General features: G+C 36.1%; 1 protein-coding gene across 1 annotated transcript; it reads right to left on the bottom strand.

Moving 5' to 3' along the window:
* Positions 1 to 7,112: 7,112 nt before the first annotated feature.
* Positions 7,113 to 46,891, bottom strand: LOC103776732 (steryl-sulfatase-like; the record flags this gene model as incomplete). The annotated part of the gene is made up of 4 exons (XM_008944256.1): positions 7,113 to 7,234; positions 9,824 to 9,983; positions 21,572 to 21,709; positions 46,755 to 46,891. Coding segments are annotated over 4 exons (557 nt in total), but the record flags the coding sequence as incomplete, so codon positions are not given.
* Between the last annotated feature and the right edge of the window lie 7,469 nt (positions 46,892 to 54,360).

The following is a 54,360-nucleotide window of genomic DNA, read 5'->3' as shown; positions in this document are numbered from 1 at the left end:
CCTGCTGAATACGCTGAAATGCAGCTGAAGAATTATTTTCAACACATTTTGGGGTAAAACTTTGAATAATTTTGAAAAATGTTGCAACTTGTTCTATACTATTTCAGGGACTTTGCATTTCTACTAAGAAGTCATTGAAAGAACTATGACCAAAACCTACTAGTGAAATCCATTCTCTTTCTGTTTCATAAAGCTTGTATATAAACCCACCTAAAACATTTTGCTGTTAAGAACAACAGAAAAAGAAACAAATTTTAGAAGCTGGATTTGTTTTTCTTCCCTTTAGTTTTAGGAAACTCTGGATGTTATAACAAAAGATATTTGAAAAATGTAATGTACCATGTGTCCTCTAATAGTTTGAGATCACATAAAAAGCTCTCAAATCAACAGAAATGTCACTGTCCTGGGATGTGAACTTTTCTAAGGCTGAGGACGTTTACACTGATTATTGAATATTTCAGGTTGTGCTGACTTGCCAAAGTACTAATATGGACTCAGAGGCAGCTACAAGATACAGAATGCACATCATCCACAGATGCACACCAGCCTCCAGCATAATATTGTCCAAGTGCTCCCACCCTCAAGTGTTTTCTCCTAGAATTATTTCTTTTGCCTTTCGCAGCACAATGTTTTATGGCATTCTGAGAAGTCATCTTGCTCTTGACAGTCAGGTCTTCAAGGAATTTCTCTAATAAACAAATACTTTATTTTCTAGGATTAATCGGATGTTAGAGGCTGTGGCACACATGATACTGCATGTGGGTTGAGCACACATTAACTACTTCCCTTGAAGAACATTGCCTAAGACAACATATGCCATCTGAATGCATTTTTAAAATTAGGATGAATCAGCGCTGTGTTCTGAATGTAACATGCAGAATGCTGCAGGCTCAAATCCAACACTGAACTGAAGATATTTTGGGAAGTGTAATGCTCCAGGAATTGTTAAAGACCCACTTTTTATGTTACTTGGTAAACTGAAGTAATGTTTGAAAGTTGCAGTGCATTTTTATCTACTTTTTAAATGTAGCTGTTATTTATATTTGACTACTGCTGACTTTATAAATAGATAAAAAAAAATCAGACAGTTGTTCTATTTCAGACTTTTTTTTTTTTCAGATATTTAAGTATTAGCTGGGGAGTATACAGAAAAAAAATCCCTAAGATTTTTCTTTTGTACTGTCACAAGTGCATGACACATTATCTGACAGCAAGCCATTCAAGCAGAAGTTTAAATAATACTGAATTAGCTACTTTAAATGCCTTTTCCTTTATATGATCACTGAAACCTGTCAACCTTTCCCTGCTCACTAAGAACATTACTAAGTCAGGTCAGGATATCTTGGTTCAACAGATCAGTATGTTACGGTTGCTAATTTCATATGAAGAAAAAGCACTATGATATAATCACTGGAAGTCTCTGTGTATAATGCCAATGTCAAAGGACATATACCATGGTCTTTTACTATGGGAATGCCACTCTGAGACAAAAGTGTTGCTACATAAAATTTACTATGATTAAAGAAGTCTATTCTTTCTAAGTATAAAGCAAAAACTTTTGTGACAATAGGAAAATCTTACTCCTGTTCAAATGTTTATCCTTCCTTTCTTATCCTTTCCCATCTGTTCTTTTCTGAGAAAAGATATGAGGTTGGTTTTATAAGATCTGATTAAAAAAAGATATTTTTTGTAAGAAAACAAAAAGTTTCCTTGACAGCACTTATAGCCACATGGTAGCATTATCTTTCCCTTTCAAGATACTGTGCAAAAGAAGAAAGTCCTGGATCAAACTTGTATTAAATTTTCCTTCTTTTGTATTGTTAAGCAATGAAACAAGTAACTATAATTGCTGGCATTCCCAGGGTCAATGTGAATCCTTACTTATGTGTAACAACATCCTCCAAGTCCTTTGTTCACCACAGACAAGGCAAGTAAACCATAAATGGAAAAAGCTCCTCAGAGAAGCAAGCAAAAGCATAAGAAAAAGCTAGGAAAGGGTATGGGTTCTGCCCATGGGTCTACTGGATGTGACATGCACATCTCATGCTTTACATATGAAGCTACTATAACATTCATTCACCATCTGGCACAGAACACAACAAAAAACAATTCTCCTGTTATGAAGAAAGTAATGAGAAAGAAGATGGAAACCCACATATGAGGCTTCAGAGAATGCATTAATTGAAATTTCTTATTTATATGAAGAAAGTAGAAGGAATATTAAGAGATAACTTTAAAATACCAGATATAGAGAGATATCTATAGTACTTGCTACTTCAGAGAAAACAGAACTGATAATTTATTTTGTGGATATCTGAATGATTGCTTCTTAAATGCTCTAAGAGGACTAAGCAAGCAAACTGGCATTTTCAAATAGAAGTATGTCATCACCACTTGCACTCCCAAATATCTCTGTCAAATTAATGCATTTCCATTTGCTAGAGAAAACCACTAGTCTCACCTACGCTCAAAAATGGACTGTAGAAGAAAAGTTTTAAGCTGGTTGTATAGAGCTTCATAGAGGCTTCCCAGTTTTTGCTGCCTGCCTAGATGCTGCCTCCTGCACTCCCTTTCATGGGACAATATTGTGTTAGCATTCCTTAAGCAAATTAATTCAGTTTACAGTTTTTAACTACTAAGACTCAATATAATATTACCAAAAACGAAGCTAAGAATGGCATAGTAAATAATGTAAGACCTCTTAATTAATACCCCTTAAGGCATGCATATTGCAGTTCTTTTGAGGGGTAAATAAAAATGCAAGGTATTCCTCTTACTTTCATTTTTTCAAAACTAGATCTTATGCCAGTTCCATTTCACAAGAAAGGCTGTACCTGTCCAAATCAGAAGTTTTTACAAAATGTCCTTCTGAAGAGATTTTTCCTGCTTTGTCATCTCTTTATTATGACTTCAACTGCTTTAGTAAGACTAAATCTGTAGGAATCCCATTAAAAAAAAAAAAAAAAAAGAAAAAAAAAAGGAAACAAAACCAAAACAAACAGAAACCCCCAGTATTCTGTAAATTTATCCTATGTTTCCAGTCTGAAAACTGCAAAACAGAAAATATCTATTTCTCATTCTCTTTTTGTTTGTTTTTAACCTGTACACCTGAAACTGCAGAAAAGGCTAAATGCATGACTGAGAAGATCCCATCATCCCCAGCCTAAGAACAAAATATGTCCCATAAAATGCTGCAGACAGTTGTATGCTTGAGGACATTGCAACAGCCAGGAACCAGACTGAACTATTTTCAGTAATTGCAGTAGATCACAACATAGAAGTAACTCAGAATACACACTAATAGAAATATATTCTATTTGTTAAGTGAGGTAAAGTGGAAAATTTCTGTGTAAAACTGTCTTTAAAAGTCATTATATTTATATGATGAGCTAATTTGGTTCTATTGTCTAGTGTGCTTCAATTTAACTTGTCACTGCAAGTCTCTTTTTCTTTTGTTTACTGAATGACATTTTCCACTGAATAATGAAATCCATTTTGAAACAGAAAAAGGTGAAGTGCTGCTAGTAAAGTCACTCTAGCATTTATCAGAAACATTAGTATATTTTTATTAGTAGTACCAAAATACTGTGAAGGTTATTATTTCTTTAGAGTACAGATTGTAGTGCATCACATTTCTCAGTGTTTATTACACAGGATTACAATATATTTCTTCCTTATCAAATGAAAATTTTGCACACAATCGGAGTCTGAAAGATGCAGTAATTCCATTCAACCATAGATTTACTCTTTATCTGATGAATTCTCCCCTTATAATTAAGTTGTCATAGCAATGTATTTTTAATAATATTGATTCATGTGTCAGTAATGTTCTGGAGACAGAGCTCTTGATCCTTTTTTAGTACTCAGTGATGCTAAATTGTAACTTTAACAAACACACAAGTGCTGGTATACTTAGGCTGGCAGAAGAACATCTGATCAGACTTAGAACAGCCCAAAGCCAACCTGACATAGCTAACCAACAGAAAACGACATAAAATATTGGCTCACCTCAAGAAAGTAAAGGCAGATCCTACACTTGTTTTGTTTTAAATGTTAATATTTAATGATTAAAAAACACTAAATGATTACATGTTACTAGGCAGAAAGAAAAATTTTGGATTTTCTTCCAAAGGTGTTGCTCTTGTTTACTGGAGAATAAGCACTGATAATCGAAAATCACAGTACTTTGATGATGCTGTTTTAGCATATCTTCCTCTCTGTATTTTTAATAAATCAATTAAATTACACATATTTATAAGGTTTCAAAATAACAAGAAATCATCCTCCAAGGACTAGGACTGTATGTCCTAGCTATTTCTAAGGCACTGATGGCAAGTGTCTGCATGCACCAGTCTGTGAGAGTGAGACATGAATAATGAGCAAAGAAAATTGCCTGATATTTCATTCCTTTTTTAATTCAGAATGTGAAGAATAATATGCATTACACGTTAGTATCAGGTAAAATGTAAGTGAATCAGAGAGAGCTGATGAAGAAATGGTGTTAGGTTATTTTCTGAAGCTAGAAAGAAGAAGAAAATAGAAGAAAGAGAGATTCTTGTCCTCATGTCTCTCTAGAAAGGATAAGGCTTAAATTTTGAAGTGTTGTTTGAGAAGAGCATTGCATAGCACATACCCTCTAAATGCTCCTTCAAAGGGTTGATGAAGGGGAAAGCATATTGTGAATGCAATAACTGACCTAACTAATGTCTTAATGAAAATGTGTATTGATTTGGCTATGAGGAACACTTAGCCTCTAAATATATAAATGTAAAATGGTAATTGTTCACGCTGCAGTTTCTGACCTTCCCTGGATGATGTGAGAAACACACCTGCTTAAGCCAGACTCTAGAAGCTTGCAAGCAAGGCAAAGGTGAGCAAGAACTATAAATTTAACATACAGTAAATGTGCCTGTTTCATATATACAGCCCAAGGGTCTAAAATTAAACCAAAACCACCGGTTTTTCTGACTGAAGTACGGTGGAAAACTAACAATGGCAAAGATATTTCCTAAGGGAACTGTGGAGTGATAGAGGTAAAAAGTGACTAAATGACTCAGCAGAACTTCTTCCCTCTCATTTCCTGGTACATGCATTTTTTCCTTAGAATCAAAGTTAATCTTACACTTTGAGTGTCTAGGAGAAAAAGTGGAATATGCAAGCTGAAGCCAGCATACAAACTAGGACTTCCTAGAAAATAAATATAGTAAAAAATACTTGCATATATGCATTAATAAGTGCATATATGTAATATATGAACGTTTACTCTTTATTTAGAATGCAATGTAATTAGATAGATAGATAGATAGATAGATATTTTCCTTAACAGTTCTAAGCTTCCTCTTCTATGAATTTCTGGCTATTGCTGCTTTGTTCTCCAAAAAGTACATCTTTAAAATTAATCGAAATTACACACTTAATGAAGGGATCAGTAGTTTATAATGTAGTCTCAGACTAGTTGGACAATTAGGTCCTTCTAATAAGGGCCTATTACCAGATGAGTGCAGAAGATGCTGAACATGGCTGGGGTTATTAATTTCACATGACCAGGGTTTCTTCTGCAAAGCCTCAGGTCTAGTGGCAGACCTGGTCTGCATCTGGCCTGTACGTACAGGCATAATCTGCAGGTAGTACGTTTTTACACAACACCAAAGTAGCAGCAGTCAACCAGGTTAACTATCTGGTGAACACATATCAAGAACAGCACAACTCTTTCCTGGTCTAAAAGGTCATTTACAGTACACAGGCACAACCACTTCTTGTTGGCTTTTTTCCAAGAATTTCCTGATTTATTTTTATTCTTTTTTTAGATAAGGAATATGACTTCTTCAAGAATATCCTCCAGAATATTAAATATCTTCTGGTAATCCTCTGTGAATTAAGTGCTATTGGCTGGACTACAGTCATTGGCAAAGTAGAACTAAAAGATGAGAGATTCTATAATAATTTCTGGTTACTGGAAAATGTGTGCACTCATGGGGGAATGTGGTACTTATTTAGGCCATGAAGCATGTTTGACATTAAATATATGTAGAGTTAGGAATGGTGGTCAGTCCACACTCAAATCCTGAAGACTTACAGCCTTGTAACTGATAACAGAAGCATGCTGAGGTTAAGTGAAAGTTGTACGATTTTCCAGGTTTCTAGTCTGTGTTTAATGAACACGGCCTAATTTACTTTTTTTTTTTTTATATATATATTCCTAAGTATAGGGGATTAACTGTTGCTATAGGATACTTCTAATTTAGTTCCTCGCTGCTAGGCAAAATCTCTGCAACATTTTGAATTAAAAAAAAAAAAAAAAAAAAAAGAAAAATGCACTATATTTCTGTTTTACTTGTGTTCATTTTCACATAGTAAAATGTCTCTTAATAGTAGCAGAAATAGTGACTCTGGATCAGCTGTAAAGAGTGAGCTGTGGTGGGAGGCTAGAGAGCAATAACACTCTAACTAGTTACATAATGCACTTTGAACTTATCAGTTGCTTCCTATAGAGCTGCTGAGGTATCAGAAGAAAAAGCATACTCACTTTTCCACATGAGCACCCACAGCAATACAGACAGCATCAGGTGCATACAGCTGTAATGCAAGTATATTTATCTCTACACAACAATAACACATGGAGAGAGAGAGACAGGGGCAAACCTTTAGCTGACTGCAACAAATATCTTTACAAATATGATTGCATTGTCTATATGGAAAAGGCTTTTTTGGAGATCTGAGATTGGACAAGTACGAAAGAAGGTGTTGAGCACTCTCAGGGAACCTGATTGCCTATATGTTTTTAGGAAGATGTAACAGTTAAATTTGACTGCTTCATTCTGTAACACAGATGCTCTCTCAGGCAAGTTTAAAAAAAAAAATATATATAGTTTCAGATACCATAGATCTCAGTATTGTATTGATATGTTACATTAGTGCATAGGAATAAACTAATGTCAAACAGTAAAATAGTGAACAGAGGTGTTCTAGTAAAAAGAAAAGTGAGAAGGAAAAAGACTAGATATTTTAAACAATTTGTTTGTTATTATAGCCCAAGGCTTTTTGTGATTCTTTTCTGGCTGCAATAAAAATTATATGAAATATTTAAAGTGTGAAGAGGCAATTTTACTTACTGTTTCCTGGATGCCAGCGCACTGCGTTTAAATATGCATTACAGTAATGGAAGAGAAACTCGTGCTTGGATCGGGTAACTTTTCCTTGAAGTAAGGGCATCAGATCACGACCATCAATAATTCTGAGAAAGAAAGGATTTCAAAATCAGAAGAATAACACAAATCTCACTTTGCTGGGAAGATATTATCATTCTGCACGTCTACTACTTAAAAAAATAAATCTGAATGGCCACCTTCATTTGGTCAATCCAGAGAAAAGTCTTCAGATGCTTTTCACTTGCATTTTTACATTATTTAAGGAAACCTTAATTTTATATTTTGCCATGAGGAATCGTCATTTCCTCAATTAATCATAAACTTTTTTTTTTTCTATTTTTGAGAAAGTGACCAGACAGATGTGAATAAATTGCTACAACGCAGGCCTCCAGGTGTAACTGTTCAAGCTGTTTGGGAGTAGTCTAGTCAAGCTAACCCTAAAACAAGAGAGGTGTTGTTCTCTGTTAGCATTCCCAGAAGTAATGGGAAGAACTCTGTCTAGGAAATTGTAGATGTCAGAATTTAAGACAGAAGTAGTAATTTCAAAGTTCAAAAAGAATGATATTTAAATATATGTTTATCAACTACACACACACACAGAGACATACATATATATAAATTCTCTAAGTGGTGCTACACAGTTTTCATCACACTTTGAAGGAGAGGCAGACAATTTACATCAAAAGGGAGTTATAAAATAAGCAAGGTATTTAAATGTTTCTATAAATTAAGCCTTTGAATCGCTGGAATCAGCTGGCAGGGGAGAAATAACAATCTGCATATTTAACCTGGTGTGAATTACAAATTTTACAAGACGTTTTACAGGAAATTACTTTCTGCTGATATACAGATCAGCAGGCAATTCTGTTTTAAGCACCATGAGCAACGTCTCATAAAAACATCTTAAACTTTCAAAAAAGGTCAAAAATGTCTATGTGATTTTTCTTACCATATAATATTGTTTTCATATTAGGGCAACTACAAGACAGTTACTAACTTTACTTTTTTAAGTCATGAGCTACGTATGACTACGAGAATTTTTGCAGCAATTGTATGCAACAGCACCATTCTGAGTAGGACCTTTCTGAAAGGATGGGCAGGAAAACATACTAAAACTTCTAAAACTATGTTGTCAATTAACTCTGCTTTCTAGGTGCATCTTTATTTGTGAGGGTCTGTGGAATTAACTCTGCTTTCTAGGTGCATCTTTATTTGTGAGGGTCTGTGGAATTAAAGTCTTTCCCACTTCCTATCTTGTTTTCTTGCCCAAGTAATGCACTCTTCTCTTGCCGTTGCAGGCTTGCCGACTTTCAAGTTGAGAGCAGGACAGATGCATGTCTATTGTATGCACTCTGTTCTACAGCCTGTTGATGGAGAAAAGGTCATTTCCAGCAATATGTCTCCAGTACTCCAGCATTCCCACAACTGCTGGTTTCAAGGGACTTTATGAGACTTGCCTTTGTGATGACCTATTTTTCTTCTTCCACTAGCAGCATCTCCTCCTCTCCTTTTTAACCTTCCTCCCAGACTGAATCCTAATTGCAGTAATTTCTCTTATTTCTCAGCAATAATTCAGTGGAGTGATAAGAATTCATCTGCTGGATGGAATATGTTTCAAGCTAGTCCATGATCTACCATGAAGCAGTAGTTATTGCACTGAGTCTATACAAACGAATCAGAGTGGAGCAACCTGCCAGCAGAAGTTACACAAGTATATTGGGATTTCTATCAGAGATCAAAATAAAACATCAGTGTTTAGTCTTCACTCAAGCAATACGAAAACAAAGTGCCTAAGATGTGCCCACATTAAGAGCAATATGAACTGCTTAGGTTCAACAGAGGTACTGCTTGTAGGGGATCTCTCGGGACCAGCCTGCCTAATTTTTCATGTCTTACACATGTCCTGCTTTGCCATTTCCTTCAAGCACTCAATGAATCATCATTAGCACAGTGTCTCTGCTCCCCACTGTTTTTTCCCCACATGGATTCTGGATACTTTGTACTCAAAAGCCGTTTGTGTATGCTAGATGTGTGCAAAGCACACACATATATCAGCAGCTTTCTCCACTTATTTGATCTGGACGGCAACAGAGTTTAGGTGGAGGAACCCTGCTGCTGAGACTGGGTACCTCCTGACAAAACAAAGCACAGAGATGTAGGAGCACCAATAAAACATCTTATGAATTTTAGAAGTCCAATGGGTTTTCTTATCAGGCTGCAAAACTCTGTAAGGGATTATTTTCACAGTCAACAAAAACACCTGTGAGAAAAGCCTAGCTAGCATTTTGATGTGTTTTGTTGCACTAAGCAGACCAAGGCTGAGCTCAGAAAGTTTAAAATAAAACACTTGCAGTTCCTTTTTCTACCATGCTCACTCATACAGAACAAAGCCTTTTTTGGTATATTCATTATTCCTTTTAGTAAATAATTCTAGGCCTGATTTGACAATATGTTGCTCTTGGTGGTATTCTCTTGTTGCTGGTGCTTGTTTGGCAGTTAAGCTGTATTTACATACAACATTTCTGTAAAATAGATCAGTATATCAATATGAAAAGTGACAACAGATTAATGTAAGCAATAACACAAAAAATTCACCTCTATCTTAATAAATATTACGAGAATGTACAAAATACTCATGAGGCTTTCACTGAAACAGAGATTACTACAGAACATACCTGTCAGAGGGCAACTGTGCCTTGGCAAGTTTGACTACGGTAGGAAATATATCCATGTTACTGGTTGGCTCATCAACATAAGCACCAGCCTGTATCACTCCAGACCAACGGAGAAGCCCTGGCACACGAATGCCTCCTTCCCAGTTCATTGATTTTCCACCTGAAAAATCAAAGATTTGTTTGCTAAAAAATCAATTTCCTCTTAGAAAAATAACACCCTGCAAGAGTCAATTTCCAAATATGAAACATTCTGCCTAACTGCAATCTTTTTGTTAAATGTATTTATCTTATTTTTAATTTGCTAGGTTAGATTTTCCACCTACATCACTACCTTTTTTCACAATAAATCTATTACAATGCATTAGACAGAGCTTACAAAATTTATTTAGTTTACAAACAAAATTAAATAAGAGCTTGAAGTGCTGGGGTTAAACCCCCAGCCGTGAGTGAGAATTGGCATATGGATGATGCTCACAACCAGGGCACTTCTGATTGTTTTTCTCACAGGGTCTGCCCAGCCTTGGGTAGGAACTGATTAGGAGATCACCATCAGGTGCTCCTGCCTTCCACATTAACTTGGAGGTGGGGCAAGAAACCACCTCTATAAGAACTGACTCTGCTTAGTGTAGTTGTGTGGTTTGCCTGTACAGTGGATGTGTTGTGCCTGCCTGGTTTTCCCTACTAAGGGCTCCCTAACTCTTCATAGCAAGTGGAACTCCCAGGATGGTGGGGCAAGATGATTGCACTGATCAGTTGGGTCCTTCCATCTCCCATGGTGTGGTTCTGGAGTCAGCTTGCTCTCTTCTGCACACGCTATGCTGTGAGTGAAAGCATTGACTTATTCCTCCCTCCAGAGGTCTGGCATGTTGGATTGTTGGTGTATGATTTAAGAGTGGAGAAAGGACTTTGGCTGCTGGTTTGCCCATTGATGGCAATATCCTATGTTGGGCAAGTGGTCAGAAGAAGATGGCTGCGGTAGATAAAAGACACCTTGCAGGAATCTTTGTATAGAATTTGGTCTGCAAAATGTACCACATAGCTATGTAGAGTTATAACCAAAAAAAAAAAACAAAAACAAAAACAAACCCACAGGAATTGAAAATAAATTAAGATATGCCAACATGTCTGAGGTATGAACCCAGAGAAGATACATGCTATTGCATGAGAAAAGGTGCTTAGTGACTTCAGATAGAAGAGATTGCTCATTTAAGTGTGTTACTGAATTATCCAGTGCATTAGGAAGAAATTTGTTACAAGTTATAGTAGATCAAGACCTTTTTCACTTCTAAAACAACATATTTGTATCAAATGCACTTGGCATTCAGCACTACACTGCGGCCATTTCCTTTGCTTCTACAATATCTATCATTGCTCAATTCTCCCAATATCTTTGCAGAAGAGCAATGTGTTTATTCTATGACATTTCCACCATTACTTAATATATGATTGACACAACTCTGTAATATTAATGTCTTACACAGTCATGTGATTAAGTTCAGGATGATCTCTGAAATTAGTATATCATTTGGAATAAAATATTTCTGCCAAACAGGGTTTGGATGTGGTTAAGCATGATCTGGGTCAGGCAGTTGCAACTAAATTGAGATTGGTTTATATAATAGAAATGTCTGAAAGTAGAGTTGAACCCCTGCCATTAACTGAATCAAACTGCAATTCATAGTTCAGACAAAACTACTATGAACCCATTTTTCCTGTATCTCCCTTTTTAAAAATAAAAAAAAAAATCCCACAGAAGAACAAAATACTACAATGATGTGCTTCAACAAGTCTGTCTCCTCAGCCTCTCAGACCTTCAAAACACCATTTAGATGTTAATATCTCAGTGTCAAGCCCAGGCCTTGCCATACATTCTGTCTAACTTACTAACTCCTCAATGATCTCTTCTGTTTCAGCACTGGGGGATTAAAAAACCAGCTGCCCTTCTACAGATTTTTTACCTGCTTAATAAGGATTTCTACAGGTTTTTCACTGTTCACAACGGTAAGTGGCAACTTCAAGAGACAATACCCTCTTTTGCATAGATCTTTACCTATTATATATAGTCTTATGGCTGAAAAAACCTTAGCTTATGATTATTTACTTTTTTATTTGCTTACATTTTCATGGGCTTTCTCAGAATACCTAATAATGGATAGTCAGGGAAAAAAATCTCTAATCTGACATCAAAAAACTTAGACTTTCTGATATCCAACATTATATCAAGCAACAATCTTTGCTTAAGTTGTTTTTGGAAAGCAAGTTCACATCTCAAAAGGACTATCTGCCTTTAAAAATCTACTCGTCACTGTAAGAAATGCAACTCCATTCACATGATAAAGCATGTGGCTACCTATTCTAAAACTCAGGAATTAGATGCATAGATTATTTTTGTTTACATTCTTGTAGAAGACATGATTTTCAAAACAAAAATCTAAGGAAAGTTTAGATGTCGGTTCATAACGGTATTACTCAGTGAGATTTAAAACACCTGTCACCTAGCAGAAGGAAGTGTTCACACAACAGCGTGCTCTTTGGTTGTTAATACAATTGGGTTGAGACAAATATAAATCTCAATTGAATGACTGACTATCCATGTACAACAGTCGCTAGGATTTTAAAAGTTTAGTGGGGATTGTGTGTTACATAGCAGGAAAGTGTCAAGATTAATATTCTGACTGAGTTCTGGGTCACAGAAAATCCTGTTGAGTGGGAATAGCTAAATCTCAAGAAAAATACAAAAAAGTAGGTGGACATAAAATTACAGATGAACTCAAAAGTGTTTTCAGTGAAGATTTATGCCAGGGGGGATGATCTAGCTCATGAGCCATATCCTAGTTCTGTGTACACAGCAGCTCGCTGGCTGGACAGTATGGACACAGAGAAAACTACAAGCTGACCTATACCATAGCTGATCTAGGCAGCTGTAAGTGTGAGGTTCCTTTGACTTCTACATACCTGTCTGAACCTAGTGACAGTACTAGCTAGATCAGACTGTTTAAATAAATTCTCATTTTACTGTTGCCTCCTGTGCAATCTGAAGACAGAGCAAATTCAAGGTAAGTGCTGCACCCCATTCCCACTCATTTAAATTCTTAAAACATAGATACTGGATCTCTTTCACAGCTCCTAGGCTCACAGTGCATTTTCCCTGAATCACTACAGAACAGGACAGAAGACTTGCACATTACCCAGGCACAAAGAGAGAACTCACAGACTCTGCCTCCCTGCTGTGAGGTAGGAAAAGAAAAGTGCACTCCACAGCAGGGCCATCTCCTCGACTGTGGCTATGAAGAAGTAATTGCTGTTTTCCTTTCAAAAACCTAATTGGAGCATAATTTTTTTATATCTCTGGAGGTTAGGAATAGCAGGGAACCAGGGCAGGAATTACAGGCCGTTGGAAGACTGTCTTCTATTATCTATGCCTATGTGGTGTTCATCTCTATTAGAACTGTGTTTAGTGACATCATTAGAGTTAATGGCTTAATGCCATTATATGATTACAAATCCCTTGATATACATTGTTTTTAAAGCTCTAGCTGTTAAACACTGTTTAAGCTAGCTGCATTCTTTTTTCATTAAAAAACAAGGTTTCACCACTAATGCTTGAACCATGAAGCAAATATTCACAACTAAAATATAACAAGGAAAACTAAAAATCCACAAAAGGTCATTATTTAAAATTAAATTCTCTTGATATTTTAGGATCTGATTCATTAGTTTTGTATTTTGCTTGGACTTGACAACACTGAAACAGAGGAAAAGGAGCAACCTAGCAGTCTGTATGCCTGGTAAATTCTAGGCAGTTTAGCTACATGTTATTTTTGTTCTAAATTCTTCTAAAAAGGTTTTTGAAACAGCATAAACCACCCCAGGCTGTATTTTCATCCTCAGCTATCTATGCTTTCTGAGTAGTTGCACCCTTCAGAGTTATATTGAACAACAGCCTATATTCACCCTTCCTGAAAAATCTACAGGAGCTGGCAAAGTACAGACATAACTCTGCAGTCATCCTCAACATGTTTTCAAATTTCCATTTTAACTTCATTTCAAATCTCAGCTAAAAGATTCCCTCTTCTTTTTTTCCCTCTGGTTTAAACTGACTACTATTAACTAACTTTGGGAATAGTACTTTTACAAAGGCTGATAAATAAAGGGGAACTCTGTGGTATATTATTAACCCTATTTATTTTCTTGAATGATAGAAAAATACAATGAAATTAATTATTCTACCCACCTGTAGTGGACTTCATGCTACAAATACAAACAATCAAAACTTCTTACTATTGCTTACTTTATAAAATGATCAAGTAATTTATTTTCTATGGCAAGTTCACTTTTTATTTTATTTTTTTTTTATACACCTCATGTACTGCTTCTGTTAATTTTCAACCTGAGCTGTTCTTGTATAGGTGACTAATAGATATAGCTCATCTGGACACCTTCCCATCTGGCCTTTCTTCAAATCAAACGAAATAGTCTCTCAGGATATTTTCAGATTCAGTCAAAATTACAAGATGGGTTGACTATTTAAAAACCTGAATCACTTCATAGACAATCTAAAAATACTGTACATTTGAAAAAAAGGTCAACTCTGGCTCTCATTAAAGTTGAAAGTGAAACTACACCTAATATCACTAAATATGCAACAGCATAATTCCTGAGGCCAAAATAACAGTCAGCTTGATTGTTTTGTCTATAGCTTACAGATAGGAAAATGTTTACTAATAGCTTCAAGAAACACTGCTGAATGAACTTATCACTGCTGTATATAAAATTGTATAAAAATTTTAAAAAACATAAAATATTGGACAACACAGCCCTTATTTCACTCTCACAGGCCTGTAGTAGGCTTAAAGAATTAGGGTCTAGGTCCTTAAGAAATATTTATTATTATTTTTCATGGACATTAACAAAGTAACCATGAATATACCATTTTCTAAGGCACAAAGCACTTTAAAATGATTATTGTTCAAATGGTTTGTCATTATCAGTGCTTGACTCCTTTTCCATTAGTAGCAGAACTCGTGACCCACTCTAGCAGCATGACAGTAGCCAAGTGCACTGTGTGAAACGCTTCATAAATACAAAGAAAGACAATGTTTTCTAATGCACAGGTCCAAGGTACAGGCAAAATATACTTGGCTAGGTACCCAACAGAAGCTGAAAGTAAGAGTACTAAGAGATGCAACAAGGCTCCTTAGAAAATCCCATATGTAACAGAGTGGGATAAATGTTGACAAGTGATAACGGAAGAGGACTTCTGCTGTATGCATATGTACCAGTGAAGTAGTATCATGAGAGAAACTGTGGAGAAAAGTTTTTAATGCCTTCACTGTTTACGGCTACAAAGTGTGTAACAGGAGAGCAATAATTTATAACACACTGAAGTTGATTTAAAAAAATTAGTCACTAAGCAGCTAAAGAGAAATTACCACAAAATAATCAGTTTCAATATCTCAGGGTGCTAAAGAAGAATATAATGGCATCCTCGGGGATAGTCATCTTAAGTCATTGTTTATCCAATGGTGAGAATATGCTATCCATTTGTTTATTATATTAATCTTATTCTAAAGTATTAAAAACAAAACAAAACAAAACACCACCACCTTATTTCTGTTCCTAAGGGAAAACTAAAGTGATTACCTGAAATGGACAGGCTTAAACTGCAGTGCCATACTAATGATAAAGCCCGTGAATATTGCCCAGGATGTCAGTGCAGATATCCTGGATATCACATATAAAAACAGGACCTCAAATTTCCATACCTTTAAGCAGAGAAATATTACAGAACTGGGAAAAAAAAAAATGCTGGAAAAATTACATAAAAAATTTTATAAAAGACTTCAGCTAAACACAATAGGGTCCATATTTCAATCTGAAAAGTTTATTATTAACAGGATAAAAAGGACCATAATTTATACGTTATGTCATAATAATTCATATAGTATAAACAATTTAGAGGTTATAAATTATGCATCAGATATGCATATATGCCAATTTATGAAAAAATCATTCAGTGATCTCATATGAACAATAAAGAGCTAAACAGGAAAAAACACAGAAACTTTTTTTTTTTTTTTTTTTTTTTAAATATATCATGAACTGGAAATTTCCCAAGGCATTTACAGGCCAAAATGACTCAAAGCACCTACTGGACCAATAGGTCCACAGGAATTACTAGGTTTCTGAAAGAAACTGATAAATTCTCTGACCAGTTTCTGATCAAAACACTAAGTAGTCAGCAAAAATGTATTATCATGTATGCACCCAGGAGTCCTTCAGGAGTGCAGGAGAGAAGATCTTGAGTTGGTGGGATGAAATTCTTACTAAAATAGCCACTATTTCTTGTTTTAGATAATAAATCTAGACTTAATAAGATCTTTAAAAGATCTTTGACAAGTACCTTCAGGAAAAGTCTCTGGAACATTAATCATGGGTTTTAAGACAAAATGTTGTCATGAATCAAAACCCAAGTAACAGGCAGGAAACAAAGATAAAACAAACATCCTATGACAGTTTGTAAAAAAAGGCAATAGTAAGGTATCTTCATACTTCTATTTTTTAACTCCCTTGCTATTTTAGCATATTTACTTCAAATTTGGAAGGGAATTGAAAAATCCACATATGACAAAAAGTATCACAGGTTGATCAAATTCAGAAGAAAAGATAATGGACTTCACATCAAGTTTGATGTGAAGGAAACAAGATGGAAGTTCAAATTCTGTAAAAAATATTTGCAGTACAACGAACTCTAGAGAATAAAATAACTGAACTACAGTCTCAGTTTTTCATACCGTAACTTTCTCTGCGTACTTAAGAAAAAGGCCCTATGGCTCATGCTTAATGCACATCTGTGATCAGTCAGACACAAAGACAACAAGCAGTCTATAGGATGAAATGGATAATATTAAAGAGTAACTATCTAAACAGATGATGATGCTTTATGATAAAATGGAAAAGGCTATACTTGTAAAGTCATTTTAGAAGAATACGTTGCAGAATTAGAAATAGTTAACAGAAGAAAATAGCAAGAAATTAGGGACAAGGAAAAAGGCTGGTGGAAGAAACTAAGCAGACAATTCTTTTCTGAATGAAGTATTGAAGAGAAAGAGGCATGATAAAAGTATACCAAAAAAAAAAAAAGTGAGCTAGGGAAGGAATTATGTTTTATATCCTTTATTCTGTATTAGTGAGGAAACAGTATTAAACTCCAAGATGTTCCATGAAATTTGCAACTGTCCTATTTCAAGCCAGTAAATGTGAGCACCATGTTTGTCATTGACAAGTGATTTAGGCTGTACCAAGAATTTAGAAAGATTCAAAGTGCAATTTCATCTTCATGTGATGAGAGTTCACATAACTAATGCCAAAACTTTGTAGAAGCTAAATTGTCAGGATTCACGTTTTAAAGCAAGGTCATACTACCTAAGATCTTCTTTATCTACTACACAGTCCCAGCATCTTCCTCCAAGGATTCTGATCCTGGTAGCTGTCAGGAAAGATGCCACTGCAAAGAGAGGCCATGATTTTGATCTCTCACTTCAGTATTACTATATAATATCTTCTAAAAAAGAATAGTGAAGAGATAAACTGAACTGTGTATGACAGCAAGTAGTTAAACACTGTCAGCACTGGCTTCTAATGTCAAGGGCTATCCAAATTTACAGACACTCTTCCATAGTCAGAATCCATAGTAATAAAGCTTTCAAATAGCCATTTTCCCTTTTTGCATTCAGTCTTGCAGCTCTAACCTAACTCTTCAAACTCCTCTTATTTTATTATCGGTGCTCATTTGGTTGGATATCAAGACAAATTACTGAGTTTGAATTGTGGAGATTGGTTGAGAGCTTTTGATTTTAGGGCAGAACCAGTTATTGCTGGGCATACTGCTCCAGCCCTGACAAGAGGGTTAAATGGCTTGTTTCACAAATGGCTTGATTCATGCAGCACTCATACCAGAAGATAAGTAGTGGAGACTGTCTAGCAGAGACAGTGAGGCAGGATGTGTAAATATCTCCTCGTTTTGTAAACTACTCATCAGATGAAGCAAATTCCTAGTACATGCACGCATGAGCAGAAGCAGCATAAAAGATCTTCATTTTGGTTTTTTAAGGCACATTGCTATATCAGTGCCTGAGACCTAGGCCTGCACAGGTCTGGTTTTCATTAAATCTGTCAGAGAGGCACAGATCTCTAACATTTTTCCTTGTACATGACTGTTAATCTAAATAAATTCCTGTATATTAAAATTGCTAATTATACAATTAATTGATCACTTCCACTTCAGCCCTTTCAAAAATGATGCATAATATACCTGTTAAATTGAGAATCATAGAATGTCTGGGCTGGAAGGGACTTCCAAAGGTCATCTAGTCCAACCCCCCTGCAATAAGCAGGACAAGAGGATAATAATAAGCAACAATAAGCAGGATAAGAGGACTGATATGAAGATGGAGAGGGTGGGAGATAAAGCAGAATCCATTGTATTTCAGAATGGTTACTGTATATTCAACTGATTGCATGGATCTTTTAATTTCTTTTTATTTCATTAAGAATACATCTTATACAATAATCATTTTGTTTCTTCTAAAATGATTATTTTCTATCCCACAGTATATTAAAGATTTGCCAGCATATGTGGTAACTGTAAACCACACGATTGATTTTGAAAACAGGAAGCCTCATCACTCTCCAAGTAACCTTATCAATCAGATTTTTAATTAAAATTCAGGTAAGATCTATTTCCAATTGTTCTCCATTCTGTAAGTAATGAATGCAGAACTTTGCAAAGCTTGATAAAAAAACCTCCATTAAATCAAAGTTCCTCGGGAAGGCATATTCCCCAGTGTATTTGTCCTCTTTTTCCTCCTCATCATTTATCCTGTATCTTATGTTTGGCATTCTAGAAGGCAAATATTTTTTAGAGCTTCTAAAATACCTCAGGCTATGCCTACAGCACAGATATGTAACCATATGGTTCCTTAATTACTTAAATTACTATGTAAGGCCTATGTGCTAATGTTCAAAATACGTTTCACTCTGGTGTTAGCCCAAGGGAACCCATCTGATAGTTTGCAACCTCATGACTTTGGCAGTGCTTGTTTTGCTTGTACAGCATTTCCTTCACAGTTCTCTTAAACTATAAGGGTCAGACTTATAAGGGTTTCTCAGAGAGATACCTACTGACTAAAATCTGTGGAGTCTTCTCAGTTGAAAACTTCACTATATTGTTATTGCTTAGTGTACATGCCTGCCTTTCTTCCCTTCTGCAGTTTTGCAGATGATACAAAACTGGGAGGAGTGGCTGACCCAGGTTGTGTTACATTACAACGGGACATTGATGGGATGGAGAAATGGGCAAAAAGGAACCTCATAAAGTTTAGCAACGAGAAATATCAAGTACTGCATCTGCAGAGATATAACCCCTAACATGACCAAAGACTGGGGGATTATTGGCTGGAAAGCAGCTCTGCAGAGAAGGACCTGGAGGTCCTGGTGGACAACTAGCTGACTGTGAGTCAGCAGTGTGCCCTTGTGGCAAGGAGTGCCAACGTCCTCCTGGGCTGCTTTAGGAAGAACGTTTCCAGCAAGTCAAAGGAGGGGATCCCTATCCTCTGCTCAGTGCTGGTGAGTCACACCTGGAGTACTGGGTACAAGTGCAGAGCTCCCCAGCACAGGAGAAACGTGGATATACTGGAGTGAGTTCAAAGGAGGGCCACACAAATGTTTAAGTGGTTGGAGCATTTGAGATATGAGGAGAAGCGGATAGAACTGGGACTGTTCAGCCTGCAGAAGAAAGTGCTCAGTGGGATCTTATCCATACATGGACTTATCTGAATAAAGAGGACATAGGCCCTTTTCATTGGTGCACACTGACAGGAAAAGAGGCAAAGGGCACAAATGGAAACAGAAAATTCCATTTAAGAATAAAAAAAAAAAACACACCCTTTTTCTTTATAGTGAGTGTGATCAAACACTGAAGCAAGTTGCCCAGAGAGGCTGTGAAGTTTCCATCTTTTGAGATTTTCATAATTTGACTGGACATAGCCCTGAGCAACCTGTTCTAGCTAACCCTGCTCTGCAGGGGCTAAGACTACAGACCTTGAGAGGTGCCTCCCAGGACCAACTACTACGTGATTTTGTAGTTCTGCAATATCACCTTTTTAAAAAGGCAATTTACTTATTTCTCTCTGCAGCCAAAAGCTTCAAGTTTTATAAACCAATTCCCAAAAAAAACTGCTGCATTTCTTTGATCTTTTTTCTTAAAATATGAGAGGAAAACAAATTATAAAACCACTTTCTAGTGAAAGAATCAAAAGAACTTTTTGTGGTAAAAGGACAAGAATATTCACTGCATTTCATTAAAAATAATGAATATGAGCATTCCTACCCTATTTCAATAAGTTTGAAGATATTAAAAACATTTTATAGAATCATTTAGGTTGGAAGGGACCTCCAAGATCATCAAGTCCAACCACTGAGCCATTAGGGCTCTAAAGTCCTCTGCTAAAACAGATCAGAATTTTGACATTCATTTTCCTGATGCTGTATGTCCACCACTTGCACACTGGAAAAAAACTGCTATCTGTAGTTTGTCAGAGGGAATCCTTTATTCCATATTTGACAATGAGCAGCCTGTTACTGAATAACTTTATGACCAATCTGTGATGGAATGTTATAGCCATGCTATCAAGCAGAATTCCTACATCTCTATCCTTGATTCTCATCCTATTATCTTTTCCTGTCTGGCTTTCCTCAAAACTACATAGCTGAGAAAAAAAATATGTTCATCCCCATGTTGGAACCATGTTCTCAGAGGTATCCAGTGATGTATTACATTCCTTCTGACTGAAGGGATCACCATGCCAGGCATATGGGAATGGACAAAATGAGGAAGGCTGTTTGCTAAGATGGAATTTTTCTTTCTACAAGATTACCGTATTGCAACAAAAGCAGTATATTTCACTATTGTTTGATATCTCTGGGAGAAAGTGTATTACAATAAGGTAGACTTCAAACACATTTTAAGTCTCCACAGAATAACTGGATTTTTGCGTCCTCAAGACCTGCAGTGAAAGAATACAATTAAACTTTGTCCTTTTAACTAAAGTCTTCCCATTTCCAAATCAGGCTTCCATTTAGTAAGTGTGTTATGCATTATTTTCAAAACTCCCTTCTCCAAGTCATTCTTTTCTTGAAAACTCTTCTGGTGGTTGTTGAACTTGCTCATCCCAAACTCAGTCTAACTCTTCATTTTTTCTTTCTTAACCTAACTTTCCTTTTCTACTGTTTCTGTAATGAATACACTGAACTCTGTTGCTGGTTCTCCCATCTTCTCCATATCCTAAAATGCTATCTTTGTGTGATCCACTCACTCCATGGTATTTAGCTCCTATTTATAATCCCTGAGAGTTCACAAACCACCTTTTTTTTTTTATTTTCTATCCAACCATTATAGTAAAGCACTACCAACTGAGATCCTTCAAAAGCTGTATCTCTGCCCAGTTCAAGAATATATTTGCTAGTGCTAAAACTCCACAGAGCTCTGGTTGAGCTGCTGTATTTGACAAGTAATTCCCTTATGTTTACTGCCTACATCTGAATTTGGAATGACAGTCATGAAAAATTTCCTATTAAGGAATCAAGTTTTGATCTTGGCCACAAAGTACATTACAGTTTTGGAGGGGAAAAAAAAAAAAGCAATGATAGGTGGCAGGAGGTTTTTATGAATCATTAGACAATGTTCACCTTTATATATGCCATTGTGTCCTCCATGAACTTCTCCAGAGCTGGAGATTTCTTCGACATGAGCCCCTTGGTCAGATGTAAAGTATACAAGAGTCTTATCACTCAGATTATACTTCTCCAGCACATCCAGAACCTGCCCTAAAAAGACAGAGAGAAAAAAAAAAAAAAGAAAAGAAAAAAGATCTTTAGTATCTTCCAGTGTGTTTTGTTTTGTTTGGTTTTTTTTTCACTAGCCTTGGCACACACAAAAATTTTTGTCCTTAAGACTTTTTAAGATCACTTTCCATATAAACATTGTTATACATACTGATTGGCACCATGCAGCATACAACAGGGGACAATTGTACAAGGCTTGTTGCAGTCGTGACCATGGTTCGATTTCTGCAGGGTTCCTTTAAGTATAAAACAAGAAGATTTGTGCACATCAGAGAAAAGGGCTGATCCACAGAAAGTCAGTGACCTTTGGAAGCAGTTGCTCTCAATCAAGGAAACCCCTCAGCAAGAAGATTCAAACAGTAGAGGATATCTGAAAGAGTCTCAGCATGCAGAATAGAACTAAGAGTCTGGGGGTAAAGCTTTGCTGCCTAGCAACCTACAGAGGTGGCATGACAAAAATCTAAGTGTGACTGCTAGAATAAGACATTCTAAGAAAAAAAAAAAAAGCGAGTTAATGTATTGAGTGCCTCTGGAAACCACATGGTTTCATTATCAAGCCTATTAATCAGTACCTAATTTCTCAACATATAGGAATAGACACCAAGTAAACTCAAAAGGTGTAAGGGAATAAGCATGCACAGACACATATTTGGAAGAGGAATGCACATGGATATGCTCTGTCATTATAGGGCACCATGTGCTCACGTTTCACTTTCACAAAGGGCTTCTCACACTACCTTGGCACTGTGGAGAGCCTTTCAGTGCACAGAAATTACATTCAAGCCTATTTAGACTGAGTTTCTTAAAAGAGAGTTTCTGTATGAATAAGAGTGAACTTGCTCTTTGTAACTTGCTCCAGTGAATTTTATACTGATGAGGAGTCTAAATTTAGTGGTCCTGGATACTTACCAAAGTATAAGAATATATTTCCCCACATCAGCCTGCAAATGAGCTTTAACCTTGTCCTTTAGGGATCTCAGATCATATAAAGATAATTCTGTCTTCACAACCATTTTATCTTTATTCTTTTTACTTAAACATCCAAGAATGGTCCAATTTGAATGTTAATTTTGATTTGCTCACTTGTCCTCTAAGAATCAATTCATCAGCTGATGCCCAATTATTATGTCAAAGAGGATGAGACAAGAACTTTGAAATACAGAGTCTTCTTTAATGATTTTCAGATCAACATTCCTGTTGCTATGCTCTTTTTCTGGATAAGGAGTAGCTACCTTATTGCTTCTATTTCTACTTGTCTTTTAATCTTATACCATTCTAAAACTGCCCTATAAAAAAGGTTGACCGTCTTCATTTGTCATCAGCTCAAATGACTGGATCATGTATGAAGGAATAATAAGTGATACCTGTTGGTCTTCTTTGTAAACTAGGAGAAAAGAAGAAATGTAAGAGTAGGAGAATTTGTTTATGTAAATTTTGAAACCTTGTGGGAGTTGAAATTTCCCAACAGAGCTGAGGAAAATCTGTTACAAAGGCTGACATTTTAAAGTTGGTGGGATGAGGGAAAATCATGCAGATCCATCTGACAAGACATTCGCTTACTGCAGCAGGTGGACTTGGTGCCAGAAAGAGGCAGTTTCCCATTGGCTTCTGAGATTGTTTGGAGAATGTACCTGCTAAGTAATTACAATAACCCCTGGAAAGATGGCAGCAATGATAAAAATGTGGCATATATAAACTAGGGCACTATCTGTGGGTATTCAGCCACATGGCCTCCAGGATTCCTGTCCAACCTGTATCAATCGGTGATTGTATGGTAGTAATAATAAATGGGATTGCTCAAGGAAAAATATGTGCAATGACACGCATAAATGCATTTTTTTACCTACACAGTTTCCCTTGATGAAATTGGATTTTCAAATTCATCCTGTATATAAACCAAAATGAAAATAAAACAAGAATTTCACTCAGTACACCACGTTAAATGATGTCTGCTGATCAGAGACATCTGCTGTCATTCAGTAATGGCTACTTGGATTTCCTAATTAATTTGGGAAAAAAAATGAGAAGCAATGAAAAATGTCTTACTATCACAAATAATTCAATAAAGTAGTCATCATTATGAAGACTTTTTTTTTTTTTTTAATCAAGGTTGAGTAGCTTGACTTGGCCTGAAAAAATAAAATAAATTCTGACATTCCAATGTTACCTATTTCAGAAAAAAACCACCACAATTTAATGCATTGAAAGTCTCATCCAAAGCTTGTTGAACTCAGTAGTAAAACTTAAAATTCCTTCATCTGGATTTTTAAACACAAAGAAGATTGACTACACTAGAGTTAATTATCAAATAGTAAAATGACAATTTATTTTAACAACAGTTTTCAGTACAGATGCACTAATAGTGGCAATTCAAATAACACTGTTCTCAGAGAATAGCAATAACAAGGTACCCACAGAAATGAAGCAAAACTTCCATTTCTATTTTCTTCTGAAACACTGACACCTTCTAAAATAAAAACTATAAAAAAGTAATAGATTGTGTGCTACCAGGAGATAAGCAACATTAAAGTGTATACAAATGATGTGGCTACTCTTAACACAAACAATATATTCAATAATTACCATTTCTAAATGGTAATCAATACAGATAAAAATGCAAAGAATGGATTGTCTCTACGAACAGGTATCTTTCACATGCAATATTATATGAATTTTTGAAGCAAAACATAGAATCATACAATGTTTGGGTTGGAAGGGACCTCCAAAGGTCATCTAGTCCAACCCCCCTGCTACGAGCACTGACATCTCCAATCAGATCAGGCCACACAGAGCCCCATCAAGCCTGATCTTGAATGTCCCCAGGGATGGAGCCTCCACCAACTGTATGGGCAACCTATTCCAGTGCTCTATCATCCTCACATTGAAGACCTTTTTCCTAAATTCTAACCTAAATCTACCCTCTTCTAGCTTAAAGCCATTACCCCTCGTCCTGTCACTACAAACCCTTGTGAACAGACCCTCCCCTGCTCTCCTGTAGGCCCTTTTCAGGTACTGGAAGGTTGCTATAAGGTCTCCCCTGAGAAAGCAAAGCAGGCAAAGCTGCACCTTGGCCTTCCCCACCTCGTCCCTGCACAACCGGGCAGCGTCCCTGTATCCTTCCTGGGATATCTGTCCCTGCTTCCACTGCTTGTGCAGTCTCATCTTGTCCTTTAGTCTGGCCAGAAGGTCTTGAGTAAGCCGTGCTGCTCTCCTTCCTTCCCTACCCAATTTCCTGCAGCTGAGAATTGAAAGTTCTTGTGCTCTATGATAACTATCTTTAAAGACCTGCCAGGTCAGTTCCACTCCCTTGTCCCTAAGGACTATTTCCCAGGGAGTCTTACTGGCTAACTCCTTGAAGAGCCAGAGGTTTGCTTTCTTAGAATTTAGGGTTCTGACTTTGCTTTTCATCTCCCTCATACCCCTTGGGACAGTGAACTGCACTAATGCATGGTCACTGCATTACTACAAAGTGCTATAAAGAAAATACTACAAAGTAGGTAAAGTTCAGCCTTCACTGTTCTGACAATTTCTTTTTCACCCTAACTACTCTTATTAATTCTATAGATTTCACAGAGACTTTGGAATTAATTAAAATTGATGTATTAACATTCCCAGGTAATGCCAGTTAATGAAAAGGAGGAAATTCATCTAAGCTATTTTAGTTGTCTTGGGAAGAGGTGATTCATAACTGAAAAAAGGCATTTTTTTACCTGTTGAGTAAAGAAGAGAAGATAGGCAACCAGCTCCAAACTAAATGCCTTCATATTAGACATCAAGGACAGTAAGATGAATCCTACCCAAAGTGCAAGACATGAAACTACATGAGTAACACACTTTAATGAGTGTGGTGAACAAATAAATGACGTCTGAGTAAGAGAAGATGGGAAATTTGTATTGTTTCACCCATAAAATATGATCGGAAGGTTTTCATATGTCGTGTGTTCTTGAATTACGAGAATGGGTCTTCAGTTGTCTTAGGATCACCTTTGAGTCCCGTTGCTGGTTGAAGATAGGAATACAAATTTTAAAAGACTTTTTGGGTGCCAAGCATTCATACAGAATATGAAACCATAGGATAAATAAACCAAAACACTGGGAAAACCATAGCTCTGTTTGAGCAAAAATAGCTTGCTATCCCCAGTGCAGGAAATTATCAATAAAAATGGAATACTTTTTGATGGAAAAAACTCAGTTGAAAGCCATGGTCTAAAAAATCAACAGCTGCACTGATACCTGTGGATGGTACCATGTGGAGTTTTTTTCCTTATTCGAACAGAACAGATTTGGAAAGACATTTCTAACAACAAAATCAATCTAACACTGAAGGAGCTGCAGAATTTCTGAACCTATTTAGCAGCTAGAATCTCAGATCAAGTTCCTCCTACTATTACCATTCTAGGAATGTTCAGCTAAAGGTAGGTGGCTAACATTGTAGCAAAGGCATTGGATCACTGGACAACTTTTAAAAACATTTATTTCACTTGTATTTTTTAAGATACAAAACAGATTAAGGACAGCATTAGGACGTTACTTGTTTTATTTAGTAACAAAATCAATGTTCCAAAATTTAAGTAAAGCTTCCTCGAAAATATACCGAGGACTGTTCTCTAAATTCTGCTCTCCACTTTTGCATCGAGGTCTGTTAAAGTTATTTCTTTTGTAAAGTGAAAATGCCAGTTTCAAAGGAGTGATAGCCGTGTGAAACTAATAAGAGCAATTGACTCTGTTCTTTAGAAGGAAACTGAGAGTGCCAAGCCACTATTCAGCTTCAGTAACACAGAATGAATAGTAGCTGAACCAGCTTATCTAATGCTGAGCATAATTTCTGAAGTTTTGAACCATATAAAAATACTGTATTCATCTATATTAAGTGTAAGAAATATATATTAAGTGTAAGAGCAAAAAACGACTATTCATTTGAAAATGAGGTACAAACACTGCAAAACAATAAGGGGTTACAAACGTGTTATTGATTTGGAAAACTGCTCAAATGTTTAGTCAAGCAAGCATATGAACAAATGCATAAATGAGCTTACTGTCATTTGAAGTCAATAGGACAGAAATGTTACTTGTATTATTTTGAAATAATTTAGGGTCTTGCTGAAATTATGAATAAAAAGCTCTAGAATACAGAACATCCCTGTGTAATCTAGGCATTAGGACAAAATAATCTCTCTATTTGTGAGGAAAGCTTTAAAGTGGTTTCCCAGATTTGAAGAAACAACAGAATTGAGAAGGAGGGTTAAGGATGTGTCTCAGGACAAGACAGCTGACAATAAAGGGAATTCCTGTAAATATAACATTCTTTTCCCACTCCAGCAGATTTTCACATACCTCTGCTGTATCCATAAGGCTACAGTAAGCTTGAGACAATTACTGGACAATGAGTGTCTGGGAAGATCAGCCATCATACCTCTGCCTAGAAGAGGCAGTTTGGACTTAATGTTCCAACTTCTGCACACAATCTAACAATCACTTTAACCTCTGTGTTGATATTGTGTGATGAAAAAAGATACTTTGCTCTTAAAGCACTCACATCAGTGCTCTGATTACAAAATCTACTGACTTTGTATAAAAACAAGCTTAGTAACTAAGACGAAGACATCCCTATCTTCATTTTAGCTTTTGTACATTTCAGGTTATAAATATGCAAATGTTTCTATGGTATGCTCAGAGCCATCCAGTTTCCCCTTGATAAATATGTAAATCAGTTTGTCGCTGCAGTGGGGAAGTAATTATCACTTTCAGACCTAGTCATTGAGTACAACACTTGTGGTAGAAATGGAAAATAATAAAACCATTGACAGCAGCACAAGAAGTGGCTGCACATATGGTGAACAGTACATAAACTCTGAATGCAACTTGCTTAACATTCAGAGTCAGAACACAACCACTGGAAAGTGGAAATTCTAGGACAAAGCAATAGATTGATGTTACAGCACATTATCTAGCCAATCAATAGAACGGATCCACCTAAGAAGACGAGTGCTTCTGCTTAGTGGGAGCATTAGCATATGGACCTCAAAGGTGAGAGTGAATACTAGATAGTATAACTGTTTGAACAGAACAGAAAATAAATGCATTACCAATTATAAGATGGACAATAATTCTTGCAGGAAGAAAGTGGAGTATAGATTCAGTGCAAATTCTTCAACCAATTCTGCTGTGCTACCATTATTTTTAGGGTTATGCTATGGAAACAGCCCATACTATGAAGTCTTCTCCAAAGTACAAAGCTGGAGTCTCAGATGTGCCAAGTTCCTACTACAATAGGTTAGTGGGATTTTCAATGTCTGCAGGACATTCTGCCAAACAAGCATCTGGTTCTGAAAAAGCACACTATATTAGTGATTTAATTCAGATCAGGAGTGCATAAAACCAAAACAAAACAACCAAGCAACTTTGGTGTGGGGTCAGATAAGCTACCAATGTGAAATTGTTTTCTGTTGGAATTTGGATTGCCAAGCAATTGTAAGCTTGCAATTAGCTTGTGACTGTTTACAATCTTATAAGTGTAAGGTCTCTTTAAGACCCTCAAGATAAATTTTAAGCATAGTGCACAGATGATTAAATATGCACTGCTTAGCAGCTATGAATAAATCAACCAAATTTTGGCTTATAATTATGCATAAGATAAATTTTTCCTAGAGATGAGTACCCCATCACCCATTATTCATATAGGGTTGAAATTATTTTTTAAACATGAAAGTTGGAATGCTACTTTAGATATATATAAATATATGTGGTTAATAAAGCAGAGTTAAGATCTGGTTATGAAAGCTGTGAAGACCTGTAAGTATAGCTGCAATATAGAGAGTGCAAGATGGAAAGGTTTTCATATTTACATCAGTACAACACTAATGATGGATCATTACAGGTCAAAAGTATAACTATTCTGTGGCTATCTCCCTATTAGTATTTAAATTACCTAATAAACGTATTGCTGAAATTCACTTTCAGACCTTAGATCTATTGAACATAAGGCTATGTATTTCTAATGTAAACCTTAATTTTCACCCTGCTTAAAATGCTAAAATATGAGAGATGGTCATGCAATTTTAGGAGGGTCCATTGCATTTGCATTTTTCATGACAGCTGTGGTAACTTTTTGGGTAAATTTGCATCTTCATTCTGCACACATTTGAGACTAAGATGCCATTTCACACATACAATTAAAATACAGAATGCAAAAGACGTTGTTGCTTCGGGCTACCTTTGAGGTCTCCCATGTTTTCTTTCAAATTTTGGAAGGGATCTTTTTAGGTAGGACCTGGGCAAATTGTAATGACAAACAAATGATGCTATTCATTTTTTAATTAGGCTGTCAGGTAGAGTTAAGGCTTCAGCTATTTGATTATTCCAGTATATGCTGATGGTGATTGATTCAATAATTCTGGAGTGATAAAAGAAACTCTTCTCCATATCTTCAAAGGTTTAAACTTTTATTAACATCAGACTCAGTTTTAAACTGAATATGTATATGCTCTTAGATCCAAATACATAATGCCAACATTTTGCCAGATTAAAGTATGGAGAATTATGAAGAATTTAAAACAGGGCAAGTAATTTAACCCCACATTTTAATCCTCTGCACTTTTTTAAAAGTTTCAAAGTACTTCTCAGTGTGTTTGTTTAATTTTTATAAGTTTTATTCAGTAAAATTGGAACTGTGATAAAATTGGTTGACATTAGAGTCTAAGCATTTCTTTCAGCAGCCACACTTTTTAATCCCTGCTGAATTTGGGAGCATGTTTTAAGTGTCTGATATAAATCATATACTATAAAGTTAAGAGGAATTTTACCAAGATCAAATTAATATTACTCCTGAAATCTTAATTCTCTTCATTTACTGGTTTTCTGATTTTAATTGTGCAAATCTAATCTTATGTGAAAATAGCTGTGCATTAACTCACCTCTATAACACAAAATGCCTTTTTTTTCCCCTTGACATGACCATCACCACACACACTTGCTAATTCACCTACTTTTCTACCTGCTTTTGGGCAATCCAGTGGCTTTTGTGCCTAAGCCTACTGTGCAATCACCATATCCAAACCATGCTAGCTATGAATGAATCTGTGTACAGACACCGTTAATACCAATAAGAAAGCAAGCCTGACTGTGAGAATGGTCCTCAAGGGAATTTTCCACTAATGAATGTAAACTCCAATCTGTGTTCACTAGATGACATTTTGAACTTAGTAAAAAAAAAAAAAAAACAAAACAACGAACAACCAAAAAAAAAAAAATAAATGGAAGGCCACTAATCTTTATGATTCAGCTTTTTTTCCTCAATTGTTCTCCATTCCCTTTTTTTGTTTTTTTTCTTTTCCTAGTAGGTACATGTGTCCGATATGACAGTATCTGTACTGATTTAAACTCCACAGGATCCTTTCAGAAGGAAAAGGGCAAATAATTTTTCAGGTCATCCTGAAAAACCATTGATCACAGATGACTAGACCAGAGGATTGCTCACTAGCTTATGAAATGGGACTTTCATTCCATAATTCATCTCAACACTCTTGAAAAAATATTCCCAGGCTATTCAGAAAAAGCTTTTGTTGAAGTTTCAGAGTAGTATTCAGTAGCACAGCAGAAGTCTCAAAGAAAAAAAGAATAAAATCTGATTTTCTCTGGTCCAAGGCCTCGAAAGAGAAATATGTCACTCTCATTTTAAATTTGTTTCAAAACACTTGAGGTCTCTGCTTAGTCCAAGATGTAGCTGATGCCCTCAAGACATGGTGGGAGTATGAGCTGATCATGGAGGGCCCATTTCTTTGCCTTTTCTCTGTCTAATCATTACTCATTACTAAAGCAAATACGTGACGTGAACTTATTAACATAGTTATTAATCTGATTTTACAAAGGTTCAACAGTATGAATGCTGCGTCATTTATTTTGTAATGGAAAGTTACAAAAATGGACCTATGAGACGTGTGAAGGCAAGACAGGTCTCTGGAAGGGCTGTGCTTTGCATAGAAGGATCACAGTGACGTGGTTTTTTAGGATAACTCTGAAGGCTAAATTTGAGACAAGGAAGGATCACTCACATAGCAAACATCACATATCCGCTGAAATATTAACAGAGTTACAAAGAACAAATTAATCTATCTGTAAACGGATAGCATTTGAGGAAGACAGGAGCTATTGCCAAGGTAAACTCTGCAAGGCACAGTTGGCAAATAACCACTGGAAGGCCCCCCAGAGAATATTTTAAACTTATGGAATAGCACTAGTCCTATGGATAAAGTGGGTAAAGGGTTAGTCCCTCCCTACTAATGAATTTTTTTAAAGGATTAGACCTTTCTGAACATGTAACATCAGATCTATGGAAGTTGCATATAGACATATATAGACAGCCTTGAACAGGATATGTTTGAAGTATCCACATTTCACATGAATATTCCCACAACAGAGTAGTGTTCCAGCATCACATACAGAGAGAAGTAATTACACAACAGCAAACAGGTTTCTGTTGTTGAAAGTGCTGGAAAAGCATGGCCAGCTATACTCAGCAACTGACTGTATAGTTATCAAGATTCCACAATTAAATATTACAACAGTAGGATAGAGCATTTGCATATGTTTCCTGGTACTGTTTTTTATAATACTAGGCCTTCCTATTTAAAACAATCATTTTCTGCTCTCTGTGCATTCCTAAAGTTACTATAGAACAAGGGAAGTAATTACATATATCAGAAAATTAGCTCACATTCTGAAAGAGAAATATAATATTATTCTCTAGTGCTTTTTGTCAAGAAAGTCTTCAGAGTTCTCTTTAACTCAGCCATCAACTTTTTTATGAGCAGCACCTTGGAGTTATTGCAACAATTAGTTGACAAACTACAGCAGAATCACACAAAAGTTGAAATGTGAATGGACTGAGAAATTTGGTACACGAGGCTTGACTGGTACAACCCTAAGGTGGCAAGAATACTGAGGTTATGTCCCATATAAATGTTTTAGGGATTTTTCTTACAAACGCCAATTTTGTGCCTTATTAAAATAATTCTGGTAAAAAAGTCATCATAGTAGCGCTTTGCCAGTAACACCATGCTAAGATGTCCGAACGTTGTCCTGTGGGATGTGTTGTGATGGATACAGAGGAACTTGCATTATGTTTCACTCTGTCCTGAATCATATCTTTTTACATTCTTGGAAAACTTTGGCCCCACTCAGGACTTCATGAGACAGATGAGACACTTCAGTCCACTTTCTGCTCCACAGACTTCATCGTTAGCTTTGGCTTTAGTTTTCCTTGTACTTCCCTGCTAATGGGCAATGTGACACCTGTATGGTCTTGCTCCCTGTCTGCAAGCTTTTGGAAGCCACCTCTGCTTTCCTCTTCTACTTTGCCAGCTACTGCTAGACACATATTTAGCACTGTCTTGCACATATTAGACAGGTGGACCATTTGTTTACTCTCTTTCTGGCAATACAGTTGAACTTTGAAACTAAGTATACACTTGTTCTATTACATAGTTTCACTCCCCCATGGTGGCCCCCCATTTTATTAAAAATAAGTCAATATAAAATATAGAATATTTGGAAGGTTTCGATATATTTTTTTTTTAAAAGAACTACAACCTTTTCATACAGCATCCAGCACTGTTGACTTCAAGACAGCCCAGTTCCACTGACTTCATTGCAGTTATATTATCCTATGCAAACAGAAGACTTATCCCAGCAGTTAAAAAACTGAGTGACCAATTTTTTCTTTTCCAGACATGTACATAAAAGTCACCTCTTTTTAAAACAACAAAAGTAGTTTGAGGGACCTGAGTGATTCCCAACTAGAAGCACTTCTATATTGCTACATAAAGATTTTGATCTTCTTATTTTAATCTCATTCTCTTTGGATTTAGGAACATATCTTCTTCATCCTTTAGGGAAGAATAACTTATACACGAGCTTCATGGAACTGAGAAATATTTATATATAAAAGGAAAGATTAAACTAAATAAAAAATTTCTGTTAACTCATCTAAAAGTAACACCTTCCACAAGGAGTTGTAATATTAAAGCACGTCAAATTGACATCACCCTTTTTATCTCAATTGTATGACACTTTTTGTCCTCTGTCTTAAAGCTGAATCTTACCAGAACTGCTTAAATAATGATGTTCCAATAAGCTATTATCAATAAGGACTGATCATTGTAGGAAGTGCCAAATAATGAAAAGCAGCCAAGTGGAGGGAAAAAATACAGTGTGATCTCCTGTGACAATCCATTGGGAAGTGGCAAAGAATAACAATTAAGAAAAAAATAGAATAAATTATCTACTTGTGGCATATAAGGAACTGAAAGATACAAGTGCAACTCTCACATCAGGAAGGAAAAAACTTATTTAAAGGAAAATAAAACTAGTATTGCAGATACGGAAATACATTAAATTACCCTGACTACTTAGTTTGATGGGACTGTTCACATCCATATGGGAAAGAGGAATCTGGTGCTCAGGCTCTGGTTCTGGACCACTGTATCATAACCATATTACAATACATATACTACCAAAGACATTTCGTTAAAATCCGTTTCCTGGCTGCCATCAAAGTAGCAGTATTATGTATGGAACAGTTTCATAAACACAATAGGCCTATTTTCAAACATTAGTTATCAAAGTTTCTGATATTCTTGAAGTATAGTATTTTTTTTTATCCCTTCTTTCTGTTTTATAGAAAATGCTATTTACTGTATAACACCCATAGTAATTTTAAATACATTCATTAATGTTTTAATACAATTCATTAAAGGTTTCTTATCCACCCAGATTGTCAGCAAGAAACTGAATCACAGAATTCTTTATCCGACAAAATAAATTCTAACTTCAGATTTATGAATATCAAAGCTAAGGAGTCCCAGAATTTTACAATATGATTACATGAAGAAAATGTAATGACAATGGCTCTTTCATACTTTTTGTCATTATACTTTAATAAATGTTTCTGAAAGTTTCAGTATGATGTGATGATTTTACAAAGATCATAGAATCATAGAATCACAGAATCACAAAATGGATTGATTGGGAAGGGACCTTCAAAGATCATCTAGTCCAACCACCCTGCCTTGGGAAGGGACATCTGTCACTAGGTCAGGTTGCTCAAAGCCCTGGCCAGCCTGGCCTTGAACACTGCCAATGATGGGGCATCCACAGCTTCTCTGAGCAGCCTGGTCCAGGCTCTCACCAACCTCATCATAAACAATTTCTTCCTAATATCTAAACTCAGCCTATCCTCTTGCTGTTTAAAACCACTGCCCCTAGTCCTGTCCATACAGGCCCTGGTAACAAGTCTCCCTTTGTCTTTCTTGTAAGTCCCCTTATCTATTGAAAGGCCACAATAAGGTCTCCCAAGAACCTTCTTTTCTATAGGCTGAACAACCCTAGCTTTCTCACCCTTTCTTACAGAAAAGGTGTTCCCATCCTCTGACCATTTTTGTGGTCCTCTTCTGGACTCACTCCAACAGGTCCATGTCTTTCCTGAACTGGGGGATCTAGATGTACTCCAGGTGGGGTCTCAGAAGAGTGGAGTAGAGGGGGACAATCACCTCCCTTGACCTGCTGGCCACACTTCCTTTTGATGTATACAACTGGCTTTCTGGGCTGCAAGTGCACATTGACATCTCATGTCCCATTTTCATGCACAAAATTCAACAGAAAAATTATATCTGTTCAAACTGGAATTAAAGTAAAAATATATTCATCTATTACTTGCTGTAAAGAGAACACAGCTGATGACAAACTCTAAGTCACGTACACCATGAAGCTACATGCCTGGAAGCATGAAACTCAACATCATATGAAGTGGCAAGCACTAGGTGAATGTGGCAACCATCACTAGATCGATATCTGGTGTTATCTGGATGCCTGGAGGAATGTGAAACAGGGCGGAGGCCTCATGGTCCCAGTCTTCCCTTGTCTTAGCCCTAATATACTGTACAAAAGGCTATGATTTTCACACTGCACAAACCAGTAACTTCCATGACTTTGCTAGAAATACTGAGATATCCCAAGCTATTCATTTATTTCAAAACTCTGTTATTAAAATATCTTTGGGTTTGCAAGAAGACAAACTTCATATTGCTTTTCTGGGTCAGGCCATTCTCTTCTTTAAGATTAAGAGTTATTTACATTTGTATTATTTTTTGTCTGCTCTGTTTTTAATTCTAGGATGATTCAGAAATGGAAATAAAATTAATTTCTAACCAACAAATATATCATCTTCTGAACTAGAAGAGCCTAAAGAGCCTAAATCCTTTAGCCTCGTTACACAGAAATGGCAGGAGTACTTTTAAACCATGTAAACTGCAGTACCTAAGGGCCAAGTTGCTCACACATAATTTTAGGCAAACTAATTGTGACATAGCTGAGTTAATCCAGTAGTGTGCTCAAAGAGCACTTGCTGAAAAAGGAAGATGCTTCTCCTTCTCCTCTTTTCTGCTTTCCCTGGAAGCTGGTTAGGAGAAATGAGGGAAGGGAGAGAAGGGTGTTCTGCCTCCCCTTTCATGGTAACAGCAAGCTGCAAGATCCACTGAAGCTGTGGAATATGACTTCATGCTGGTCTAAGGTAGGGATCTGGTTATCTTGAAATCTTCTTTTCATTATCTCAGACAAGCAACTCGGCCCTTAGGGGTCAAGTGTTCCTTTGGATATTGAGCTTACTACTATAACATAAAATCTGTTGGGTGTTCTCAGGGCCACTACAATGTGTTCTGCATGAGGAAACGTTATAAAAAAGCTTCCATAGGTGGGTAGGGAGAGGTGGTTATTTAAAAAGAGAAATGTGTATAGAATATACAAGAACTAAGCCAAAAGAAAGAGAAAACAAAAAGAAAGGATCTAAAATAACCTGAGTATGCTAAATGAAATATGAAAAAAACAAAACAAAACAAAAGAAAAAAAAACCAAACAACTAAACCAGTAACATTGAATAATAACAGGTAGGAAAGTAAAATAAAGATTCAGTATCTGTTTTTCTTAAACAGCACCCTATATTGAAACATATATGACTTATCTTATAACCAAGGAGTGAGGGAAAAATCTAGAAATGAGCCAAGTTATCACTTTATCAGCCTGCCTTTCACTAATCACATCATTCCTCTTGTGCTTTTTCTAACCTTAAAATTTTCATTATTTATCTCATTATTGTACTCCTTAATAGTACAGAAAATTACAAAAAGCTTTCTATAATGTAAAATACACAACTGTTTTCTAGAAGAATGATCTTTTGTAGTATTACCAGCCTGCCTGTTATACAGTGTGGTTGTTTCAGCAGTCAAATGTATCACTGATGAAAAACAAATCAGCCCTAGTCAATAAAAAGGCAGTTCTACCAACCTCATCAATAAGAGCTTATTACCACCTGGAATTTGAACCTTATGATTCAGCAGTGTGAAATTTCTGCACAGCAATTCACTAATGGGAACCTGCCAATGAACAATACTTCACAACACAGAACTGATACTGCCACAAGCTTTATTGTTTGATTACTGTCTTCACTGAGAATTAGTTCCTCTCTTTTTTTTAACAGTATGGTCTCAAAAAAATTAATATATTTCAGAAGAAGAATGAAAAAAAAAATGTCTCTCTGTAGGAAACAGCAGGGATGATTTTAAAGGAAGCTCTATGATTCTCGGTATCATCACTGAAACTGAAATGCACATGGTCAGTTTTAGGTTTTTTTTTCTAGCACTAAATGAGATGCAGCCACCTATGAAAAAATGGCAAAAGGCTGAAAAACATTTCCTGAATCCTCACAGAAACTATTAATATCATTATAGTTAATATGTTAGTGAAAATACTTGATAATCCTTAAAAAATACACTTAATACCCAAGACCAGGAGAAAATATGTGTTCTTGAGTCCAGGTTCACATTCTAAGCATTTCCCACCTCTGACATGGATCAAGACCTGGAAAGATAAATGGCTTGCTTTTCCCCCTCCCCCGTTCAAATGCCAGCTGAATTAAAGACCTAATGCTTTATTATAGATCCAGAGCTAGATTAGTGGGTGACTGACAGCAAATCCATACCTCAGTAGGCAAATCTGAACATCATCTCTGTGCCTCAGTTTTTCTTCCAGGAAACAGATTAATAAGATTCCCCTATCTTACACAGACTTTGTGAAAATGCTTATTTGTGAATCTTTTATATACTCTAGCCAAGTAATGCCACAGAAACAATGAGAGAAGTCAAAGAAATCTGTCTTTGAAACAGAACTTCAAAAGTGTGTTAAATAAAACATGAGAATTCATATTTAACAATAAGGAATACACCTACTGTTGAGTAGTTGCTCATTAAGAAGGCACTCTGTGATGAGAAGACAGCGTTCCAATGGGAAAAGAAATGTCATGTAAACATATGCTTTAAAATTGCACCATAAGACACAAGCACAGGAAGATTGATTTTTCTTATCTTTGAGTACTTGACTTCATAGCCTTACAATGTTCAGTTATGCCTTCTGTGTGTTCATATGAATTCACAGAGTGTATCAGTTATATTAAAGTACTGGGTAACCCACTGCAAAACTATCTGAAGGTACAAACAAGAATGAAGAATGGGTAAGGTTTAAATTCCCAGATAAAAAAATCCTTAACATCTTTAGTTTCTATGCTCCTTTCTTTCATGTTTAGGCTTCTTTCATAGAGATGTAACTTCTACCAGAAACATCTTTCACCTACTGAAATGCTGGGGTCTGAACCCTGAGCCCCAAATTGAGGTTGACATATGGGTGATTCCCACAGCCCTTCATACAGAGGTGGTGAGTTTGCCTTATAGCTTCCCCCCAGGGTGCGGCCGGCCCTGCAGGGAGAGCCAGAAGGGAAATGAGCCCCAGGGGTCCCGCACTGAGTTGACAAAGGTCAGGTGTCTGCTTGGGGATAAAAGCTGGGACCACTTGCAAGGAGTCAGGAGTGTCTGTCTGTGGAGTGCACTCCACAGAGCTTCCTGGTTCAGGGCAGACCTCCTGACTCTCCCTGGAGCTGGGCCCCGGTCTGCTCAAGACCTTTGCGAACGCAGGTTGATTGGGTGAGAGTTGCCATGTGGGCACCCTTTTCTTATATGTTTAACTTGGTCATCTGGCTGTTTCCCATGCCAACTATGGGCAACCTCGGCTCACTGTTTGTACCACCTGTTGTGGGCTGAGTCACATCTTTTGTGGGATCGCTGGGGGTGGCATAAATTATGTACCAGCTGATTGATCTGTTTGTACCCCCAGCAATCATTCATGGAATGTCCTTTTTGTCTACAATACAGTCTGTGTATTGGTTCATCTTCCTGCTGGCTGTATCATTTTTGTTGGGCCTGGTCATTGGCAGAACACCTACTTTTTCAATTGCATCCTTTATTATAACCAGATTACAAGCTCTAGAAATACCTAGACAGATACTGCTCTCAGTGTCCAAGTATTGAAGAAAAAAGATGGCAAAATGTTGTTCAGAAGTCAGTGCTGAAGATTTCAGGTTCACAACAGGGACACTTTCACCAGAGAGCAAACTTTGCAATCCTGATCCCTTGTTCTGGGCAACTGACTAAATTTCTACTAAATTGCTACTAAATTTCTGTAGAGCTTCTCTGGGACACGGCAAATGTAATTCCTTTTAACAGCTTCACAGTATCTGTGCTAAAAAGGTTGCTACGCAGAGGCACTCCACCAGAAAAATCTTTAGTATCTTCCTTTAAACTTCCTTCCTAGTCTGTATTTTGGAGATTATCTACAATTTGGATAAAATTAGACTATTCATCTTCCTCATTGCAAACTTCATCCAAGTATATGTAGAAATGACTGTATTCCTGCAGGTCAGTTTTGGTTTAAATCATTCTTAATCCTACTGATGATGACTTTCCCCACTCACACTAATCAAGGACCAAAATCTAACCATACTGTTTATATGTGAAACTAAACTTCAGGGGCAAAGGTTAGACAAAAGGTTGATAGTGCATTTCATTACAGAACTTCCTGTCCTCAGTTCTTGGAGAGCTGTTGGAATTCTTCTATCCCTAGCTTATATAAAACAAGCTTTGAGCTTTCTCCTGCTAATGGAAATTAGCTTGTCTCAAGAGCAATATTAATTTTTTTCACTGATTAGAGTATTTTGATTAGAATGTTATATGTCCCTTCACTGTTTTTGTATTAGATTCAATTTACAGAGGTTCATAACTAATAGAAAGCCTTTAAAATTTTGAAAGTTATATGATTACATTTTTGTAGAGTAAAATGCACAATGCACCGACACATTTTGTGCTGACAATTTAACTCCTGCAATATCAGCTGCAAATGAAATTTGTTTAGCATCTGGTAGGAAATTTTGAACAACACAGCACTACTACCACAAGCTGCATTACACTGAAGTTTTCCATCACAGAGTGAGCATTACTAAGACATTATTTAAACCTGACTGATTAAAAAAAAGTGCTATAGGAATGGCTGCTTAAGATGTGCTTTGTAATCTTGTAAATAATATTTTAAGAAGTAGCTTTGCTGTGTACCAAGTCGTAATACAGAAAAAGGAAGCTGTACTTAAGGAGGATTAGGTAGCTCAGGAAGCATATCATAGTGGAAAAGGGAGTCTTTCATCACTTATTCACCTCTTAAATTCAGTCCTGTTCAGTAGTGACTGAAAGTCATTGCTGCTTAGTGACATATGAAATGAGTTTGGGTTTTAGCCCAGATTGTAACTGGAAAGCATCCACATCATAAAGGCAGAGCTAGAAACGTCTTTAATCTTCACCCTTATTGACAGTTTTCCCAGATCTGACCTAAAGAGTGAATGTGCTTCAAGAGCTTAACTACTGTCTTAGCTGAAGAAAGTCTTTTAATCTCAGGGTAAGAGCAGGATGGCAGAACAGGGTGGGGAAATGCTGTTCTAGTCACAGAGTATCTGCATTGGCTGTATACCTTCTTCCTCAGAGATGCTGGCTGAACATCTTTCAGGAGAACAAAACCAGCTTAAAAATAAAACTTATAGACTTGAGACATATACCAGAATAAATTCAGGAAAACAAGGTCAAGGAATGCACCACTAGCATCAGGCATCACTCTTCAGATTTTTAGTTCCATATAAAGTTTTCAGGCTTAGCTAAGTTTATGTCACATTCATAATAGCTGGATAAAACAATCTGAGCCTGCTTATCCACCACTTCTGATAATATGGTATCATTCTACTTTGCTTATCTTTTAAACTGACTTTGCACTGTTACAAATGACTACATCAGGTGAAAAGCCATGAAAAATTAGGCTTGTTTCTGCATAAAGGATTTTTTTTCTCAAAACAAAAAATTAAGGATGGAGCATTTTTTTTTTCTGTTAAAGCAAAAGGATTTTTTTTCTTTCATATTATTAATGATCATTTTTATTTTTAGCATAATTCAGAATTCTCAGAAGATTTGTGGTATGTTTTTAGGTTGATCATTAGTATAGGATTCTAAATAGAGGTTGAAAGCATACAAACACTGTGAAGTGAAGTAAAGATATAAGAATTCACAAAACCAGCCATGAATAATTATATATGAAAGAAGAGACAGATTTCAGATTAAACTCAGCAAAACTGTGCTGTTTCCCAGGACTAGAATACTTACCGATCAATATAGGAAGGAATATTAAGAAAGCTAAAACATCTAGAAATACAATTTCAGGGTGGAATAACTTGAAATAAATACCAAAATTTTATTTTAATTACTTTGTAATTAAAAGTAATAAGTCAAGTTTAGGAGCTCATAGGCTTGTAAGCTTAAAATATTCACTTTAAAATGAGAAAGAAAGTGTTTTTAATAAGAAATTGAAGATAGATCACATGCTATTATGGAGGCATATTAAAAAAAATAAATTGGGGGACTGTAACGTGTCAGAACCTCAAGGATTCTTTGGTTGTAACATTTAGATATTTAGACTCTGCTTTTTTGGTTTTTTGAGTATTTTACACTATGACACATTCATCAGAGCAAGAATTTTACTAGAAGTCTTGTGGGCATAGTTCAGTTTTCTGTCTCCTAAATATTTCAGAATTTTCCAAAAGTAGCTTTTGTTTTGTTTGTGAAAACTTTCTTTCCATTTATTAATAAAGGAGAGGGAAAAAAAAAAAAAGCCACACAGGTCAATAAAAATGGTTTGTATTACATTGGAATGGTTTCCACTCAGCACCTTGATTCACATCACTCCAGAGCTGAATAGAAATTAAAAGTAGAGAAGGTGTTCCATCCAAATACATTACATATTATCTGTTCAAACATGCATAGTTTCATCAGACAAAAAGCATACAAGCATTCAGTTTTTATCACCTCACATGTATGCATTGTAGGAATTAAGAACTACAGCATAATCCTGCACACATGTATTGATATAATTGCTTTCACAATACTGGGAAATTCTAATTATGGAACAAATAAATTAGATGTTTCCACAAAAGTCTGGAATTGGGGCAACTTTTGTCATTCTCTTCCCCTTTGAAATCACTGTGTGAAGATACAGGTTTATGGACAATTCTTAACACCTGAATCAAAGAAAAACAGTGGTAAAAGTGGTCTGATTTTCAGTTAGTCCTACACGATTGTACCTTAGCTAGCCATTCTCAATGAAGTATACATTACTTCTGCCTTGCTGTATTTCATTATAGGCCATGTATAACCCCAGAGAGCTGTGTAGCAGAGTATCACAAATCCTTTGACAAGACACAAATGTTCCTCAGGTAAGGTTCAATTCATTCAGATATTCAAGGTTTTAATTATGTAAGTACATTCAAAGATCATCTAGTCCAGCCAGCCTGCCATGAGAAGTGACATCTGTCACTAGGTCAGGTTGCTCAAAGCCCTGGCCAATGTCTGCATTTGTTTCAAAATATTAATTGACTTTAGTGAATACTCTTCTGTTCTCTTCAGCATCTTACAGGATCACAGAATGCTTGAGGTTAGGAGGGACCTCTGGAGGTCACCTAATTCAAGCCCGCCAGGCTCAGGCAGGGCCACTTGGAGCCCAGATGGCTTCTGAGTATCTCCAAGAAGGGAAACTCCACCACCTTTCTGGACAACCTATGCCAGTGCTTGGTCACCCCCAGAGTAAATAAGCTTTTTCTCATGTTCATATGGAACCTCCTGTGGTTCAGTTTGTGACCATTGCTTCTTGTCACCAGGTACCAATAAGAAGAGCCTGTCCCCATTCTCTCTGCACTCTGTTTATACACATCAATAAGATCCTCCCTCAGCCTTCTTTTCTCCAAGGTGAACAGAGATCTACTTCTAGCTCTCTCAGCCTTTCCTCGCAGGAGAGGATGCTCCAGTCCTTTAATTATCTTCATGACCTTTTTATGGACACTGCCTAGTAACTCCACTCTCCAGTAGTTCCAGCTACTCTCTTTATATGTAACTCTACCAAACTCTTTAAGGTTTGTACAAGTTACATGTAAGATGCCTTTGGATTTATTTCTACCCTTTTGCTTTTAACTAACTAACATCAGAAGATGGAAATATTTTCTTATTATAACTTGATCCTAAGACAGGCCAAATGATCATGGCAGAGAGGCAGTTATTTTTTTTTTAAGCATGCAGGATACTCATATAATAAAGATATCCAGACAAGGCCCACATTCTACATTTAGTTACCTAGCTTGTGCCAAACTACCCTTTCTGAGATATTTTTCATACTTAACCCATTAAGTTGTGAGTGTTCCACAAAGGATTAAGAATTGATACGTAGTTTTGCTACTGTTAAAAATAAGCAGCCATTTGGAAAAGCTGTGTTGAATTTGTGTCTTCACATAGCTTGCCTGCAAGTCTACAGGGGGCTCCAAAACTCTTCGCAGTGATCTGTTTTGGATTAAATTAGTGTAATGCAATTTACATCAAAAACAATTTATGAACATATCCATTTCTTTTTTTATACTCGATCAGGAATGAAGGAATGAAGGAAGGGAAGAAGGGAGGAAGGAAGAAAAGGATAATATTGCATTTATTCATTCATCATTTCTTTTTCCATTTTTAGACTATAATATTATTTCATCTGCTCTCACATGAATTATAATTAATAGCATTAATAAGGTGCTTAGCCTACACTGAAAGAAAATTAATGTTATTAGCCAGAGAGTAACTCTCTAGGGCATGTCACATGCAGTGACATTATAACTGTGAATGCTTTAAACCCCGAATTCTGTTATACACACATCAGTATGCAAAAGCAGCAGATATACATGGTCCCAAAGCTTATCCAGAGACTTTGTGTTTCATATTTTTGACATGGACTGTAATCATACTCTTCAGTATTGGTTTAACAAATCACAAACATGAAATATTCAAAGGAGTATTTTATTCATGTGTCTTGTATTTTTTTTCTCCTCCTAGCATGGAGATTTCCCTATAATTGAATTATTGACCAGTTAAGTAATTGATTCTCAATAAATAAACAAATGAAAAAGGAGTTTTCTTTTATTTAGAATTCCCAGTCTGAGTGGGCTTCTGTTTACTAGAAAGACTGTTCGTTGCTTTTTTCTCTTGCAAGTGGCAGATAAAGTCTTCTTTCTGATTCCAGCTGATCTCTCAAATCAGGAACAATATTTCCGTTGCATTTCAGAGACCACTCTTGATATAACTTTTTCATCACTGGTACCTGACAGTCCTAACTTCTAGTTTTACTTGTAACTTCTCTTCTACTCTTTTTTTGTTTGGTTGGTTTTAGTCTCCTACAAGGTTTTTCCACACACTTCCTAGTCAGCAGACAACACACTGCAAGTTTCTTTTAGAACTGAATTAAAGCTGGTGTTTCTTTACCTACCAGATGCCAAACATTTCTGATGTTGTACTACAATGCAGTTTTCCAGACACTCATTTTTTCTTCCTACAATTGTGTTGTCTTTAAGCAGAAGGTTTTGCAGAGTATTCTTATATCTGGGCTATTTTGTTCTTATTGCCTTTGCAAGTTACATTCATCTATGCATAAATATTAATTTCTGTCTAGTGAATGATAAAACCTTCCTTTGTGGAAAGCTTACAGTTTTAACTTTTTCAGCTTTTCCAGACAATTTTGTTTGACTTTCCTACTGTAACAGATTCAGAGGCAGTCCACAAAAATACTGGTTACTGACATCATCAGTACAGTGAATAAATTTAGTTTGTCTGACATAGTTGATGCATTAAGACTGGAATTTTCAGTGGAGGTTAATGGAAATAAGTACTCCTTTCAACTGGAGAAAAAAAAAAAAAGGAAAAAAAAAAAAAAAAAAGCTATATTATTCCTTCAGACTCCTTTGGAAATGCCAGCCACAACATTTTTTCATCATTCTAACAATGGAAGAGAAAGCAGAGGAACTAAACACATTTTCTACTTCCTGGAGCAAATATACCATCTGTCAACAAAGGATTCTTACAAGAAGACATAAGCAAAACCAAGTAAGCAGACCCCCAGCTGAAACAAAATTTTACGCTTGTACACCAGTAAATGAGAGACAAGGATCTGTTTCCTGATTAAGCTAACTCCACTGCCCACGATGCTCCTGTAATCAACTGGAATGGACAACACAGGAGGAAACCTGTGCATCTGTAAGAGCTGGTCAGAAGAAGAGTACTGTCTCAACCTCATCGCCAGGAACTTGGACAATAAGGTACCCAAAACTCAGGCTAACATCTTGACAAGAGTCTGTGGCGGCCTACCTGAGGTGCAGTTACCCATCCCTGGAATGGAATGGGGTTCCTATGGATACAAAGGTGCAGACACCCTGGGAGGGAGCCAGAACTGCATGGCATGAAGTGTCCTGTGCTGTGCCATGTACTGCCCTGTGCCATCCTGTGCTACTTGGGGAGCTGGAGCTGCTCAGCTAAACCGCATAGCTGCCATCAAGGAAGGTCAATCATAACTGCTGTCTCAGCACTGATGAAGAAATCACGAACTTTGGGTGAACTCTGCTCATTACAATATTATTATAATATGAAAACACACCTCCTGGTCAAAAGCTATCTGCCTCTAATGCAGACCACACCTCAAACACTCCTCCTTGAGCATGTGTGGAAGCCTCGCTCGAGAGAGGCGGAGACTGGCAGGAGTCCATGGGACGGACAGAGGAGGAGCAAGGGGCATCACCTGGCAGGAGAGATGGCTTCTTAGCAACCCAACTTGGGAAGCTTTCCCCACCGAGGATCACAATGAGCAGAAGGACCAGTGGGACACTGCCTGGACCTAAGACCATAGGGACACCTTGGACCCACAGTAGTAGCTATTACTCTCTTTCCCCTCTTTACTCTACCTCTCCTGTCACTCTTTCAACTACTGCACACCACTTTATGAGCAAAACAATAAAGTTTCACTATTTGATTGAAGTAAACCCCTCTTTGGCTTCCTCTTGCACTTCAAGATTGCAGCAAATCAACCACCATGTGTCCACTGAGTGGAGCGGACCATGACAGCATCTCCTCTGAGTTTGTTTGAAACCCCTCTGTTAAAATCACTAAATTTCTACCTCTGATCTATCCCAAGGATTTTTGTAATATGCTTCTGTCCTATGAATTGGTTTGTTTAACACATCTAAAAGCCTGTGGTCATTCTGGAACACAGCAGTGATTTTCAATCTGTTACCACCTCTGCATCATTAAATAGCCTGGAACAGCAGCATGTCAGCTGCCTTGTTTTCCAACCTGCTGTTCAAACCCTGGAGCCACTCTCCTGAAGGAGGCAGCAAAACGTAATGGCAGCAGCAAATGACCAATTAGGCTGGAAGAAACTATATATCATGGAACAGAAAAACAGTAAAATAAAACGCAGACAGTAAGACCAGCTAATGCTCAGTACCTGACTACAATGCAGACGCAAATAGAAACGACAACACATGCATACTTTCATCTAATGCATGCACTTGATTGACCAAATGCTGGTGGGCATTAATAAGTGATAAAGATTCAGGGTGTAATACAACTGGAACGAAAGCTACTCTCTCTGCACAAAACCTGATTTACAAAAGAATTTTTTTTTTTTTTTCTATTATCCTCCGCTCTGAAAACCCTTCCTAAGTGTTTCATAGTTTCCTACAAGGATTTTCCCCATTTCTGCAAATACAAGAGTGAATACATTACAAATCACTAAGTGTCCTGTGCATAGCTTCTGCAACTAGACTCCTTGACACAAAATATGCAAAGATGTATACATGATGTCTAACTGCACGTGCTTGCCTAGTTTAAAAATACGTATGCACAAAAGCTGAATATCTGAATGTTTATAGAAACTTAATATGGAAGAAACATTTTCTTGAAGAAAGTCAAGTTGCATTGAGTTGTACTGAGAACAGGATTGACTTGGCGTGTACAGGAAGGAGGAATGTAAGCTCATCTTTAGTTCCTAATACTGCTATTCTCCATCACAATTATTTTCAAATATTAGCTGTTTGTTGTTTTCACAGGTGATTATCTCTGGAATCAGAGAGTCACTCCAACACATCTAGAGATAAGTGAAGCCTGTTGAAAGATGTAATGATCAACTGCTTTCTAGTTTCAGAGAGAATGGAAGGCTCTGAAGGGCAATTTGCTTTTCACTGTTCTCCATGAAGAGAGGTGGACCTCACTTGAGTCATTTCACTAGTTCAGAAAACTCACTAAATTAATTAGCAAATTACTTTTGCCAACAGCACATATTGCAGTTACTTTATTTGTGAATATTTTCATACTGATATTCAGTGGTCACTTTGAAATTAGTATACTGTTTTATGAGGATAACCTGCAGGGGCCAGATGGCACCCAGAAGCTCATGGGGTTGGATTTAACTACTTTAAATGGCCACAGTTACAGTGTCCATATCTCTTCTAAGTCCATAGTGCATATACTATGTTCATAGTCAAAGAAGAGAGCAGGCATTTTTAGGGCACAATCGTTTTAGTCATAAAGTAGATATTACAAGAGATCAGATTACTGTGTTTTTCAGTTGACTGTTTCTTTCCCCTAAGTATAAAGGACAAGAATGTCAGATACATTATACACATCCAAATTGCACAAGTCTGCACTTGGTGGACATGACTAAGTCTTCCATAAATTGTCTCCATTGCTGTTAGAAGCACGTATTAACATACCTACACTCCAGTCCATTTCCTCCACTGCATCCCCATATAAACCATGCTTGCTCTTTCCTCTGAAGTTTTTTGAAGCATATAGAGCAGTATGGACATGAAGATAAGACAGAACAAGAAGAAATGGTGCATCAGTGTTCCTGGAAGAGAAAACAAAACAAAACCCGTAGTACATTTTATTACAAAATTTCTAGAAAGAAATCTTTCTACAGTAGGTCTCAAAACCCAAAAATATAAAAAAAAAGGCAGAAAAAGAATACTGCGACTGATTACAGGGTAATCCTGAACACACACACACACACACTAAAAATGCCATTCTTAAAAGCAAAAATAAGCAACAAAATCTAAGTAATTACTGTTTGCTCTATAGAGAAAGATGACTTTCAATATTTAGCAGTTTCTCGTTAGAAGCACCTCTCTTCATTTTACAAGTACATATTTAGAAGCCTGAATACAACTAACTGCTGTTCAAAAACATACATTCAGAGCTACATACATACATGAAACACAATTACCTTTCTCAAAGGACATATAGAAACTGATCAACTACACTGTTATGGAGTACCAGGGTCAAACATACTATATATTAACTACATAAATAAATCATACTAGTATTTTTCTTCCTTGTTTATTCTTGTCATTTAATGCCCTGTGTGTATATGCATGTGATCAGGACATAACTCTACAAGTATGTTGTACCAAAGAACAAGTAATCTCAAAGGATGTACTAATATAAAGATTTTTCCTGCCACAGTAATGAACAGTCTCCATTGTCTTCAGTCTATTTCCTGAACTGATGCAGAAGAAAGGGTGCAATAAATAGAGTCTCTGTAAATTTTGCTGTTCATGTGACCTGTCAACACAATATTTATGATCAGTTCCACCAGGCTGCGAAAGCACAGCTCAAGTAAAAATTTTTCCTTATGCATTATTTATAGAACTTTGCTTCAAATTGTGCAGTGCGACCCAAAGTTATTGCTGTATGCTCTAACAGCATTTGTAGTACATGATTGCATATTGTAAATAACAGTTGAATCACTACCCAGAAAACTTGCCTGGATCTCACCTAAAAGCACATAGCTAATTACAGAGTACTTGGGGGTTTATTTATCATATTTTACTTTGCCAATAGGTGGTGGATAATACCTGTGATTCATATCAACATCACAAGGATATTATATGTTTCGTTATGCTGTTGATTCATCCACCCTTTAAAGAGGGGAGGAACAATGTAGACATGTGCATACAACCTGTTTCTTTAAAAGGAAAAAAAAAAAAAAGGTCTAACCTTTACAGCCTGTAAACAAAGTCTTTTAATAAAAGGGATTAATCAGATACCAATAGTCTACTCTGCAGGAAAAATATCTAGGTTTAATGTAGTATATTTATGATCCATTTTTTTTTCTCCCTCCTTGGTTGGATCTGTTTTTACGCAAATTGCATGGTTAAAGCTTTCTTTTTTACTGACATATGGAGTAGTACATAAAGACAAAATGGGAAAATTGTATCCAGATTACTCACTTGACAAGTATGTTTCTGACTGGGACTTTTTCTTCACAAAGAGTTTCTCTTTTATTTTAAAAAAAATGACAGAATAAATAGAATATTTTTGATGTGTAAAATGGAAACAAAATTATTTTGAAAGATACACTTTCCATAAAGTTGTTTGTTGCTATTTGAGAGGTCATGCATGTGAGAACCTTTCATTACTTCAGCAACAAATAACATGAGACTCCTGAGTCAATTAAAAAGACTGAAAATAGCAGCACTTCAAGTAAAAAAACTATGTATAGTTATAAGTTTAATATTTAATATGTACATTAATGTAACACTGACCTTTCATTAAAGAGCATTTCTGCAAGGCAGCTGACTTTTGTTTTGCAACTTGCATTTTTTACTGCATAGGATTATCTTTGACTTTTCCCTTAAGCACAGTTCACTGAATTGAGAGTAATATACAAATTCTAGGGTAAAGTACCACAAAAATGTACTTTATACTTATAATGGTGTATGCACAATTTACTTTTCATGCAGACTGCCTTGCTCTAATATCACAGAGATAGTGCATATTTCTAAATGTACACCTGTATTGCTAAAAGTATTAAAAGCCTCCACGATAAATGTTATTTTCAAGAGATAATAATTCAGGTTTGTTTTTTGGTTTTGGTTGGGATTTTTTTTGTTTGTTTTTTGATTTTTTTTTTTTTTTTAATGGAACTGACACAAAGATCTAACTTTCATGAAGAGTGATCAAATCAATGATTGATATGGAATGGCACTACATTATTCTCTTCTTTGCAACTCAGATTGACAGGTTCTGATTGACAGCTCGTTGTCAGGTGAAGTGTCTCATCTATTAATATCCTATAAAACACCACAGGCAGCTATTTATCTCCTGCCAAAACTCTTTGAGAAGAACCATAACTGACTACCTTTACTGTGACCTTGAAAATGGAATGACAATATCAGCTGGTAGGCAGGAGAGAAATTTGACAATAACAGCTTAACTCCTGAACCACTTCAGTAAACAGCTTCTTCAAAACTGTATTGCCACTGTCTTTTGCACAGTTCAAACACAGGGAATTTCAGCTTCAAAAGATCTGAGATTCACTTACTAGAACATATATATTTTTTTTTTATCCTAACATGAATCACACACTCTTTTCAATTTACTGAGTAGCCAGAGAAGTTACCCACATCTGACATAAGACATTATTTAATGTGTATTTAACTGATTTTGAACACGTCTAAAAGTACCATGCTGCTAGTGACCTCTCTGCATTGCATAGTACTAGGTTCTTTTTTACTGTCAGGAATCTTTACATTATTCAAGGACTGAGTTCAGGTTTGAGCTGTAAAATAGAGATTTAAAGTGGGGAGAGGGTTAAGTTACAACTCATCTGACTTTGCTTCACACACAGGTGTTTTAACTTTTTTTCCTGCAGTTTTGCTTTACATGCTTGCTGCTTTGAAAACTCCTTGGGTAATTTTGTTGGCTTTTGTGTGTAATGATGTTAATCTAAGACCACTGCAGCAGAGTAACGCGTAGGGATCTGACTTTGCCTGCATTTGTCAAACTGATATTTTTGAGTATAATTCTGTACTGAAAACAAGATGGGAACATGGCATGACAAGAATCCATTTTCCTTTTTCACAAGAAATTCTATTTAATATGATGTACAAGTACAATCATTCTGAACAAGCTTTTTTTTTTTTTTTTCTTGCTAGATATGAAATTATCCTCACATTCCATCATAATTTTAATCTGCTGGACTACTGCACCCCCTATACCAGTGAAGGTACTATGATTCACAGCAGCTGACTATAAAAGTAGATTCACTTAGCTTTGCCTAAGCTGGGCAAACACTGTGCTTTGTTAAAATTGGCTTAATAATTGTTTCTGTAAACCCCAAAGTCATATAACTCCAGCTAATTCACCCATAAGACTGAAATAGCCTGAAAAAAAACCCCACATTTAAAACAGATATAGGGGCAAAAATATATTACCTCTTCTAAGGATAATTATGTATATTTAATCAGACTTATTGAATCTGTATGACTAGGTCATTTTCACAGAGTCAAAGTTAAAATGAAAGAAAACAAAAAATGTTAAAGTATAGAATCTGAAGATATATTTTCAGCACAAATATGTAGCAGTGTGTTGACACAGGCAGATGCAAACCTAACTCTTCCTTTCCTGTAACTCTCCTTTTACTAAAAACAATCTTCTTATTCAACATCCCCGACAGTGGATAAATTCTTTCAATGCTTATTCCCCATGGCTCCCTCCTGTACTTCCACATTAGATCACCAGTTAGACAGTGCTCTTTGTTGACAGGAGTGCCTGAATGCACTTCATTAAGCATTCTTGTTCCTGTAAAAGGAAAAGGTAAACCTTGGCTTAGTTGTATCAAAGCAGGACTTTGTCCTATAAGATGGATTTTGTTTTGTTCTGATCACTAACAGGGCTAAAAATCCTTGTTCAATGAATCCATGAATGAATAGTTCGGTCTTACTCTTTTAACAGATACACCTTAAAACACAGATCCCATAGTTTCAAAGTTTTTTAAAATCAGAAAAGAGAATTCCAGATGACTTGGGGGTAACTTATCAAAACTAGAAAAGGTATTGAAAATGGAATGAGAAAGGGGAAAAAAAAATAAAATATGGAAAATCTGATTCTGTCTAGAAGACATTAAAAGCAGGATATTTTACTACAAGATCTGTATTTGTGAAATGATTCATGCAAATGGACAAGATGCTTTCAACATCTCTAAATTCATGTCTACTTCTTCTTAAGAAAGCTTAAGGTATGCAACATCTTTTATTTCCTTTCTACATAATCTTTTTTCTCCCTTTTAAAAAGTACATTCTCATAAGCATAAGGAGAAAAACAAATCTCATGCGCTACAAATTATACTTATTACTAAATAACTCTCCCCTGCAAAGCTTTGGAGCCCAGTAACCAGATCTAATGCTTTTTGCACTCATTCTGTTGATAATGCAGTATTGTCACTCATTGCAGAACTAGCTAGGTCCTTAATTATTATTCAATTACTTAAATCTTTCCTTTTCAGGTGTCCTAAAGTATATGAATTCATAGCTTCTTCCTGTTAGCTTTTTGTTCAAAACCAAGCAGAGATCAGAGGAAAAAGGATGAAGATCGAGGAGAGTTATTGCTTAGAAGTTACTACCCTTTTTTAATATAAGTACACATACATATCATGTGTATACAAAGATACACAAACCCTTCTCTATAATTTGTATTGTGCTGTAAACTATAAGGAATATTGTTGTAGGATTCATAAAAGCACTTGATTTCATAACCCTAACGCAAACATAACATGCCAACTGCCTAATCTTAAGACCTAGGTATCTATGAAAAAGTCTAAACTACAGTCTGCTAAAGCAGATGAAAAAAATACCCTGAGTATGTGTTGTAAGTGTTTCAAGCACTGAAAAAGAATAAATAGAAAGAAAAATAAAACCAAATTGTTGTCATAAAATCTTGAATAGTATGGCTCTGCAATCTATCACTGAAAAAAAATTCCATGAAAATACAACTTCATCTTCACCATAGCTTTTGAATAGAAACATGTTCATATGCAAATACTGTTTCCCAGAAATTATATTTCATTAGGATTTAAACACAACCAAAAAAAATTACAATCAGCTATACAAATTTGTCAGGGATGTATTCTGTATCATAAAGTAGTACTTTTGTGGTTTTAATTTCTAATAAGTTAGAAACTGGTCTCTGGCATTTTCCAGATATGGATTATCTGTGCAGCTGGTCATTAAAGGACATAGTGAAGACGTATGATTGACAATTACACTGAACTTATCATTAAATAATTAGCCTTCATTTGACTTTCAAATATACTGTAATGTCTAGAGAGCGTTCTGATAGGTTTACAACATGTAGTCACAGTTGCTCTTGGGAAAAAGTAATTAGAATTAACACACACTGGGCTGACCTACCCACCTGCAATTAGGGTGAGCAACTAAATTAGCATTTGTTTTCACACACTGGATCTGACAGTTGTAATTGTATGCATTCTTGACCAGTGCCATTTCTGAGCACTGAATCTTGTATTTGCCCTCTTTCAGTCTACCCAGGAACAAATTAAAACAGTAATATACATATACTAAACTAAGGAAGAATGAATACTGTAACACCTCTCCAAAAAGCAGGGAAAGGAAGTATAACAGTATATAGGTGTACATTATGAAGAAATTATAAGACTTGAAAAACACAAATTCTAATAATTATATACATGATATGAAGTCATAAGGCTGACAATATGATTGAAATATAGAAAAAATAGAATAATGTGAGGAAGTCCATTGCCTGAACTCTGAAGAACTTACAAAAGTAATATTGGTAATAAGTATAGTATACTTACATAGATAAAATATTGATGTTGTAATTGCTACAGAACTATATATATATATTAATATACATGATATACTGTGGAGCAACTGTGGCTTCCAGAAACCTGGCGGCCTTTCACTTGTGGGTGCCAGGTGTCTGACTGCTGCTGCAATCTGCTTGCCTCTTGATGGCCATTCCCCTACAAATGGCCAAAGTCAGCAGACTAGTCATAAAAATAATGGTCTACAGGTGCACTGGAGTTAACAGGTCTGAACTATATAATGTCAGAACCAGTGTGTCAAAGCAAACATTGATTTTGTTGCTCACACTAATACATGGGACAGATCAGTTCAGTGAATATTAATCTAATTACTCTTATCCCCAGGAGCAAGGTTTACGGTCATATACTGTGCATATGAATTCACTACAGGGCACAGTTAAGATTGCTCAAATGCCCTGATTGCTTCTCAATACTTTAATGTGCTTGGATATTCTTTAATTTAACATTGACTCTGAATTGTCTGGGTTATAATTGTCACTATAAAAGCAGCATTCATGTAACAAAGTTTATTGTAAATTATGAATATCTGCTATTAACCTTGACTTCAATTTAACACCAGCTTTGCCTGGAAACTACATTGAGAACTGGGGCCAAGTGCCCAGCTGATGTAAAGCCACTTACCTCCAGCTGAGCCAACAAAGTTAAGATAACTTAGATAATACATTGTTTTGCCAGCTCTAAACTGGCTAAGCTATACTGACCAAGCTATACTATAACACTGGCCACATTATGAATATTAACAAAGTTAAAAGAGTTACTAGTTTCCTAGCACTTGTTTACAGTCTCAAACACACCTGTTTTAAGGATACCATTTTATTATCACTGCATTGAAATTAATAAAACATTCATAAGATATCCAAAATACTATGTATCACTACAGGCACATTACATACTTGTAAATCATGGAAAAATCTGCCAACATATAGATAATGTACACAAGAGTCTTTTTAAATCACTAAATGCTTGGTCATTAAGCAAATAACCTCTCAACAATTTTCAAAGGGGAGTACATGTGTGTATTTGTAGTAAACAAAGTACTTCACTGCTAAATTAGTTAGCATGTAGAGGAGAAAGCATTTGTGTAGCTATCACCATCACCAAGGGCAAAAAGATGGTTTAACTTATTTATAAATACTCATGAGGATGTTGATTGCTGGGAAAACTTAAGTATAGTACTTAAGTAAGTAAGAATATATATTGATAAAAAAAAATATATTTGGTAAGATGGTAGAGATGGAGAGATGGCCACATCAAATACTGATTATGATCCAAATGATAGAAAAATTGCATTATGAGGCCAAGATTTTAGATAAACATTTTTTCTTCCTAACAGTCTTGATGACAATTTCATGTAGTCATTAAGTCTAGATAATTTAGCCTCTGATTCTTTGGTGTAAGTTTGCATTCAGCAATAACATTACGTGAATGTATTCATAGCAACTACGTGCTACATACTTTTCAGAATGGTAATTAAGGACTTCTTATGTCTTAGAACACATTTGTAGTTTTGATAACTAGTTTTAGAAATGGTGCAACCTGTTTCAAAAGTGACCAAGGAAAATACTTTGGTGTATTTTTCAAGAAATTATATGGATGAAATATTTTTTCTCTAAGTATACTGATTTACATTTCAGAATATAAAAATGCATATTTATATATATATATATATATAT

This window comes from Merops nubicus, unplaced genomic scaffold (assembly GCF_000691845.1).
Source record: "Merops nubicus isolate BGI_N331 unplaced genomic scaffold, ASM69184v1 scaffold7447, whole genome shotgun sequence".
Classification (NCBI taxonomy): Eukaryota; Metazoa; Chordata; class Aves; order Coraciiformes; family Meropidae; genus Merops; species Merops nubicus.
Note: the sequence above shows the minus strand (reverse complement) of the source record. Positions and strands in the feature narration are given on the sequence as shown.